Below are 72,089 nucleotides of genomic sequence, written 5' to 3'. Positions count from 1 at the left end.
TTAAAACCTGCGACATATTTTCAAACATTCAATTTGGATTTAGGGAAAATCACAGCACAACGCACTCGACACATTTTCACACACAATAGGTATCTTCTTGGACTTCTCCAAGGCCTTTGACACGATTAACCATGGAATACTTCTCACCAAATTATCCCATTATGGCATACGTGGAAAGGCCTTGGAGTGGTTCACGAGCTACCTAGCAAAAAAATCCCAATTTGTAGGCGTATATGTCAACGGCCTTGACTCTCAATATAAAAACAATTACATGTGGTGTTCCACAAGGGAGTTTACTAGGCCCATTGTTATTCATTATTTATATCAATGGTTTTTATAGATCCTCGGAGAAACTATCATTCATGTTATTCGCGGATGACTCTAACCTTTTCTTTTCCCACCCTGACCCAAATATCTTAACAAAAACAGTAAATGAAGAATTGAAAAAGGTCATACAATGGATATATGCAAATAAATTGTTACTAAATATTCAAAAAATAAAATTTATGCTTTTAGTAACTCTTTAGATAGCGTCCCAGGCAATATAACATTTGATGCCACTCCCCTAGAAGAAGTTTCTTCCTTTAAATTTCTTGGTGTTTGCGTTGATAGCAACCTTTCATGGAGGAATCATATTGATAACATTGATTATGTAAAATTATTTCACGTAACATTGGCGTAGTGAATAGATTAAGATATTATCTTCCTTCATCTGCATTATTAACTCTTTATTCTAGCTTGATACTAACTTATTTAAACTACGGGATATTTGCTTGGGGTAATACATATTATCAGATATTACTTGATAAACTTTTTTTATTGCAAAAGAAAGCGCTCAGAATTGTTTTTAATCTACATACCGAGAACATAGATGCTTTGTTTTTTGATCATGAAATACTAAAAATAAAAGATTTGTATGTGTTTCAACTTGACCAGTTCATGTTTAATTATAACAGCAACTTTTTACCTAGAATATTTCTCGACTCATTTCATCGAAACAGTCATGTACATAACTATCCCACGCGACGATCCGACGAATGCCATCTTCTATTAATGAGAACTGCACATGCCCAAAATACATTTCTTTATACCGGACCCAGACTGGAATAATCTAAATAATAGCTTAAAAGATTCCCCCAAATTCGTCACATTTAAATACAAATTCAGAAAACACCTACTCTCTACTTGTAATTCTAGATAATTTAAATTGCTTTAATTCATGCTTGAGCTTTCACCTGTCCTGATGTCGCAGCACTTGGCGTGTTCTGTACGCAGACCTCTCTTCTTTCTTCTCTCCTCTTCCTTTCCTGTCTTTTGTTCTTCGTAGACTGGTGTTGTTACCGTCTTCTCTCGGTACTGTCTCGCGTCTTATATGTGTGTGGGTAATGCAGGGGCGGATCCAGGGAGGACCGCAACCGGCGCACGCCCCCTTTATTTTTTGTTGAAACAAAAGAAATAAAAAGAAAAAAATGGGGGGAGGGGTGCGTGCGCCCCCCTTTAATTTTGTAAACACGCCCCCTCTTTACGGAATTCCTGGATCCGCCCCTGGTAATGTGTGTACGAGTGTGTTGTCCTTGCCATATTTTCCCGGTACACGTGGTTCAGTGAACGGTGTCCGGGCATTAGCATTGATATGCTATTTCTATTTTTTATTTTTTCCCGACCTGCGTATCTCAAAATAACTATACCTGTATATCTTTACAAATGACTTAAATAATTTATATCAAATACAATAGTTATACAAAAAACCCTCGAATAATATATCATTTACTCATTATTTATTTAGCGATCCACGTCCCACAAGCTTTGCTTTTTAGTGGATCACTATTTTCCATAATCGAATTTATTTTCCGCACGCCCACGAAGTATATATGCATTGTTCCTCCTAATTATTGTATATATATATATATATATATATATATATATATATACATATATGTTGTTATATAATTTATCTCGTATACTACATGAATCTTTTGCAAATGTTTGAACAATACTATTTTATGACATTTATACTTTGTACTATGTTTTGATTTTCGTTGATTTGAAATAAACTATGATTTAATTGAATTGAAGGTGATAAGCGTAACGTAGGTAGATTGAGTAGTGATGGTAAGACTTGTTTCTTATGAACATCTCTAGAAAAACATTGGGCAGATTATTTGAGGAAAATTTATGCATAAAAAATGCCTGAAGTAATAATGAAACAAGTGTTTCAGTTTTATCTTATATCTAATTAGGTATTATTTTTTAAGGCGCTTTGTGTAAGATAAATACCCGGCATGGGTAATTATTCTAATTGCACGTTTTTAATAAATAGTTTATAGGGTATACTGTAGGGGTAGGACAGATACTACTTAAATCAATATGTTGGACATGACATCACTCACAAAATAACTCATCTTTCAATTCAATTCTGGAATACGTGGTGTGTGCCCCCCCCCCCCCCTCCACCCCGTGTGAGTGTGTTTTATTCCAGTTGATACTGTTGGGCGGTACTGTAATTTTACTCCTGTGTGGTATTGCTGTGTGGTACTGTTGTGTGGTATTGTCCTTTGGTAGTCCTGTATGTAAAAAAAAAAAAAAAATGCACAGGAATATCGTGTGGTATGTTCAGGACCTGTGTTATTTTTTATGTTATTTTCTATGGTACCGCCATGTGGTATATATACCGCAGGATATTTTGGTAACGAACGGCTCTAACATCGTCCCGAAAATCAGCGAAGGTGGACACGAAATAAAGAAAATATTCAATTTCGGCTCTGATCGTACAAATATCGGGCCTTTCGTGAAGGCATTTTAAGAGTGAGCATACCATGGACTGGGAGGCTGGCATGATTCGGACATAATTTAGGGAGCTTTAGATTTGCGGCGAGGACGCTTGAGACGACGCTTGTGCTGAACGTTCTCCTCTTCCCTGCGTCGTCTGAAAAAGGAGCTTTTGATTATGCCGAGACGCAATGCAAAACTGGCGCGCCCATAATCGGTGATGAAGTACAGTTAGCTCTCTGCGGACGTGAATTGAGCGGGCGTAAAAATCGCTCAAAACGCGTAGTGAAAAACTCAGACAAGGCAAGCTATCAGTATAGATCGACTTGACGCGTGTTTTTGCGCATGCTCAGAACATGTTTCCCCCCCCCCCCCTCTGTTCGTCTCCGACGCCAAAATCTAAAGATCCCTATTATCATTTGCGAATCCTGTACAGCTTGATCACTGAATGACTGTTAACATTTCTAACGTTACACTTCGGCTTTGTTTATGAAGTAAGCGATTTGGAACGTAGGATCATGCGTTAGCCGATCATTGCCTGTACATAAAGCATCAAAGATAGCCCGGGGCACTCGACTGCTGTGAATCGCGGAAAAAGAGAAAACAAAGAAAAACGTCTTTCGATGACCATTGGAACAGTTTGGATATGTGCAAAATTGACATCAGGTACTAATTAGACAAAAACGTTTAGATCTATGCAGCGTGTGTGTGTGTGTGTGTGTGTGTGTGTGTGTGTTTTGGAACAGCGTACGCAAATAACATGTTATTCACTCAGGGCGCTCCCACAGGTTTGGTGTAATAATGTCAGAGGTAAAAATGGCAGAGGTAAAAATGTCAAAGATAAAAATGTCAGAGATAAAAATTGCAGAGGTAAAAATGGCAGAGGTAATAATGGCAGAGGTAAAATGGCAGAGGTAAAAATGGCAGAGGTAAAAATGTCACAGGTAAAAATGTCACAGGTAAAAATGGCAGAGGTAAAAATGGCAGAAGTAATAATGGCAGAGGTAAAAATGGCAGAGGTAAAAATGTCACAGGTAAAAATGTCACAGGTAAAAATGGCAGAGGTAAAAATGGCAGAAGTAAAAATGGCAAAGGTAAAATGGCAGAGGTAAATATGGCACAGGTAAAAATGGCACAGGTAAAAATGGCAGAGGAAAAATGTCAGAGGTAAATATGTCAGAGGTAAAAATGGCAGTGGTAAAAATGTCAGAGGTAAAGTTGTCAGTGGTCGAAACGTCAGTGGTCAAAATGTCATAAAAATGTCATTGATAAAAATTTAGTCGTAGAAATGCAAGAGGACGAGGTAAAAGTGACAGAGATTTTTTTCTTCATGTTTCTGACACCTTTCTTGCAATACGCGCTTTTCGTGCCTTCTCCTGAAATAAAGCACGGGGGAGACACGGGAGAAATGGGACACGGGGAGAAAATATGGGACATTCATGTAACTTGAAAAATGCTCGGCCAATCAACAATCCAATTATATCAGTAAAAAGATGAGCCTCGGTACAACTGAAAATTAACATATTAACCACATATGTTTACCTCTGACGAAATCGCACTCATTACTTCTGACATTTTATCTCTGACGCTACCTCTGACATTTTTACCTCTGCCATTTTTACCTCTGGCATTTTTACCTCTGACATTATTACCTCTGCCATTATTACCTCTGCCATTTTTACCTCTGCCATTTTTACCTCTGCCATTTTTACCTCTGCCATTTTTAACTCTGCCATTTTTACCTGGCACCGACAAGGTTGGCCTGCGATGTACAGCAGTGTGTGCATGTCAGTAGCTATGTGATGATGCAAACCTTGCATGAATGTAGATTAATTCAGCTCGATCGAGAAATAGAATTATGTTCCTTTGACAGCCAATATACAAAGCTGTTGATGACTGAAGAATTACAAAGTCATCTTTCGATTCTGTTTCCGAGATACCATGATTTTTCTTACATTTTTTTTTTTTGGCTTGAGCCTGCAGAGTGGGTGAAGAGATAGATAAGCAAAAAGAAATGAGTTATGTTCGCAGACGAAATTTATGAAAGTTACCACTTGATTTTACATTCAACTGCAGATTGAAAATAATTGTATACCAATTTGTCCAATGAAAACGACAAAATACAAGGAAAGATAAAGTGACTTGCACTAATCTATAGAGCAATGTATAGTGATGTGATTGCCCGATAACTTATCATTTTTCCATGACACCATGATACACTTTGATAGCGAGACCTTGTTTTGTTGAAAAATATGCATAGAAAATGGGTAGATGTTTTCATAATTTAGTACGCAAATGAGATAAAAGAGATGTGTTATTTAGTAGCTGCAGTTAATCTTTGTATCTCTTAATCACACCAGGAATCATGAACAGGTCTTGATGTGATCTGTTATGAAACATATTCATATATTGCGGCAGTGCGTTGTAGAATATCGAAATCTGCCTGGTCTACGGCCTCTTTAATACCAATTTGCAAATATATTTCTGTAAGTGCTATTTAGTTCTTCTTTATTGATTGATTCCAGTACTCGATTTACCTCGGGCTCTGACGACAATATAATGTGCACCTTGTTTGCCCGATAACTTAGCTGTTTTTTGGTTTTTTTTCAGTACGCCAAGGTACATTTTGATATCAGTACTTTGTTTTAGTAAAAATATTCATAGAAATGGCCAACTATTTGCTTAATTCACTATGCAAATTAGATTATTAGGGTATTTTTAATGACTGTTTTTTCTTGTGTCTCTTTATCACAAAAGATTCATCAACTTAGGTCTTGACATCCTTATGATACCTATAACGATTCAGATTCATATATTGCGGCAATGTGTTGTAGAATCTCCCAGCCTATCGTTAAGTATAGCCACTTGCATACCAATTTGCATACGTAATTGCAAATATTGTTATTCATTTTTTCCCCTCTGAATTGGTTGATTCCAGTACTTTTTTCCTCGGACTCTGATGACACCATGTGCACTTTCTTTGACCGATAGTTTATCTATTTTTTACTACGCCAAGGTACATTTTGACAGCAAAATTTTGTCTTGGGGAAACATAATATTATGTTGAGAAAATGAAAATGTTTGCATGATTTACTATGTAAATGAGATGCGTATTTTATGCAAATTCTTGAAGTTGGTTTTTGTATCTCTTTGTCACACTAGGAATCGTGAACCGGTCTCGATACAATGATAACTATCATCAGAATTATGATTCAGATTCATATGTTGCGGCAATGCGTTGTAGAATCTAGAAACCTGCCAGTTCTGTATCCTCTTGTATATACCAATTGGCATAGATATTTGAATAAGTGTTATTCAATTCTTTTGAATTGATTGATTACAGGAATTAATCTTGATTGGACTGTGATGACACAATGGACTTTTTGTTCAATCAACGACTGATTTAAGCTAAAAATACATAAACACACACAAAAAATCATGTGTATGTATGAGTTGTGCCTATAAACTTTGGACGCACATGCTAAAGGTCAAAGGTTAAAATGTCAAGGTCAAATGCTCAAAATTTCACTATTTTCCCCTATACCTATGCAATGCCTGGATGTATTTTCTTGAAACGTAGTGTATACATGAACTACCAAATAAACATTCCCCAGAGAGAGCGTTGGGTCATGGGGTCAAAGGTCAAAGGTCAAGTGAAAATGTTAAAATTTCAGCTTTTTCTCCATATCTCACAAATATTTCAATGTATCTTCATGGAACTTAGTATATATGCGTGTACTGACTGGCAGTGATCATGTAGGGAATTTAGGGGTTATGGGTCAAAGGTCAGGGGGTGAAATGTAATGCCTGCAGGATTTTTTCTTGAAACTGAAGTGTATCCATAGAAATACTCAATATCATCTTGGAAGTTTCTTGCCTAAAGGTCTAAGGTCAAAAGGTCAAAGGTCAAGTGAAAGTGCTAAATTTCACTTCTTTAAACTTATAAAAGGGTCAAAAGTTGGGTACATCCAAATAAACCTAGTTCAAGAATAGTGAACACTCAGTTATGCATTTGTGACAAACCTGTCATTTTAATATTTTGCCAGTTATGTGAAGCTGTCATCACACATTGTTAAGACATTGTGCTATAGACCTATTCGGAGAACCATGCATTATGGCGGAGGCATACCAGTCGCCATAGCGACATTTCTAGTTTTTTCTTGTCAGAAAACCGTTCGATAGAGCTGGTATGTAAAATTCGTAACACAAGTCATACCCAACTTCATCGGTTTTCACTCTGTGGAGCGCATTCAGGTTGAGACAATTGGAAATAATAGCCGAAGATACAATGTAAAATGAAAGGAATTAGGGTACACGAGGGCATGGGAAAATTGAAAAGTCACTGTACTACCGTGTTGTAGCATTACCGCTGCCATATTGGATATGAACGATCACTGGTTATCGGCAGAAGCTGGGATATAAAGTCATGTTTATGACGCCTGATAGCAGTTAGGATAGATGTCGTACGTTTAAACCTACGAAAACTTTTGGAAGGAATCATTGATTCCCCCCCTCCCCTCAAAAAAAAAAAAAAAGAGGTTTGTCATTCCGAGAATTTGATGATCCGAAACTAAAAAAAAAAAAAAATAATAATAATAATCCGAAGGTTCATTGGACTGGATAAGGTCCGTTTGACCGAAAACGAAATAATGATCGTTATGCCAAAGGTTCGTTCATTCGAATATTAAATCAGGTGTGCTTATCCGCAAATGAAATAAACTTCGCATTCGTAAGATTCATTAATCCGAAAATGTCCGGGGTATCTGCTCTTGGAGCTCAACGCCCTGTGAAAACCGAAACAAGGATTTGCCGTCAAAAGATATAGTCTATGTGTCAAATTTATTACTCGGGATCAGCACACGAAAAATGCACTATGCCGATTATGATACCACCTTGATATGATTTCTTTGTGTGATATACACTCGTTTCGACTGATATCAAAGAGTTGAGAGTATACTATTGACCAGTTTCTCTATCTAAAAAAAAATAAAATTAAAAAAACATACTAGTACGACAAGTTGTTTGTGGTTACAACTGCTGTCATGTTCAAAATATTAATGCCGTTTTTGGATAAGTGAAGCCACGGAAATTCGAATAAGATTACAATGGAAAACGTTAACAGTTCATTGAAAGTATTCATACCCCTCGCAAACAAGCGACTACGTGTTGGTTACGAATAGTAATGAGGCCCAAATGCCTTTTTTATGGTCCAGTCTATATACTGCCGCTGATCGCCTGTATGTATGGAATGTAGTCTACAAACGTTATACAGGGTCGACATACTTTTCATTATTGACAATGCATTTCCAGCAATATTTCAACGCCAATAGTCAGCAAACCTTAAATAGACAGCGTGTTTATTCTAGATCATTGTTTTGTAGAACACTGGGATTTATCTATTATTTTTTTATTATTTTATTTTATTTTATTTTATTTACTTTTTTTTTTTTTGGGTGGGGGGGGGGGGCTGTATGCATGCGTGACAGCTGAGTTTACATTGCACCAACCTGCCGGAAATGCATGGCACCAGTCGGGCCATGTCATTGCCACATTCAGCAACGAACGACATTATGTACAAACCCTGAAGACTGAAATCAGTGCAGAGTTGTGAAGAGCATGTGAACTCAAAGTACTATTAATCATGTGACAGTGCCTTACTGCTCAAACCAAGCAAAAGAAAGGCGGAAAAACTTTCCTATCTTGTCAGCGTCCTAATGGCTGCTTGTAGCGTAAAGGTTTCCTCTTCCCCTTCTGTTTTTGTTTTTACAGGTTCAAGATTTATTTTAAAGGTAACATCGCTTCCATCCACTTCTTGCTATTCCAGTCTATAAACACATCTTATTACAAAATTGTATAACTCTATTTTTCTGTGTTGGCCTAGTACAGGCAAGATTCTTTTTTTTTCTAAGCAATGTTCCCAGCCCAGCAGGAGTTTGCGCATAAATCAAGTATGCGCAGATAGGCCCTATAGATGAAACATCACTATAACCCTTTCTGTGTCAGTGAGTCAAAGAGTGCGTTTATCAACTCTTTTTCTCTGCAGAAACAGGTTTTCCAAACAGCTTTCAAGGAATTTTTACGAGTTAATAAATGCAAAGCTGTTTTGAAAGCCCTTTCGGAAAGCCTTTTCGAAAGCCGCAAATTTGTGGCTTTCCAAACAGGTTTCCTAAACAGGTTTTCAGAAACCTGTTTGTAAAAGCCTTTTGAAGTTGATAAACGCAAAGCTGTTTTGAAACGGCTTTGCAGTATTGTACTGCAGTTACGAACAATACACGCCTTATTATGACCTCTTCTCCTTGGGTCGAATTGCGCAATGCAGCTGTGCAGTGACAGGCCAGTTATAGGTGTTCGCGAAGAGTTGATAAACGCAACTATTTTGGAAGCCGTTTCTAAAGGGCTTTGGAAAGGGCTTTGGAAAGGGCTTTGGAAAGGGCTTTTGAAAGCCGTTTAAACAGGGGAAAGTTGAAAAACGCAGCCAAAATGTGCACAAATATCTCACACAAACCTATGGAGAGGCAATTTATGTGGCACGCATAGAAGGTGAATTCATTAGTGTGGACACACGTGAGGGCAAGTAATGGGTCATTATGGAAATTTGGGCTTTATCGTAGTTGTTGTTGCTTCTCTACAAGTCTTTTCGCATTTCAATAATGTTGGTTAATTCATACCGGAATTTGCATTTGAATAATGTTGGTTTAATTCACTCCGGGATTTGTATACCTGTTCATAAATGTGCAAGCTACTGTATGTATGTTCCAAGTTCACAGTTATGTAGTCCCTACACCTATCATGTACATACGTTTACCTCTCACTTTTTTGCTCTTTCCCCTCATTCTATTTGTGTATATCGAGACCAATGAACATGTCCATTTGTCAGGGTTTTTTTTTCAGCATTTTAGTTCAATGTCTGTTTCAGATGTGTAGTTCTTTTCCCCCATTAGATTAACTTTGCAATATTGTAACTGACACCATGATACACTTTGATAGCGAGACCTTGTTTTGGTGAAAAATATGCATAGAAAATGGGTAGATGTTTTCATAATTTAGTACGCAAATGAGATAAAAGAGATGTGTTATTTAGTAGCTGCAGTTAATCTTTGTATCTCTTAATCACACCAGGAATCATGAACAGGTCTTGATGTGATCTGTTATGAAACATATTCATATATTGCGGCAGTGCGTTGTAGAATATAGAAATCTGCCTGGTCTACGGCCTCTTTAATACCAATTTGCAAATATACTTCTGTAAGTGCTATTTAGTTCTTCTTTATTGATTGATTCCAGTACTCGATTTACCTCGGGCTCTGACGACAATATAATGTGTACCTTGTTTGCCCGATAACTTAGCTGTTTTTTTGGTTTTTTTTCAGTACGCCAAGGTACATTTTGATATCAGTACTTTGTTGTAGTAAAAATATTCATAGAAATGGCCAACTATTTGCTTAATTCACTATGCAAATTAGATTATTAGGGTATTTTTAATGACTGTTTTTTCTTGTGTCTCTTTATCACAAAAGATTCATCAACTTAGGTCTTGACATCCTTATGATACCTATAACGATTCAGATTCATATATTGCGGCAATGTGTTGTAGAATCTCCCAGCCTATCGTTAAGTATAGCCACTTGCATACCAATTTGCATACGTAATTGCAAATATTGTTATTCATTTTTCCCCTCTGAATTGGTTGATTCCAGTACTTTTTTCCTCGGACTCTGATGACACCATGTGCACTTTCTTTGACCGATAGTTTATCTATTTTTTACTACGCCAAGGTACATTTTGACAGCAAAATTTTGTCTTGGGGAAACATAATATTATGTTGAGAAAATGAAAATGTTTGCATGATTTACTATGTAAATGAGATGCGTATTTTATGCAAATTCTTGAAGTTGGTTTTTGTATCTCTTTGTCACACTAGGAATCGTGAACCGGTCTCGATACAATGATAACTATCATCAGAATTATGATTCAGATTCATATGTTGCGGCAATGCGTTGTAGAATCTAGAAACCTGCCAGTTCTGTATCCTCTTGTATATACCAATTGGCATAGATATTTGAATAAGTGTTATTCAATTCTTTTGAATTGATTGATTACAGGAATTAATCTTGATTGGACTGTGATGACACAATGGACTTTTTGTTCAATCAACGACTGATTTAAGCTAAAAATACATAAACACACACAAAAAATCATGTGTATGTATGAGTTGTGCCTATAAACTTTGGACGCACATGCTAAAGGTCAAAGGTTAAAATGTCAAGGTCAAATGCTCAAAATTTCACTATTTTCCCCTATACCTATGCAATGCCTGGATGTATTTTCTTGAAACGTAGTGTATACATGAACTACCAAATAAACATTCCCCAGAGAGAGCGTTGGGTCATGGGGTCAAAGGTCAAAGGTCAAGTGAAAATGTTAAAATTTCAGCTTTTTCTCCATATCTCACAAATATTTCAATGTATCTTCATGGAACTTAGTATATATGCGTGTACTGACTGGCAGTGATCATGTAGGGAATTTAGGGGTTATGGGTCAAAGGTCAGGGGGTGAAATGTAATGCCTGCAGGATTTTTTCTTGAAACTGAAGTGTATCCATAGAAATACTCAATATCATCTTGGAAGTTTCTTGCCTAAAGGTCTAAGGTCAAAAGGTCAAAGGTCAAGTGAAAGTGCTAAATTTCACTTCTTTAAACTTATAAAAGGGTCAAAAGTTGGGTACATCCAAATAAACCTAGTTCAAGAATAGTGAACACTCAGTTATGCATTTGTGACAAACCTGTCATTTTAATATTTTGCCAGTTATGTGAAGCTGTCATCACACATTGTTAAGACATTGTGCTATAGACCTATTCGGAGAACCATGCATTATGGCGGAGGCATACCAGTCGCCATAGCGACATTTCTAGTTTTTTCTTGTCAGAAAACCGTTCGATAGAGCTGGTATGTAAAATTCGTAACACAAGTCATACCCAACTTCATCGGTTTTCACTCTGTGGAGCGCATTCAGGTTGAGACAATTGGAAATAATAGCCGAAGATACAATGTAAAATGAAAGGAATTAGGGTACACGAGGGCATGGGAAAATTGAAAAGTCACTGTACTACCGTGTTGTAGCATTACCGCTGCCATATTGGATATGAACGATCACTGGTTATCGGCAGAAGCTGGGATATAAAGTCATGTTTATGACGCCTGATAGCAGTTAGGATAGATGTCGTACGTTTAAACCTACGAAAACTTTTGGAAGGAATCATTGATTCCCCCCCTCCCCTCAAAAAAAAAAAAAAAGAGGTTTGTCATTCCGAGAATTTGATGATCCGAAACTAAAAAAAAAAAAAAATAATAATAATAATCCGAAGGTTCATTGGACTGGATAAGGTCCGTTTGACCGAAAACGAAATAATGATCGTTATGCCAAAGGTTCGTTCATTCGAATATTAAATCAGGTGTGCTTATCCGCAAATGAAATAAACTTCGCATTCGTAAGATTCATTAATCCGAAAATGTCCGGGGTATCTGCTCTTGGAGCTCAACGCCCTGTGAAAACCGAAACAAGGATTTGCCGTCAAAAGATATAGTCTATGTGTCAAATTTATTACTCGGGATCAGCACACGAAAAATGCACTATGCCGATTATGATACCACCTTGATATGATTTCTTTGTGTGATATACACTCGTTTCGACTGATATCAAAGAGTTGAGAGTATACTATTGACCAGTTTCTCTATCTAAAAAAAAATAAAATTAAAAAAACATACTAGTACGACAAGTTGTTTGTGGTTACAACTGCTGTCATGTTCAAAATATTAATGCCGTTTTTGGATAAGTGAAGCCACGGAAATTCGAATAAGATTACAATGGAAAACGTTAACAGTTCATTGAAAGTATTCATACCCCTCGCAAACAAGCGACTACGTGTTGGTTACGAATAGTAATGAGGCCCAAATGCCTTTTTTATGGTCCAGTCTATATACTGCCGCTGATCGCCTGTATGTATGGAATGTAGTCTACAAACGTTATACAGGGTCGACATACTTTTCATTATTGACAATGCATTTCCAGCAATATTTCAACGCCAATAGTCAGCAAACCTTAAATAGACAGCGTGTTTATTCTAGATCATTGTTTTGTAGAACACTGGGATTTATCTATTATTTTTTTATTATTTTATTTTATTTTATTTTATTTACTTTTTTTTTTTTTGGGTGGGGGGGGGGGGGGGGCTGTATGCATGCGTGACAGCTGAGTTTACATTGCACCAACCTGCCGGAAATGCATGGCACCAGTCGGGCCATGTCATTGCCACATTCAGCAACGAACGACATTATGTACAAACCCTGAAGACTGAAATCAGTGCAGAGTTGTGAAGAGCATGTGAACTCAAAGTACTATTAATCATGTGACAGTGCCTTACTGCTCAAACCAAGCAAAAGAAAGGCGGAAAAACTTTCCTATCTTGTCAGCGTCCTAATGGCTGCTTGTAGCGTAAAGGTTTCCTCTTCCCCTTCTGTTTTTGTTTTTACAGGTTCAAGATTTATTTTAAAGGTAACATCGCTTCCATCCACTTCTTGCTATTCCAGTCTATAAACACATCTTATTACAAAATTGTATAACTCTATTTTTCTGTGTTGGCCTAGTACAGGCAAGATTCTTTTTTTTTCTAAGCAATGTTCCCAGCCCAGCAGGAGTTTGCGCATAAATCAAGTATGCGCAGATAGGCCCTATAGATGAAACATCACTATAACCCTTTCTGTGTCAGTGAGTCAAAGAGTGCGTTTATCAACTCTTTTTCTCTGCAGAAACAGGTTTTCCAAACAGCTTTCAAGGAATTTTTACGAGTTAATAAATGCAAAGCTGTTTTGAAAGCCCTTTCGGAAAGCCTTTTCGAAAGCCGCAAATTTGTGGCTTTCCAAACAGGTTTCCTAAACAGGTTTTCAGAAACCTGTTTGTAAAAGCCTTTTGAAGTTGATAAACGCAAAGCTGTTTTGAAACGGCTTTGCAGTATTGTACTGCAGTTACGAACAATACACGCCTTATTATGACCTCTTCTCCTTGGGTCGAATTGCGCAATGCAGCTGTGCAGTGACAGGCCAGTTATAGGTGTTCGCGAAGAGTTGATAAACGCAACTATTTTGGAAGCCGTTTCTAAAGGGCTTTGGAAAGGGCTTTGGAAAGGGCTTTGGAAAGGGCTTTTGAAAGCCGTTTAAACAGGGGAAAGTTGAAAAACGCAGCCAAAATGTGCACAAATATCTCACACAAACCTATGGAGAGGCAATTTATGTGGCACGCATAGAAGGTGAATTCATTAGTGTGGACACACGTGAGGGCAAGTAATGGGTCATTATGGAAATTTGGGCTTTATCGTAGTTGTTGTTGCTTCTCTACAAGTCTTTTCGCATTTCAATAATGTTGGTTAATTCATACCGGAATTTGCATTTGAATAATGTTGGTTTAATTCACTCCGGGATTTGTATACCTGTTCATAAATGTGCAAGCTACTGTATGTATGTTCCAAGTTCACAGTTATGTAGTCCCTACACCTATCATGTACATACGTTTACCTCTCACTTTTTTGCTCTTTCCCCTCATTCTATTTGTGTATATCGAGACCAATGAACATGTCCATTTGTCAGGGTTTTTTTTTCAGCATTTTAGTTCAATGTCTGTTTCAGATGTGTAGTTCTTTTCCCCCATTAGATTAACTTTGCAATATTGTAACTGACACCATGATACACTTTGATAGCGAGACCTTGTTTTGGTGAAAAATATGCATAGAAAATGGGTAGATGTTTTCATAATTTAGTACGCAAATGAGATAAAAGAGATGTGTTATTTAGTAGCTGCAGTTAATCTTTGTATCTCTTAATCACACCAGGAATCATGAACAGGTCTTGATGTGATCTGTTATGAAACATATTCATATATTGCGGCAGTGCGTTGTAGAATATAGAAATCTGCCTGGTCTACGGCCTCTTTAATACCAATTTGCAAATATACTTCTGTAAGTGCTATTTAGTTCTTCTTTATTGATTGATTCCAGTACTCGATTTACCTCGGGCTCTGACGACAATATAATGTGTACCTTGTTTGCCCGATAACTTAGCTGTTTTTTTGGTTTTTTTTCAGTACGCCAAGGTACATTTTGATATCAGTACTTTGTTGTAGTAAAAATATTCATAGAAATGGCCAACTATTTGCTTAATTCACTATGCAAATTAGATTATTAGGGTATTTTTAATGACTGTTTTTTCTTGTGTCTCTTTATCACAAAAGATTCATCAACTTAGGTCTTGACATCCTTATGATACCTATAACGATTCAGATTCATATATTGCGGCAATGTGTTGTAGAATCTCCCAGCCTATCGTTAAGTATAGCCACTTGCATACCAATTTGCATACGTAATTGCAAATATTGTTATTCATTTTTCCCCTCTGAATTGGTTGATTCCAGTACTTTTTTCCTCGGACTCTGATGACACCATGTGCACTTTCTTTGACCGATAGTTTATCTATTTTTTACTACGCCAAGGTACATTTTGACAGCAAAATTTTGTCTTGGGGAAACATAATATTATGTTGAGAAAATGAAAATGTTTGCATGATTTACTATGTAAATGAGATGCGTATTTTATGCAAATTCTTGAAGTTGGTTCTTGTATCTCTTTGTCACACTAGGAATCGTGAACCGGTCTCGATACAATGATAACTATCATCAGAATTATGATTCAGATTCATATGTTGCGGCAATGCGTTGTAGAATCTAGAAACCTGCCAGTTCTGTATCCTCTTGTATATACCAATTGGCATAGATATTTGAATAAGTGTTATTCAATTCTTTTGAATTGATTGATTACAGGAATTAATCTTGATTGGACTGTGATGACACAATGGACTTTTTGTTCAATCAACGACTGATTTAAGCTAAAAATACATAAACACACACAAAAAATCATGTGTATGTATGAGTTGTGCCTATAAACTTTGGACGCACATGCTAAAGGTCAAAGGTTAAAATGTCAAGGTCAAATGCTCAAAATTTCACTATTTTCCCCTATACCTATGCAATGCCTGGATGTATTTTCTTGAAACGTAGTGTATACATGAACTACCAAATAAACATTCCCCAGAGAGAGCGTTGGGTCATGGGGTCAAAGGTCAAAGGTCAAGTGAAAATGTTAAAATTTCAGCTTTTTCTCCATATCTCACAAATATTTCAATGTATCTTCATGGAACTTAGTATATATGCGTGTACTGACTGGCAGTGATCATGTAGGGAATTTAGGGGTTATGGGTCAAAGGTCAGGGGGTGAAATGTAATGCCTGCAGGATTTTTTCTTGAAACTGAAGTGTATCCATAGAAATACTCAATATCATCTTGGAAGTTTCTTGCCTAAAGGTCTAAGGTCAAAAGGTCAAAGGTCAAGTGAAAGTGCTAAATTTCACTTCTTTAAACTTATAAAAGGGTCAAAAGTTGGGTACATCCAAATAAACCTAGTTCAAGAATAGTGAACACTCAGTTATGCATTTGTGACAAACCTGTCATTTTAATATTTTGCCAGTTATGTGAAGCTGTCATCACACATTGTTAAGACATTGTGCTATAGACCTATTCGGAGAACCATGCATTATGGCGGAGGCATACCAGTCGCCATAGCGACATTTCTAGTTTTTTCTTGTCAGAAAACCGTTCGATAGAGCTGGTATGTAAAATTCGTAACACAAGTCATACCCAACTTCATCGGTTTTCACTCTGTGGAGCGCATTCAGGTTGAGACAATTGGAAATAATAGCCGAAGATACAATGTAAAATGAAAGGAATTAGGGTACACGAGGGCATGGGAAAATTGAAAAGTCACTGTACTACCGTGTTGTAGCATTACCGCTGCCATATTGGATATGAACGATCACTGGTTATCGGCAGAAGCTGGGATATAAAGTCATGTTTATGACGCCTGATAGCAGTTAGGATAGATGTCGTACGTTTAAACCTACGAAAACTTTTGGAAGGAATCATTGATTCCCCCCCTCCCCTCAAAAAAAAAAAAAAAAGAGGTTTGTCATTCCGAGAATTTGATGATCCGAAACTAAAAAAAAAAAAAAATAATAATAATAATCCGAAGGTTCATTGGACTGGATAAGGTCCGTTTGACCGAAAACGAAATAATGATCGTTATGCCAAAGGTTCGTTCATTCGAATATTAAATCAGGTGTGCTTATCCGCAAATGAAATAAACTTCGCATTCGTAAGATTCATTAATCCGAAAATGTCCGGGGTATCTGCTCTTGGAGCTCAACGCCCTGTGAAAACCGAAACAAGGATTTGCCGTCAAAAGATATAGTCTATGTGTCAAATTTATTACTCGGGATCAGCACACGAAAAATGCACTATGCCGATTATGATACCACCTTGATATGATTTCTTTGTGTGATATACACTCGTTTCGACTGATATCAAAGAGTTGAGAGTATACTATTGACCAGTTTCTCTATCTAAAAAAAAATAAAATTAAAAAAACATACTAGTACGACAAGTTGTTTGTGGTTACAACTGCTGTCATGTTCAAAATATTAATGCCGTTTTTGGATAAGTGAAGCCACGGAAATTCGAATAAGATTACAATGGAAAACGTTAACAGTTCATTGAAAGTATTCATACCCCTCGCAAACAAGCGACTACGTGTTGGTTACGAATAGTAATGAGGCCCAAATGCCTTTTTTATGGTCCAGTCTATATACTGCCGCTGATCGCCTGTATGTATGGAATGTAGTCTACAAACGTTATACAGGGTCGACATACTTTTCATTATTGACAATGCATTTCCAGCAATATTTCAACGCCAATAGTCAGCAAACCTTAAATAGACAGCGTGTTTATTCTAGATCATTGTTTTGTAGAACACTGGGATTTATCTATTATTTTTTTATTATTTTATTTTATTTTATTTTATTTACTTTTTTTTTTTTTGGGTGGGGGGGGGGGGCTGTATGCATGCGTGACAGCTGAGTTTACATTGCACCAACCTGCCGGAAATGCATGGCACCAGTCGGGCCATGTCATTGCCACATTCAGCAACGAACGACATTATGTACAAACCCTGAAGACTGAAATCAGTGCAGAGTTGTGAAGAGCATGTGAACTCAAAGTACTATTAATCATGTGACAGTGCCTTACTGCTCAAACCAAGCAAAAGAAAGGCGGAAAAACTTTCCTATCTTGTCAGCGTCCTAATGGCTGCTTGTAGCGTAAAGGTTTCCTCTTCCCCTTCTGTTTTTGTTTTTACAGGTTCAAGATTTATTTTAAAGGTAACATCGCTTCCATCCACTTCTTGCTATTCCAGTCTATAAACACATCTTATTACAAAATTGTATAACTCTATTTTTCTGTGTTGGCCTAGTACAGGCAAGATTCTTTTTTTTTCTAAGCAATGTTCCCAGCCCAGCAGGAGTTTGCGCATAAATCAAGTATGCGCAGATAGGCCCTATAGATGAAACATCACTATAACCCTTTCTGTGTCAGTGAGTCAAAGAGTGCGTTTATCAACTCTTTTTCTCTGCAGAAACAGGTTTTCCAAACAGCTTTCAAGGAATTTTTACGAGTTAATAAATGCAAAGCTGTTTTGAAAGCCCTTTCGGAAAGCCTTTTCGAAAGCCGCAAATTTGTGGCTTTCCAAACAGGTTTCCTAAACAGGTTTTCAGAAACCTGTTTGTAAAAGCCTTTTGAAGTTGATAAACGCAAAGCTGTTTTGAAACGGCTTTGCAGTATTGTACTGCAGTTACGAACAATACACGCCTTATTATGACCTCTTCTCCTTGGGTCGAATTGCGCAATGCAGCTGTGCAGTGACAGGCCAGTTATAGGTGTTCGCGAAGAGTTGATAAACGCAACTATTTTGGAAGCCGTTTCTAAAGGGCTTTGGAAAGGGCTTTGGAAAGGGCTTTGGAAAGGGCTTTTGAAAGCCGTTTAAACAGGGGAAAGTTGAAAAACGCAGCCAAAATGTGCACAAATATCTCACACAAACCTATGGAGAGGCAATTTATGTGGCACGCATAGAAGGTGAATTCATTAGTGTGGACACACGTGAGGGCAAGTAATGGGTCATTATGGAAATTTGGGCTTTATCGTAGTTGTTGTTGCTTCTCTACAAGTCTTTTCGCATTTCAATAATGTTGGTTAATTCATACCGGAATTTGCATTTGAATAATGTTGGTTTAATTCACTCCGGGATTTGTATACCTGTTCATAAATGTGCAAGCTACTGTATGTATGTTCCAAGTTCACAGTTATGTAGTCCCTACACCTATCATGTACATACGTTTACCTCTCACTTTTTTGCTCTTTCCCCTCATTCTATTTGTGTATATCGAGACCAATGAACATGTCCATTTGTCAGGGTTTTTTTTTTCAGCATTTTAGTTCAATGTCTGTTTCAGATGTGTAGTTCTTTTCCCCCATTAGATTAACTTTGCAATATTGTAACTGACACCATGATACACTTTGATAGCGAGACCTTGTTTTGGTGAAAAATATGCATAGAAAATGGGTAGATGTTTTCATAATTTAGTACGCAAATGAGATAAAAGAGATGTGTTATTTAGTAGCTGCAGTTAATCTTTGTATCTCTTAATCACACCAGGAATCATGAACAGGTCTTGATGTGATCTGTTATGAAACATATTCATATATTGCGGCAGTGCGTTGTAGAATATAGAAATCTGCCTGGTCTACGGCCTCTTTAATACCAATTTGCAAATATACTTCTGTAAGTGCTATTTAGTTCTTCTTTATTGATTGATTCCAGTACTCGATTTACCTCGGGCTCTGACGACAATATAATGTGTACCTTGTTTGCCCGATAACTTAGCTGTTTTTTTGGTTTTTTTTCAGTACGCCAAGGTACATTTTGATATCAGTACTTTGTTGTAGTAAAAATATTCATAGAAATGGCCAACTATTTGCTTAATTCACTATGCAAATTAGATTATTAGGGTATTTTTAATGACTGTTTTTTCTTGTGTCTCTTTATCACAAAAGATTCATCAACTTAGGTCTTGACATCCTTATGATACCTATAACGATTCAGATTCATATATTGCGGCAATGTGTTGTAGAATCTCCCAGCCTATCGTTAAGTATAGCCACTTGCATACCAATTTGCATACGTAATTGCAAATATTGTTATTCATTTTTCCCCTCTGAATTGGTTGATTCCAGTACTTTTTTCCTCGGACTCTGATGACACCATGTGCACTTTCTTTGACCGATAGTTTATCTATTTTTTACTACGCCAAGGTACATTTTGACAGCAAAATTTTGTCTTGGGGAAACATAATATTATGTTGAGAAAATGAAAATGTTTGCATGATTTACTATGTAAATGAGATGCGTATTTTATGCAAATTCTTGAAGTTGGTTCTTGTATCTCTTTGTCACACTAGGAATCGTGAACCGGTCTCGATACAATGATAACTATCATCAGAATTATGATTCAGATTCATATGTTGCGGCAATGCGTTGTAGAATCTAGAAACCTGCCAGTTCTGTATCCTCTTGTATATACCAATTGGCATAGATATTTGAATAAGTGTTATTCAATTCTTTTGAATTGATTGATTACAGGAATTAATCTTGATTGGACTGTGATGACACAATGGACTTTTTGTTCAATCAACGACTGATTTAAGCTAAAAATACATAAACACACACAAAAAATCATGTGTATGTATGAGTTGTGCCTATAAACTTTGGACGCACATGCTAAAGGTCAAAGGTTAAAATGTCAAGGTCAAATGCTCAAAATTTCACTATTTTCCCCTATACCTATGCAATGCCTGGATGTATTTTCTTGAAACGTAGTGTATACATGAACTACCAAATAAACATTCCCCAGAGAGAGCGTTGGGTCATGGGGTCAAAGGTCAAAGGTCAAGTGAAAATGTTAAAATTTCAGCTTTTTCTCCATATCTCACAAATATTTCAATGTATCTTCATGGAACTTAGTATATATGCGTGTACTGACTGGCAGTGATCATGTAGGGAATTTAGGGGTTATGGGTCAAAGGTCAGGGGGTGAAATGTAATGCCTGCAGGATTTTTTCTTGAAACTGAAGTGTATCCATAGAAATACTCAATATCATCTTGGAAGTTTCTTGCCTAAAGGTCTAAGGTCAAAAGGTCAAAGGTCAAGTGAAAGTGCTAAATTTCACTTCTTTAAACTTATAAAAGGGTCAAAAGTTGGGTACATCCAAATAAACCTAGTTCAAGAATAGTGAACACTCAGTTATGCATTTGTGACAAACCTGTCATTTTAATATTTTGCCAGTTATGTGAAGCTGTCATCACACATTGTTAAGACATTGTGCTATAGACCTATTCGGAGAACCATGCATTATGGCGGAGGCATACCAGTCGCCATAGCGACATTTCTAGTTTTTTCTTGTCAGAAAACCGTTCGATAGAGCTGGTATGTAAAATTCGTAACACAAGTCATACCCAACTTCATCGGTTTTCACTCTGTGGAGCGCATTCAGGTTGAGACAATTGGAAATAATAGCCGAAGATACAATGTAAAATGAAAGGAATTAGGGTACACGAGGGCATGGGAAAATTGAAAAGTCACTGTACTACCGTGTTGTAGCATTACCGCTGCCATATTGGATATGAACGATCACTGGTTATCGGCAGAAGCTGGGATATAAAGTCATGTTTATGACGCCTGATAGCAGTTAGGATAGATGTCGTACGTTTAAACCTACGAAAACTTTTGGAAGGAATCATTGATTCCCCCCCTCCCCTCAAAAAAAAAAAAAAAGAGGTTTGTCATTCCGAGAATTTGATGATCCGAAACTAAAAAAAAAAAAAAATAATAATAATAATTCGAAGGTTCATTGGACTGGATAAGGTCCGTTTGACCGAAAACGAAATAATGATCGTTATGCCAAAGGTTCGTTCATTCGAATATTAAATCAGGTGTGCTTATCCGCAAATGAAATAAACTTCGCATTCGTAAGATTCATTAATCCGAAAATGTCCGGGGTATCTGCTCTTGGAGCTCAACGCCCTGTGAAAACCGAAACAAGGATTTGCCGTCAAAAGATATAGTCTATGTGTCAAATTTATTACTCGGGATCAGCACACGAAAAATGCACTATGCCGATTATGATACCACCTTGATATGATTTCTTTGTGTGATATACACTCGTTTCGACTGATATCAAAGAGTTGAGAGTATACTATTGACCAGTTTCTCTATCTAAAAAAAAATAAAATTAAAAAAACATACTAGTACGACAAGTTGTTTGTGGTTACAACTGCTGTCATGTTCAAAATATTAATGCCGTTTTTGGATAAGTGAAGCCACGGAAATTCGAATAAGATTACAATGGAAAACGTTAACAGTTCATTGAAAGTATTCATACCCCTCGCAAACAAGCGACTACGTGTTGGTTACGAATAGTAATGAGGCCCAAATGCCTTTTTTATGGTCCAGTCTATATACTGCCGCTGATCGCCTGTATGTATGGAATGTAGTCTACAAACGTTATACAGGGTCGACATACTTTTCATTATTGACAATGCATTTCCAGCAATATTTCAACGCCAATAGTCAGCAAACCTTAAATAGACAGCGTGTTTATTCTAGATCATTGTTTTGTAGAACACTGGGATTTATCTATTATTTTTTTATTATTTTATTTTATTTTATTTTATTTACTTTTTTTTTTTTTTGGGTGGGGGGGGGGGGGGCTGTATGCATGCGTGACAGCTGAGTTTACATTGCACCAACCTGCCGGAAATGCATGGCACCAGTCGGGCCATGTCATTGCCACATTCAGCAACGAACGACATTATGTACAAACCCTGAAGACTGAAATCAGTGCAGAGTTGTGAAGAGCATGTGAACTCAAAGTACTATTAATCATGTGACAGTGCCTTACTGCTCAAACCAAGCAAAAGAAAGGCGGAAAAACTTTCCTATCTTGTCAGCGTCCTAATGGCTGCTTGTAGCGTAAAGGTTTCCTCTTCCCCTTCTGTTTTTGTTTTTACAGGTTCAAGATTTATTTTAAAGGTAACATCGCTTCCATCCACTTCTTGCTATTCCAGTCTATAAACACATCTTATTACAAAATTGTATAACTCTATTTTTCTGTGTTGGCCTAGTACAGGCAAGATTCTTTTTTTTTCTAAGCAATGTTCCCAGCCCAGCAGGAGTTTGCGCATAAATCAAGTATGCGCAGATAGGCCCTATAGATGAAACATCACTATAACCCTTTCTGTGTCAGTGAGTCAAAGAGTGCGTTTATCAACTCTTTTTCTCTGCAGAAACAGGTTTTCCAAACAGCTTTCAAGGAATTTTTACGAGTTAATAAATGCAAAGCTGTTTTGAAAGCCCTTTCGGAAAGCCTTTTCGAAAGCCGCAAATTTGTGGCTTTCCAAACAGGTTTCCTAAACAGGTTTTCAGAAACCTGTTTGTAAAAGCCTTTTGAAGTTGATAAACGCAAAGCTGTTTTGAAACGGCTTTGCAGTATTGTACTGCAGTTACGAACAATACACGCCTTATTATGACCTCTTCTCCTTGGGTCGAATTGCGCAATGCAGCTGTGTAGTGACAGGCCAGTTATACGTGTTCGCGAAGAGTTGATAAACGCAACTATTTTGGAAGCCGTTTCTAAAGGGCTTTGGAAAGGGCTTTGGAAAGGGCTTTTGAAAGCCGTTTAAACAGGGGAAAGTTGAAAAACGCAGCCAAAATGTGCACAAATATCTCACACAAACCTATGGAGAGGCATTATGTGGCACGCATAGAGGGTGAATTCATTAGTGTGGACACACGTGAGGGCAAGTAATGGGTCATTATGGAAATTTGGGCTTTATCGTAGTTGTTGTTGTTTCTCTACAAGTCTTTTCGCATTTCAATAATGTTGGTTAATTCATACCGGAATTTGCATTTGAATAATGTTGGTTTAATTCACTCCGGGATTTGTATACCTGTTCATAAATGTGCAAGCTACTGTATGTATGTTCCAAGTTCACAGTTATGTAGTCCCTACACCTATCATGTACATACGTTTACCTCTCACTTTTTTGCTCTTTCCCCTCATTCTATTTGTGTATATCGAGACCAATGAACATGTCCATTTGTCAGGGTTTTTTTTTCCAGCATTTTAGTTCAATGTCTGTTTCAGATGTGTAGTTCTTTTCCCCCATTAGATTAACTTTGCAATATTGTAACTGTCCGTCAATATTTAATGGTGTTTGCAATGAAAACATTGAGAAAAAGGAAAGCGGAAACACGTCAAACCACCGAAGTGGCATTTATTGTGATAAAATCGGACCAAACTCTTTCTCATTCACTCCTCATTCATCCCTTATCTCTTCCTGCCTTCCCTCGTCTTCCCCTTTTCCCTACCAACACCAATACCAACACCGACACATTGTCGCCGCCATTTTCACAAATCTTCGTATACGCTTCGCTCTAGTGGATCAGCAAAAAGGTGTTTTTCACAGAATACATCTACAATGTAGTTTGACTACGCAAATTGTTAACTCTGGTGTATAAACCAGAATAAGGAGTGTTGTATTGTATACAAGAACAGTGTCAGGACAAAGGTTTTTCAGAGGACAAAACATTGAAATTACATATCGTTAATGAACAATTTTCATGCCTGACGGAGTAACTGCAGAATACCGGTATGTTCTGTTTGCACAGAAATAGAATGCATTTTCTCTCTCCCCATTCATCTGTGTGTCTATATTCTGCATGATCTGTGCCTATACTTTTAGACATGGGCCCTACTGCGATTGCATGCAGGAGGAATTGAGCTCAGCAACCTGTGCTTTAAAATATGTCTTTAATTGAGAGATAACATTTTATTTCATATTGTATTGATGAATTGCGCTTTCAATGGCAGGAGATAACACTTGTATTGGAGATCCTTCAAATCATCTTGACGTTTTCTCATAGGTCGGTCAAGATGACAAAAAAAAAAAGGTCGTTCTGCAGCAGTGCCGCAAAGAAGCCAGGACATATACATACATCTTGTTGAACATTTTAAGCTATAAGTGCAGTCCAAGTAGGTGTTTCATAAAGCTGTTCTTAAAGTTACGAATGACTTCAGAACGACTGGTGACAAGTTCTTGCTGAATTATTGAAATTATGATACTAGTAAGTAAAGCACATCAGAACTGATCACCAGTCGTTCTCAAGCAGTTTGTAATTGAACAGCTCAATGATAAAAAAAAAAACCCTGACAGCATAAACTATTCATAAAATTAGTCAACTCTGTGCATCCCAATCAAATTAGGATTTTTTTTTTTCAAGGGAAAAAGTATTGCTGTCCCCAGATTCATCATTTGCTGCGCGGGATAACAGCCTTCAGGCAGTGATTGCGCAGAACCCAACCAGAACCTTGTACCTTCCGAGACCTGGATGCTTGTCATATTGTAGAGTTCGCACACAGCCCAACTGTCATGCGTATAATATATATCATGTAGGTTCCTATACCATCAGCACGTCAGAAGTGTTCCGTTTTCTGTACGATTTTATCTTAAAATTCCATGGCCTTGATGTGAAATTCACCCACCTATTATCCAGAAAACTTGCCGGGGAGCCTTCCACCATCATAGAACGGGTACGTTCACGTGAAACAAAGCATTCGCAATGCATGCCGTATAGTAGACTTAGATTTTGTCATCTAGGGCCTAAGTTAGTGTTATTTTACGTGTATAGGTTTCAATATATACCGTGTACGTTGATTTACTCTCACAATACTTCGCACCTTTCCCAAGAAATGAGAAGGGCCCTAGGGGTGGATGAGGTGACAATAAGTATAAATGATACACATTGTGTGTAACATAGTCTTCGTTTTGTTCTGTTTATGTTTAACTTACATATTCATTTTTTTTTTTAATTCTGCCTAGCGTTTCCAATGTGATTGATACGGAAGTCTTGTCTGTGCTGCTATCCAAAGTGTCTAGGTTGAAAATCCATGAAATCAAACTATGTGAACTGAGTCAACGCAGTCATATATAAAGCAAAAACAAGGAGGTAGCTCACACATCAGTGAGCAGTAATGAACCAACAATACTGGGTAATTTAGATGACATTTCGTGAAGTTACGGGTAGATAACTATACACAAAATACAAAGAAAAATCCACAAAATTTCATTTTCAACCACACATTCCTCCCCTTGATACTGATACATTTTGTTGAGGGTAATATAATTCTCCCTATTTTTTTTTTGTTTGTTTGCCGAAAGAGGTAAGTGGCTTTTCATTATGCTAGAAGCACGTATGGACAACGATGCATGGACGACGATACTGGAAAACATGAGGAGAAATCCACAAAAATTCACTTTCAAGTTTAAAGTCTCTTCTCTTGATACTGATATATTATGTTGAGGGTAATATAATTCTTCCTGCTTTTGAAAGAGTTAAGTTTTAGTGTTTTTCATTATGTTAGAGACACGAAAATATATTTAATTCTCTTCATATTTTCTTTATATCTCTCTCCTTTTTTTGACGTCACGAGATATTGCCTTATCAGCCAGCAATGGCTGCCATGAGACCTTAAAAACACATAAGAATTATATATCTTTGAATGGATTGTCCGTTTTTCTCAAACTTCAACGATTTGTTTTGCTAATATTGCCGCATTTCCTGAATTATAAATAAAGAAATATGCACATTATGTATATATATAATTTTATGTATATACAGAGTACAAGTGTATATGCATATAAAAATACACTCAACAAAAAAGTAAGTTCCCCCTAGCATTTTTGGATATATCTCAAAAAGTATTTAACCGATTTTCATAATTCAAACGGAAATGAATAAGGAATTTCATTACTCATAACATGAGTGGCAAATCATTGCCACCAGATATCATTATTGGTGTGAAAAAATGCATCTTAGGTCAAAATGCATGGAAACGAAAGTTGCACTTTATTGATTTAAAATGAATTTTACACAAATAATCAAACAATCACGTATGATTCTGAACATCTAGGGATGGCTTATTGCATATTTTTCTATATCTTTCTTTTCATGATCATACAGTCACGTATTTTGATAATTGATATGTCCACCATTCGCTCAATGAACAGCCGGCATCTCTTCCTCATACTGTTGACTAAAGTTTGTACTTGGCACTGCTTCAATGTTGGCCCATGCTCTCTGCAAGATGCGCTGAAATTCTTGCAGTGAAGTGTCGTCTTTCACCTTCCTACTCGCTTTCCGCTTAATGATATCTCAAAGATTCTCTACTGGATTACAGTTAGGGGATCTTGCAGGCCACTCCATACGTTCGATGCCATTTCCCTCAACAAACTGATCTACAACTTGAGCGCATGATGCAAAATGACCATAGGCACATTAATGTGATCAACCCAAATTGGAATTACAAATCACATGGCTTCTACCAACATTTTCATATTGAAAAGGCTATTGTTTACAAAAGTATGCATAACATCTGTTTAATAGGGAAGCACATTGTACCTGAAAAAATTCCTGAGAATCACACAATTTAAAAAGGTCATTTGCTACGTACATAGGAAATGTATACAATATGCTTCATATAGCCTGAGGTGCAACTTTTTTCCCAATGCATTTTGACATAAAATGCGTTTTTTTTTTTTTTTTTTACACCAATAATATCTGGTGGCAATGATATACCATTCATGTTATGAGTAATGAAATTCCCTATCCATTCCCGTTTGAATCATGAAAATCTGTAAAACACTTTTTGAGATATATCCAAAAATGTTAAGGGGGGAACTTACTTTTTTTTTTTTTTTTTTGCTGAGTGTATATTTATGTGTGTTGTTGAGGATAAAACTGCCTATTGCAACCACCAAAGGAAGACAAAAAAAAAAAAAAGTGGCCGCTATAGACACGGTCGTTTACATGACTTTTGTATTGTCGGTCACTAAGGCATGTTTCAGTGTATTTGGTTTCATTGCCCTTTAAAGGGGCATTTCAGACGATTTTCGTAATTTCACATCATGTAGTATATACATTATTTCGACAGCTCCATGTATAAATTTGTGGAATTTATTGTGGTCCTCGAGCAGAGAAACTAACACTCTAAAAATCTTAAACAAAATACACTGAACAAAGTTGATGACAAAGGAACCTCACATTAGTATTTCAGAGTATTGTAACAGTAGGCCTACAATACCGCTTGCCCGACAAGTTACCTGTGTATAATCTATGCATCATGCCTTCTTCTTTTGTTCTGCTTCCTCGGGCCTTAACATATGCATTCTTATGGTGAGGCTGCCATGTCATCGTCCTTAGTTCATTGCAATTTGCTGTAAATTTTGAAAGCATTCTTATTCCTCATCCCGATCACTATAAATTCTGAAACTATGTACTCAGTGTAAGTAATTAACAGTTGTTCAAATGTAAAAGTCTGAAAATCATGTGGAGGTCTCCTTTAATGTGATTGAATGGTCGACTAGAAACGCTGTCCTATATACAGTGGAATATGATTTGGATTCTTAACCAAAATCTCTGTGGTGTTCGGTTCGGACATTCTCGGAAAAAAGAATGTCATCTTGATTTGGGGATGTAGAATTGGAAAAAACCAATCAGGATCCCTTAAATTTAGGATTAAAACAATACATAGCCCTCCTTGAAAATAAAGGTTCCTAATTCATGTTCATGATAGGCCGCCATAGAGGTTGAATATACTGCCATAATTTCGATCATAATACCTAGTAAATAATACCAGACTGCAAATTTATCTCTAGAAGGCGAAATGTCTTGATAATCATGCCTGGTCCTCTTGTACTCATGCAAATTTAGGCGGAGTCGAAAGTCAAAGTGAATTCCTACGTAATCTGCACATAAAATGTTCTCTGTATTAACCCTCTCACCCCAATAATATTAGGAGAGAATACCACTTTATCCAACATGACACGAATTCACTGGACATGGGTGTTTTCTGCCCTGCTAGTAGCAGTCTGCCAATTCTCAGGTAAGCGCACTTTGGTCTTGTTTTATAGTTTACAAAATTCAGTTGAGAACCAGAAGGTCGTTATTACAACTTTGGGGGATATCATATCATTTGTGTTACATTGTAGTGCTTGATCTCTTCTACGCTGTCAATTTAAAATCATTTTAAATTTCTAATAAAACGTGAAAAATAAAACCAAAAGGGCATTATTTTTTCCAGATGTTTGGACAATGCTTACGAATCTGTCCACATTTGGATACATCAACCTTTTATTTCATGTGTTTCGTTTTTATTTACGCTCAAATCTTAGAAACCGAAAGCGCCCATCTGATTCTCATAATCAACATTATTTTTTTTTTTCAATATCTGCGGGCTGTTCAAAGCTGGCAGGCCACTTTTTGCATTGTTATTCAGGATATTATGTACGTTATACAGATAAATATATATTTTTAAATATGTCTCCTCATTTTTTATAACATGCACTTTCTTTTCGTCTTCGCTTATATCATCTTCTTGTCAGAGAACATGTGACTTTTCTCAACTTCCGTCACCATGTGATAATCACAGTCACCAGAAAATTGCAAGTTTTTTTTTTTTTTTCAGGAGGATGTACGACAAAACGTTTTTGATTTTGAGAACATTATCTGATTTACCCCCATAGCCTTCTTTTAAAGCAAAAATGCACACACACACACACACACACACACAAACGCACATGTACACACACCACACAAACAATCACACACAAAAGCAAACAAATCAAAACAAACAAACAAAAGCAAACAAAAGCAAACAAAGAAGCAAAGAAAATCAAAATGAAATCAAATAACCCGAAAAAAAAAACATTGATCCTCGCGATTATTGCTAATTGGAGAAGTGCAACACTGCCTTTAATGGGGAATTCCAACCTGTGAAGAAAAAGAAAAAAAAAAAACTCAACGAACAAAAAGCGGAATAGGACGTGAGCATAGTCGCACTTTGCCCCGTCTGTATACACCTTTCTGCCAAGAATTCATGAGATCATTTTCTTTTCTTTTTTCCCCTCTAGTCTCCATACAGTATACCCGTTGCACTGTCACATGACGTAGGGGAAGGGAAGGGTGGCTGCAGCTGTACCCCATATTCAGGGTTGAAGAAAAACAAAACTCCAACATCAACCAAAAGGGGGGGGGCATACGCATGAATAAAGAAAGCTGAATGACATTATGACATTATGATCAGGTTTTAAGACTATAAAGTGATTTACCATGCCTCTGGTATAAAAACATATCATGTATAATTATTACTTGATTTGAAACAACAAGAAACTACCCTTCATGTATGAACCCTTCAATGTATATGCAAGTAAAATATAAGGATTAACATTTTTTTTAGCACAATGCATAACGTCATACAAATAATTTGGAAATCAATATGAAACTGGGCACTTCCGTCCTACAAATCCCAAATTATTTGATTTGATAAGATTTGATTTATTTCTGCATTTTTCACAAAGTTATACAACATAACAAAAAAATTTCCAGTACTATAACGTATTATATCTTACACGGTCATAATGTATCAATAATGAAATATTGTATATAGGTGAATCATAATCATACATAAACAATTGGAAAGTCATTGATTTTCAATCAAACTAAAGGAGACCGTCATCTTAAGCAAGTAAGCTGAAGTTTGAGTTTGGTGGCTATGGCTTAGATTTCTTTACAAATCATTTATTACATATTGTCAAATTGTGTAACCGAATAGGGCAGCTACAAAATGTATCAGTGCAATGGTGAGTTAGGATGGAAGTTCATACTATGTGCAGATTTGTTATTTTATCATTGTTAATGCTATTTGAAAGAGATAAAAATCTGTGTAGATAAATTTTCATATGAAAAAGAAAAATGATACACTGTACTTAATCTTCATGGGTGCGTTTTTATGTATGAACACGAATCATGTAATATAATATTGTTGTGGAACGAATAAAGAATATCGTAGCAACTATAATTATGTCCGCACACTGTGTTTTATCTAACACAAGTAATAGTAATATAAATGATTTCAGCAGGATTCGTAGGAGTTAAAAAAAGAGACCGTTCTGGGGGTTCTGAGAAAAAAAAATCTGGGAAACGAACATAATCAGTGCTTGGGATTTTACTTGCTAATTTTGGACCAATATTACTGAAGAATGAGTTATCAATAACAAAAAACACACAGACATTTTGGTCCACACATTTGGAATAATTTTCATTACAGCATAGAATCTTTATACTTTAAGCTTCCTATAAAAAACTACACTTAAGTAACAATGATTAATACCCCCCCCCTCTTTTCATCAGGGTAACCCCCCCCCAAAAAAAAAAGAAAAAAAAAAGAAGGATGCTTTTACATTGCGAAAATGTACGGTCTGAAAATAAGTCCAAAATTATGTGATCTTTATGATTTGGAAAGGGCAAATATGATACGAATATTTGATAAGCATAATATGCAGCTAGCAAGTCACAATTTAGAATGCGAACAGAATTAAATCATGAATGCCATATACTGGGGCACATTATTCCAGAATGGGTATTACGAATACCTGTATCGATCACCAAAAGATCATTTCATTGCAATCCAAAATCTGTCAGTATGCACAGTATGTATGACTTCATTGTTGGCCTTTGACCCATGACCTCATTTACATGGTAATTAAATTTAGGATCGCTTTGAACTTAAACCTCTTACAGTTTTAAGATTTTGTCTGGGTTTGATAGATGTTTATCATCTCTGAGAAAAGATAAAGAACACCGGAGAGAAGAAAAAATGATCTTCACTGTCTAAAGGTTCACTTAGATCTATGCTTCTAAACTTTAAATCAAGATATAAAGGTTATTCCTTAGGAACCAACAGATGAAAATACTTTTGCTGCTCTGGTTGAATTGTGCTTTCTCCCAATAAAATGATTCACAGCTCATCAGATTCTTGTTCGAAATCGTTCTTCCCCGATTCCATACGACTGTGGAACTCGCTGCCAAGTTCAACCATTTGCACCTCCACAAACGAATTTAAAGAGGAGGTGCAAAAGATCCATCTCCGTTAGAAGGATGCATGGTTTTTTTACTCCCACGTAGTTAGTTTTTATGAAGTAATTGCACAGCACACTGCACATCACTCTAAAGTACAACGATACACCTTATTGGTAGACTGTACTGGAAAGGAAGAAGAAGAAGAAGAAGAAGAAGAAGTAGTCAACAATGGAAGGATAAATAATCATGCCACTTCTTAAAGATAACATCGTGTTTCATGTAAAAATGTGTGTTACGCGGTTTCTTTGCTTGACATGCAAAAACAACATATAAAATGTTATCTTATCATCGTAAATTATACCTTGATATTTTGCTTAATTTCAAGCTTTGTTCTTTTTAATATTGTTTTGCAATGTTTTATGTCATTCGAATTACCAAATACATCTCCTTCCTTATGGAAGTGAAATATCCTAGTGACATTGAATTGATAGAGTATAATATCCATGAAACGCTGATATCAGCTTCTATAGAATCAATACAGCTCTGACACATAGGTTTTTTTTTTTAAATCATGAATATGTGTTTTTGTAAATAATATCTATGTTTATAATTCATCTACAGATACGAAGTATATATCCATATACATACATAAACATTTACATATACACGTACATATGTTGCATGCATACAAATTAAACTTGTTTAGGCTTCTTTGGGGAAATGCAATGACAAAATATCGTATGATTTATTGGGAGAGGAGTTGCTTACAATTCACAATCGTCTCAGTTGATCTTAGCATGAAAACACACACACTAATAGCAATCATGCGTAAATCGGTAACCCTGCCTAGGTCTACACATATGCAGGATAGGAAAACTAAAAGAAAAAAAAAAAGACCGAACAGCCACTGAGAAACTACATTGTGCATGAGTTTATTTTTAGTCACAGAGTAAAAGACAATGTTTTGCTCACTGGAGTTTTGAATTTCAGATTTGCTAAAGAAAAGACTCAGAGTTCAAGGGGTGTAACACGGAAAAGGAAATCTGAACAATACTTCTATCATTGGTAGTCTTCATATTGTTTGCCCATAAGGCTTCTTCTCAAGTTTAAGGTTCTGACACTTGTAGTCAAATACCTTAAAGGAAATGCCCTTACCTATCTCAATGAACTCATCAAGCACATTTGCACGGGCGTAGATTATACTGTCAAAGTCAAAGAATTCCTTCTGTGAAATTAGTGTGAAATCCAAGGTGTTACGTGATAGGGTTTGTGGACAAAAGACAGTACCATGATAGAACAGCTTCGCCCTAACCATTAAATGATGTTCAGATTTTGACAAGTTAAAATATGTGTTCAAACCTTATCTTTTTGGTGATTGTTGCTTTTGTGTGATAGTAAATGATGAATAGTGAAAATTTTGTAGGATTTCTGTTATTATGAATGCGCATATCGCATAGAATATATTCATGGTATTATGCGTTTCAAGTGAATTTTATTTTGTCATTACTAATTGAGTGTTTGTCTGATAATTTTTTCTCGCTTGCTAAAAAGTTAAATGCAGCGTTTATTAAGTGCTACCTTGTGTTTTGTGTATATCCTGTGTGCTTGATTTCATCTACTTTATACATTACGGGACAATTCCAAAATTTTCTAGTGTCATTTCAGCTGGTGAACGGAGCTGTGGTTTCCACTGAGCCAGAGGTAAGACTACGACAAGGCTTTCGCGGATTGATGCCATGTACGGTGATCCGGAAGATATCCACAGTCAACTGGAAGAAGGGAGACGCTATCGAAAACGCCGTCGATGTTGTGACACTGGATATCTCCAACGGACACGTTAGCGGTCCAGGGTTTGAAGATGGGGAGTTCACAGTTTCCTCAAATTATTCCCTCATCTTTAAGAACGCCCGGTCTACGGACTCTGGGAGATACTTCTGTGAGGTGACTGATTACGGAACAGGCTCCAACTATTGGAATCAGTCAGATGTGACGGTATTCGGTAATTTCTCATCAGAACCAATGACTTGTGATTACGTGTGTGTGTGTGTGTGTGTGTGTGTGGTTCAAATGGAACTCTATTTTTTCAGCTACCCAACACATCATCATGATCATGCAATATGGAGTGTTAATGATAATTAACAACGGTAACACGGCTCATAACACAGGCATAGTGTGTTCCTATATGATGTGGTCAAGAAAAGGAAAGACTACGATAACTATAACAGTTAGAAATGTTATGATAACGTTACAATAATAGTGTTATTACAAGCAAATGCACTTACAATAAAGAGATTTTAACCCTAGAAAATCTCGTTGACATACACCAAGAATTCTGAGGCGTCATTTCGTTGATGTAATGGAAATTGAATTAGTACATTGTATTGAATGAATGTACATGTCTCATTATGTCAACAGTAAACTCGTAGAGCCAATTTTAGGATTTGCCTGATGTTACCAATACTACAAACCACTGATGTCAGAGGCTTTAATAGTGTGTTGATCAAACATGTATCCAGCACCTGGCAAACTGTTTTAAACATCATAGTGTTTGTGCATTGAAACATCTTTAGGGGTTATGTTCGTTATTCCAAAGGTTCTCTATTCCAAAAATGAAGTTTCGTTTATCAGAAAAATTCAGATTTCGATGAAAATAAGATATTATTGGGGGGGGGGGGAGGGGAGCTTCAGGTGTGAGCTTCTTCAATTTGTCTCCCTCTGCAAATACAATTTGTTAAGATCGCAACTGCTTGTCTGTAAATTAATAAACATGTCGTAAAAAAGGAACCAGAGGGACTCGAACCTTTCATCTACTGCTTTCGAGGCGGCTGGTGCATGGTAGTGCCGCTGCCCGGAAAACAGTAGATGACAGGTTCCAGTCCTGCTGCCTTTTCGAGACGTGTTTGTTAATTTCAGATCAGCATTCGCGATCTTAACAAATTTTATTTGTAGAAGGAGGCAAATTGAATAAACTCTTACCTGAAAACAGATTTTCTTTATACCTAGACGGTCGTTTGAATGGGGTTCGTTAGTTTGTGGCGTCAGTAACAAAGGTTCATTAATACCAATATGAATTAACGTCTCTTAGGTTCACTATTGAATTAAAAAATGTAGGAATAGGGTTCGTTATTCTGGAGATTCTTTGATTTTGAAGTGAAAAGACGGTGCGAACTTACGAACTTTCGGAATTACCAAGCCGTGCGTATTTTCACTGTCTGACTGGAAAACTTTGGAATAAAGAACATTACTTAATTTTGAGATTGACAAAGCTTCATAATGAAGAAGATCAACCATCTTGAGAAGGTAACTCACGTAGACAAAATGTGGCTAAATCTGTTGGTTTGCATGATTTATAAACACATTTACTTCTATGCGTCATTATGACGATGATATATGTACATATATACCATATTTGTGTAGACGTATATAAAGCATATGAAGAGTTTGTTCGCAAAAACCAATAAGTCCACATTTTGCAAATGGAGATATTTGCGACTAAAGGTCAAAAAAAAGAGAAAAATAAGCACATTTTTGCTTCTTTTGACCATAACTTCAAAAATGTATCTTTTTATGTAGTGACCAATATATCATTTAAAAATTATTATTTTGTACTTTATGACAGAGACCGTACTTCAAAATCTTAAGAAATGGACTTATCGGTTTATGCGAACAAACTCTATTATATTATAACACATTTTGATTTTCGTGGAGAAAAAATCAAAGGTATGTATAGATCTATATATAGTACATGTATAAATGTTTGTATATATATATATATATATATATGTGTGTGTGTGTGTGTTTATAATAATTATGATAATGATGATAATAACAGTAATAATTATATATATATATATATATATATATATATATATATATATATATATATAGATATATATAGTCGAGACAATGAAATGATGACAAAAGACGTCGCAAGAAGCCGGCTGGTGGGAAGCTTTCGACCATGTCGACCTTGGTCTTCTTCAGCTTTATCATCTGCTATTCAAGCAGAGTAACTTGGGTGTCTTGTCGCTGTCATCATTACATCGTCTCGACTATAATTCTTCCTAAGATGACAGAGGCGTACGGTATGAGTATCAGCATCATCGTACAGTATATAATATATATATATATATATATATATATATATATATATATAATATTCATATTTGTTCTTGTTTTTATCAGAAGTATTTATTTTCTTTAAAATCAAGACGTGTTGAGCTATAGGGATATACAAATCTATAGGTGTCGCGAATAAATAAAAGCGCACAGCAAACAGTAACTTACGTCTTACCGGCACACATTAATATTTTACGTGCTCAGATCTCCCTGTCATCACCGATGCAAGACGTGTTCTTCAGTATGGTGACCAGGCGATCCTGAGGTGTCAATATGAAGAGGCGATTTATATAGTTCAGTGGAAGAAGGGGAGGACCAAAGACGATTCAGAGGTGCTGGTTCAAATTGTATTGGACCGGGACAGTAACCGGACTCAGCGAGAGTTTCCTCCGGGCTACCAGGGTTGGTACAACATGACCGATAACTTCTCTCTTGTCATCAACTCAACAAGGATACAGGATGGAGGAAGGTACTTTTGTCTTGTGTCAGATCTGGCAACCTCTATAATTCTCTCAAACTCGACGTATGTTGACGTTGTTGGTAAGTACATTCTTGCATTTTGTGATGACGATTGAGAATAATTAATATGATAATAATACATTTATAAAGATGACACAATCAATGTCCCAGAATGTATTTGTTCTACACTTTGGCTAAAGGCGATATTATAGTGAACCAACAGAATTAAACGATGGGCGTAATTTGGACCCGACGTTTCCTCTCAAGGTAACTTATCCAGATGAGTATACATTCGTCAATGATTTAAAATGTCTCATGTTAGGATCGTTTTGGGTGTTAAGTGTGAGAATTAGGCATGGATAAACCAGGAAAAGCCGTCCTAAGACTAATTTTACAAATATTTGACTACTAGGACTCTCTCACAACGCTTTGATCCTACAACAAGACTTTAGCACATCATGTCAGATCTCTACCTCCATATGTGTTTTCATATAGATTCCTACCTCTACATGCTTTAGGCTGAATCAGTGCCAGGGGAAAAATTTAACAAAAACAAGCGCAGCAAAATTGTCACTATATTCAGCCTCTAAGTAAGTAGAGAATACAGTAAATTGCACTTCCTAACCCCTGGATAATAATTTGTCAATACAAGTTTAGCTTAATGTGATAATTTCGTGTAGCTTTAAATCTTTCCCGTGATAAAAACATTAGAAAATCGAATAGTCATATCGCTCCCGTTCTGAATTCTGCAATTTTCAATCGACGACTTTTGGTATAGGCCCTACGTAATCATTCCTACACATATCTTTTCTTTTAATTAATCAAAAACTTGGCAAAATATTCACTTACAATGCAACATTGTTTTTGCTTAATTTGGACCTGAGCTTTAGTGAAAGAATGCGGATAAATAAAACTGGAAAATGGAAAACCCTGACTGAACGTTTCAAGGAAAGTGACGTGACCTGTATTTATTAACTATAGGTGTGCCTATATATCTCTATGTTATTGTGTGTTTGAGTGCGATGACCTCACGAGAAAAAAAAAAAAAACCCAAGACATAACTTTCTTTTTCTTACCTTTCTTATCACATCGTTTGATTACCCTTACCTTAGCTCGCGTGTAGTGAACGAAACCGCGACACCATGTATATGATGCATTTCTATTTATTTGAATTATGTATATATTCACGGTATATGGCTCTGAAGTGATATCATTTCTTTTCGTGGAGACGAGATGTTTACATGGTATTACTACCATTACTACCATTGTTATTTGAAATGTTATAACCGCAACATTGACGGAGGTGTTAACTTTTGTGTCCTACGTGCAGCCACACCCAAAGAAGCATTTCCGGAAATCAATACCTGCATGCCGATCAGTACAAATGGATCAGTGCAAACTTGCGAAATCTGTGAGGACAGAAACACGACAATAACTCTCACATGCACTGTGAGAGGGTACTATCCCAACATCAGCTTGTCATTCAGCGATGCCTCAAACATGACAAGCATGACTAAAAGAAATATCTCTAACGATTCGGAAGGACTACTCACCCAGGTTGTTACAATAGAACTGTTTGTAGGAACCGAGGAGATGTGTGGTACCTCGTTGGTGAGAGCCAACCCGGTTACATGCACAGCTAGCGGGCTACCTTTCGGAACCACGAGAACAACGCAGGGTGTGTTTACACCTACAGAGACTAAAGGAAACCAGACGGATAGAAATGACACTGTAGCCATATGTGTTCAAGACAGCAGCATATGTAGACGTGAGTACAGAATTACATGTTTTGGGGTGTTGTTCATATGGGTTTGAAGCATTTGTGCCATTACTTTGGCTGAGAGAATCACGTCCAGCTATATCTCTTATCTTTGACCAAAGAAGAACGACCTACGACATTGCGTTCCGTTATTTTAGTAAACGTCAAAATTTAATAATAACAACTAATAGGGTCCTACGTTTGTAGAACATCAAACGTGTCAAAAGCATAGACTATAACCCTGTCTTAGGGTGCGTTTATCAACTCACTTCCGGCGCAGAATATAGGTGAAGAAACAACTTTCAGGGAGGTTGGCAATTAGGCGCCGTCAAACATATCAAAAAGGTGAATGACGTAAGCACGCATAGTTTGATACTCATAATCTCGCTCCGCCTTAATTATACAATACCTTAATCACGACCAAGTAGCCTATAAAATGATTTACTCTTAAATTTAGTTTTGTTGTTGTTGTTGTGTTTTCCATGAAAATCAAGATGTGATAAGATATAGGGATAGATTTACGTAAAGAAGAAGTCAGGAATGATCAAAGAGCAAAGGGACCGCACCTTCCATATTATGTCTTTAAAGACACACGGGAATATTTTACGTATTCAGATCCACCTGTCATCACCGATGCTAGACGTGTTCTTCAGTATGGTGAAAGAGCAATCCTGAGGTGTCAGTATGAGGAAGCGACTTGTGCAATCTACTGGATGAAAGGAGATACCTGTGCAGATGCAGAACCGCTGGTTGAACTTAACCTTCACCATGAGACAAGGCAGAGGAAAGGTCCTGGGTACGACCAGGGTTGGTACAACATTAACGATGACTTCTCTCTTGTCATCAAATCAACAAGGATGCAGGATAGAGGGAGATATTTTTGTGTTGTTTCAGATCGAGCAACCGGGGGACGTCTCGTCAACTCGACGTATGTTGACGTTGTAGGTAAGTCCGTTCTTTTGTGTTTATCATTATGATGACCTCTGGAAACGATCAATATGAAAACGATGTATTAACAACGAGAATACAGTCATCCCGGACGGTACCTCTTCCATGCACGCAATGACGAATGAGACATGGCGGGTCAACGGATTAGCTAGTCGCCATTTTTGACCCGATTTTCCTTTTAAGGAAACTTATCTACATTATAATGTCCGTCCATGATTTTAAATTTGTTTTGTTAGGATTGTTTTGGGTGTCAAGTGCCGGATTTAGACATGAAGTTGATGAACCAGAATGAGCCGTCTTCAGGTTAATTTTGCATAGCTTTTGATTTACTAAAACCTATCAACAACATCGCGCTTAGCTCACACAATGAGACCTTGGCACATCGTTCTCTCATGTGCAGTGAACTGAACCGTGATGTCATGTATTTGGTTTCTTTGCATTTTGGGCTGTATTTATTTATTATTTATTTATCTATTTACTTATTTATATCTTCATTTATGTATCTATTTATTCATTTCCTATCTGTTTAGCAGTGCATTTTGAAGACCAGTGTCTTTTCTTTTGAAGACAGACTTTCATGTCTTTTTTTTTCTGCTTCTTCATCTTCTTCTATTACTGTGATGTACTTGTATTTTCAATCTGTTTGCTTTGATGTACAATTGTAAAGCGCCTTGAGCATTTAATCAAAGTGGAGAACGGCGCTATAGAAATTGTATGTATGTATTATTATTATTATTTCAATATTCTTTTAACAGGGTAGTCCTTTCAGTTGGTTAACTGTTCTACCAAGGGGCCCTGCCCACATTGTGTACAGATAAAAATGTCATGAACACCAAAACAAAGCACAAGCAATAAGATAGCCTTTATACACTTCAAATTAACCACTAATACTCCAAAACAAAAATACAAATAACCACAAATATTGTTACTATTACAGCTTGATAGGGCAATCAGAAAGGTATTGCCACTCCACCTATCCACCTCCTCTTACAATAATTATTATTCAATGCCTTCAAATTTCAGACTTCACTGTCAGTCCATCATACAAAAAGAAAAAACTGTTGGTCTTAATGATATATAACACAAAATAACATTAGCACACAAATCTCAGTGGATTTTCATTCATTTTCCATGTATACCTCTATGCATTCTTTCATAACCTATCAATCCTGCTGAGTACCCTGCATGATTTTTATTTTGAAAAAAAAAAATGGACAGGCTTTCGACACCGAGTTGTGTTTGAGAGTTTTCCGCATGAGCTCTTCTCGTCGGGGTGTGAGGTCTCGTGTATGTAGAAATTCGTTCTTTTCAGCTTTGATCGCGCTGCATACACTTTCTGCTTCATGTTGTGTCTTGCAAATTTCACGATGATGGGTCGTGGATGCTCAGATGGTTTCCTTGGAGTGACACGATTACTTCTGTCGAGATCGCCTTCAGTGACTGTTACGTCGAGCTGTAATTTCGTGGTGATGAAGTCTACGACGACCTTATCGGTTATCTCACCAGTCTCCTCCTTGATTCCATGCAGTCGCAAGGAGTTGCGTCTCGAGTATTGCTCGTGTTCCTCTTGAACGTCTCTGCTTTTTTGCAGCTCTTCTTCAAGACGCTTGATCTTGGATTGCAGAGCAGCCATTTCCTCTCCTTTTGATTCAAGGTCGTGGTTTATGGCTTCGTAGACGTTCTGTGATACCCGTTCCATGATGGCGTCCATGATCAGCTCCATCAGCTTGTTAATGAATGACTCTGCAGAGATTATCTCTTTTATTTGTCCCTGTAGTTGAATGGAGTTGGACGGGTCAAGGTGAATGGCGGGTCTCCGATGAGCATTGTCCTTGCTTTCGGTTGGGTGAGCAGCTGGAGTGTGTTACCCGGCTCTGACTCTGTTGTCTGTACAAGGTATCTCTCCACCGGCCTCTTCCCCGTAGCTAGCCATCGGGGAATCGTCTTCAGCTACATCGATAGTTGACAGCTTTTCGTTACCTTTTTTGTCACCAGTAGTTTCGACTTAGAACTCTTCATCACTTCCAAGGTTTCAAACGTTGTCGTTGAGGTGTTATGCTATAAATTTATACTAGTGATATTTCTAAAAGATAACAAAAACGATCTAGGTGCAAATTCTGTCGCTGAGAATGTCCGTCAAGGTCGAAGGCCGCCCTCATTATATAAAGTATTGTTCTGAAGGATGTATATTTAGGTACTATGTTATAACCGTACCACTGTTTGAGTTGTTCATGTCTGTGTTCTATTTACAGCCACACCCCAAGAGCCCTTTCCTGAAATTGAAACCTGCCTGCTGATCAGCTCAAATGTATCGATGCGTACTTGCAACATTAGCGCGGACAGCAATACAACAATATCTCTCACATGCACTGTGAGAGGGTACTATCCCGACATCAGCTTATCATTCGGAGATACCTCAAACCTGCCAAGCATGATTGAAAGAAGAATCTCTAACGATTCGGAAGGACTACTCACCCAGATGGTTACGATAGAGATGTTGGTAGGATCCGATCCAGTCACATGCACAGTGAGCGGACCACCATTTGGCACAACGAGAACAACACAGGGTGTGTTCACTCAAGCAACAGGGAACCAGATGGATAGAAGCGACATTGATACAAAACCTACATGGAGCAACTACACCGGTAAGTACATACAAGGAGGTCGTATCTCCTTATTACAACGTTCCTATGGGCATGGGAAGGTCTAACAAGCGATCAAGAGAAAAACGGCGCGCCCATAGAGGCTACGTATAATAGAAAAGTGACTTCTGTGTTAATTGTACAACGATAAACAAAAATGAGAATAACAGTAAGGATGTCACATTTGTAAATAAATCATTGAAAATGCTCACTGTTCTGCGTCTCCATCGATTTACTTACAGCAGAATTGTATACGTACGAGCATGTACACTCGTCTATTACGGTTCGTCACTGTTCACGTGATGTGCACTTTATAGTCGAATGCTTTGAATTTAATGTATAATTACTATAATCATTATATTGCTCCTAATCGATTCAAAGTCAAGAGGTTGATAGGTCTATTATATCTGGTACGTCTAATATCATATTGTATGTTTCACCAAATTTCAAATGATATTCAAAGTAAACATGTTTGATTTCTTTATAGTTTTACGTATGACGTGACGGTGTACACTTCCATAATTTCTGGGCAATATTATGTCCATGGTATTCTACGTTTCAATAGCATTTCTCACAGGTGTTTAATCCATTGATGCTGACTTTGCGACGGAAAATGTGGGAGAGCCTTAAGTTCACAATAACACTAATTGGAAAATTATGTTGCGTGTATGTTTGTACCTCTATATGCATGAGTATAGCTGTTTGTGTGATCGTAAGAATCAACATTTTTATACCTTAAAACTGTCAAGTGAGTGGTGATGAAAATAAACTTATTTCATTGACACTTTGAGTCAATAAGGCAAAACAATTTGTTGTGAATTTTCTTTTCCTTAAATGTAGCTTTGATATCATGTTCCATTTTTCACAGCCGTTGCAGTTTCTGTGACTCTGTCAGTCATTTTAGTGGTCGCGATAATTGGTGCATGTTGGTTTCATCGCTGGAAAATTCGAAGGCGAAAAGGTATGTCTACAAAAAATAACCATTTTTTCTCTTCATCTCTCTTTCTCGTTCTCGTATGTGTGTATCTTCTTCTTCTATAATCCTCAAAGGGCTATAAAATGCAGCCTATCACGAAGATGAATACAACTTGTGTGCACGATGAGAGGAAGGGTGTGAGCTTAATCACAAGGTGTGATTTTAATTTGGGTCATTAAAAGCTCCTTGAACTGTTCAGGTGAGACTGCACAAATTACAGAGCTTGGAAGTTTGTTCCACTCAGGTATGGATCTCTGGGCAAATGCAAATTTGTCGATGTTGCCCCTGGGGCGGTATGTTTGGAAGCACATGTCGGGCATGTGCATGGGTCTGCGTGTTTATGTCGTGTATAGGTGCTTCAGCATATTCACTAATGTTAAAAGGATTGAATCCTGACTGGATTCATTGAATAACCCCATGAAAGAAAATACAATAACTCTCAAAGGATTAATAATACACTTTACTCGCCATTAATCCGTCGATATAGAAAGGTTCCAATATAGCCTGAAGAAACTGATATTTATCAGCAGTAGCTGGTTAAACGTAGCTGGTGACTAAGCTTTATCTTGCACGACGTAACAATTTAGAGACTTCAGGTTCAGAAAAAAAAAAAAAAGAATAGGGCCTACGTATTCATGTAATCCTTATACATGCTGCTTACTAGCATATCCACCTGATATCAAGCCTTGTATTTGGCAAAATCAATAGAAAAAAAGGTTGTTAATGAATTCAATACAAAACAATGACAAGGATGCCTGCTGAAGTGTCTGCTATAATGACAGTCCTGGTCACCTGGTTTATACGCAAGTTTATTTTTTGTTTCAATGTTAATTTCATGAATTGTTACTTCGGCCAAGCTTATGAATAATGCTTTAACTCTCTGCATGCCACTTTAATTTTTTGTCCACATGGGCAGATATGTAGAATTTGTGTACATTTGACTCATTGGTACAAAAAGGCTTAAAAACGAGTAAAGTACCTAACAAGCTGAAAATAGGTCATGTTTTGTACCAATGCGCACATGAGGTGTAGTTGTGAGGTAGCTTACATGCTGTAATGTTTGTTTTGGTGGTATTTGCATATTAGTCTAGTGGGATTTTGGGAAAATATGACTGTCAGAGGCATTTTTTTAGTAAAAGTTGGGAACCGGTCTATTTTGTATAATTCAAGTACGCTGAATCCAAAAATTCCGGTTCCCAAGCGGAATTTTGAGTCTAAGAGCATCTAATTTGCATAAACAAAATGGCCGCCAATTCATTCCTTTTTAAGGTGTCTCGATGATCTAATTTTCATAACATCTCCCTAGACATGCAGAAATAGTAGTAATTTCAGAAATTAAGGTGCAAAGACAATATCTAGGTCATCATTTGTTCATAACTTTCACTTATATATGCAAATTAAGAAGTGAAATATGCAAATTAGGCGTTGCCGCTGATACAGTAATGCATTACCGCATGATATATGCACATGTATAGTACCTACGTGTTCACTTCTGTTTTTAATCATTTTAACAAGTTACCAGGCAAACAAAAATGCACTTTGTGTCGCCGGAGTCGAATCAAAATAAATCAATTCAAAAGAATTCAATCAATTCAAGAATTGAATTACACTTATGCAAATATCTATTCAAATTGATACACTAGAGGATACATAACTAGCAGGATTCTAGATTCTACAACGCATTGCTGCAATATATGGATCTGAATCATAATTCTGAAGATAGTTGTCATTGTATCAAGACCGGTTCACGATTCCTAGTGCGCTAAAGAGATACAAGAACCAACCTTATGTATTAAAACAAAACATGCCTCTCATTTACATAATAAATTATGCAAATATTTTTCCATTTTCTCAACATATTTTCCCCTAAAACAAAGTTTTGCTATTAAAATGTACCTTGGCGTAGTGAAAAATATATAGATATGCTATCGGTCAAACAAAGTGTTCATGGTGTCATCTGAGTCCGAGGAAAATCGAGTGTTGGAATCAACCAATTCAGAATAAAAAAATGAATAACAATGTTTGTAATAACGTATGCAAATTGGTACGCAAGAGGCTTTACTACGACAGGCTTCGAGATTCTACAACACATTGCCGCGATATATGAATCTGAATCATTATAGTTATAATATCAAAAAGACGTAAGTTGATGATTCTTTTGTGTTAAAGGAGATACAAGAAAAAAAAAACACAGTTATTAGAAATACCCCAATAATCTAATTTGCATATAGATTATACAAATTTTCTATGGATGTATTCCCTAAAACAAAGTCTTGCTATCAAAATGTACCTTGGCGTACTAAAATACAGCTAAGATATCGGGCAAACACGTTGCACATAATGATGTCGTCCGAAGTAAATCAAGTACTGGAATCAATCAATAACATAAAGGAGAACTGAATGATACTAAAATGAAATATGTTTGCAAATTGATATTCAAGAGGCCGTAGACCAGGCAGGTTTCGAGATTCTACAACGCACTGCCGCAATATATGAATATGTTTCATAACAGTTATAACAATATCAAGACCTGTTAATGATTCCTGGTGTGATTAAGAGATGCAAAAATTAACTTCAACTAGTAAACAACACACATCTATTATCTCATTTGCATAATAAATTATGCAAATATTCACCCATTTTCTATATGCATATTCACCACTAAAACAAGGTCTTGCCATCAAAGCTATAGAACAATCACATCACTATACATTACTCTATGGATTAGTGCAAGGTCGCTTTTTCCACCCTGTACTTTGTCGTTTTCATTGGATAGATTGGTTTATAATTATTTTCGATCTGTTGAATTTAAAATCAAGTGGCAACTTTCATAAATCTCGTCATAATTTATGGGTTCCCAGAGATAGATTAAAAAAAACCTATCTCTTCACCCACTCTGCAGGCTCAAGCAAAAAAAAAAAAAATTGTAAGAAAAATCCTGGTATCTCGGACAGTGTCGGAAACAGAAACGTAGGATGAACTTTGTAATTCTAGTCATCAACACCTTTATATTTTGGCTGAAAAGAAACATAATCTGAGTCAAAAAGTCTATTTCTCAATCGAGCTAAATTGATCTGCATTCATGCAAGGTTTGCATCATCACATTGTTGCTAACATGCACACACTGCTGTACATCGTAGGCCTAATTTGTGACATTTGCATCGAAATGTTCTGCAATGCTTTCGCATGCACATGAAATCACCTCAAGGCAAATTTGCAGGATTGGAGCTAGATATATCAGTTGTACAGGCTGTAGATCAGATCAAAACGTTCCCATCCAATGTCTACTGGTGAAGAAAGATCAGGTCTGGCACAGTGAGCAGGATTTTCTTCTTTTTTTATTTTTTTTTTAAGATACTGGAGTATTGTCGTTGGACTGCTTTTCGAGCGTCCAGTATACTTTTGTCGGTAAAATGGCGGAACATATTTTGTGCCAAACGAGCTTGTGTGATGCATCTTTTGAATCGAAAATAAGTTTATTCTTATAAAGACGACTGATAACAACCATGTTCTTGGAACCCTTTAGTTTTTTTTTTCTCGTACAAGCAGCATCCTTGATGATTGTGAGTCATTGTGAGTGCTACTGTCAGTATCAGTCTGGCAGAAAAAGCACAACTCCAGTATCTATACGGAAGAAGGCCTCTTTAAGGTAGCTATATCGGATAGATGTTATCTCTCAAGGGAACAAAAGTAACTTCATGTTCGCAAGGTAATGGAAAACCCAGGTCCTCCATGAAAAGGTCCATATCCTAATTCTTGGGCAGAAATTCAAGTGACATTGTGGATATTCAAAAACTGTACTTGATAAACCATAATGAGAGGCAAAATGGCGTCCATTTACGTCTGATATGAAGTGGAATCATCTGTATGTAACATGGTTTCTAATGAGTATTCATTATTCCTTATTTCTTACAATCTACTGGCCCTTAAAGCTATAGAGGCCTGTTTGCTAAGAATGTCATTTCTATGATCTGATATCAGAAGTCAGACTGACAAGGGAGCGTGGCGTCGTCCAGTTAAGAATAAATTGAAATGCATCATACTTGGTGGTTATCACTGGCGGCATGTTATCCAAGTATACTGAAAACAAAAACAAAAAGGAACAGGAAGGTGTAAACCCCTTATTTCGCAGATTGCACTGGCCGATGCAATTTCAGAGTTCGAACTGTCTTGCAAATTGACTAAGTTACATTCCTATAACAGATGTAGAAGGATATAATATAGGTGGATGTGTGCCACATATCTTTTTTTCCATTTCTTCTCCCTCACTGCTATTCTAACATTGTTATTAAAGTTTATCATGATAAGGCGCGGTCAGAGTGGTAAAAGATCGCAAAAACTTGAAGATCTTAAAGACTGCGATCTGAAACTTTTCGATATTTTGCCAATTTGGCCGCGCCTTTTGAGATCTTGGAGATCGCGATCTTAAACTTCTTGATCTTTTGCCAGTGTGTGATCGCGGCTATTCTACAAACTTAACTTTCCAATGGATCCTTCTCCAATCTTATATATGTAACGGACTTGCAACATAATTTTGTTTATTCATTGGGACATCAGTAATGTTTGTTGTGTACATTAAAGATATTTTTCGTCGACTTGAACCCCCCCCCCAAAAAAAAAAACCACTTCATAAGACAAAATAGAATAAAACCACCTATCCAATTCAACCTATAGACGAATGTTTGCTATATAATCATATGTAATCTTTATTATGTATATATATGATTACCATGCTCTGGTTAACTGGGAAATAGAATTTCCGTGCCAATGCTATAGATTTGCATATTGGAACAATACAATAATGGATGTTGCATATGAATAAAATGGCATTGTTCGATGACATTCCCCCCCCCCCCCCCATAAAAAGTTGAGTCATGATCCGTGTAGAGAGAGTTTTCATCAACTCGTTTTGCGATTATCGATGTAATAAAAATATTTTGCATGATATTAACAATTTTATGGCAATATTGCAGCTATTTTGTATGTATTATGCAAATTAGATTTTAAAGTTCATTCGCTTGAAAAAGACCCGTTTTTGTTTTGTTTTGTTTTGTTTTTGTTTTGTTTTTTAGCCCTAGCGCAATCATTTTTGGTTAAGAATCGGGTTCCTAACTTGAATTCTTTAAAAAAATCCAAAAGGACCATTTTAAAGGATTTGAAAAATAAAATTTTACCAGGGTATATAGACTATTGAATGAACTGCATGCGCATAAAACTCATGAAGCCTGCATAAAATTTGCATACCGATACAATACATGTATTTGCATTTATTTTGATACCACTGAGAAGGGATTCAGATTTCACCTAACCCTCCAAACCTACAAGTGTATATATCTAATATTCTTAACTTCCCTCTCAAGAGAAAAAAAAAAATCTTCCAGTGTTAATATATATTTATCTGCATATTTCAGTACTAATTTGCATAATTATGAAAGAAATATATCATTTAACACCTGAGGAACGTTTATTTCTCAAGTTGCTAATTCCATTCTATGTACATAGATTTCAAATCACTTTTTTCCAGCTCGTTTGCAAAGAATTTCTAGAAAATCCGTGTCCGAAACTGAATAACTGACAATTTCTGTGGCTGGGCAGCCATTTTGTTTATGCAAATTAGATGGTCAAGATCGGTGAATTTCGCTTGGAAACCGGAGTTTTCCTGACCCTCAAAACCTTTAAGTCTACATATTTAGTATTAAATTTGCCTCTCAAGAAATAAAAAATGTCAAAATTACTCTTCCAGTGTTAATATATATATGTATATATATATACATATTTATCTGCATATTTCAGTCCTAATTTGCATAATTATGAATAAAATATACTCTTTGCCACCTGAGAAACGTTTATCCCTTATAAATTGGTAATTCTATTTTCTGTACAAACATTTCAAATCACTTTTTCCAGCTTGTTTGCAAAGAATTGCTAGAAAATGCGTATCTGAAACTGATAATTTCTGTAGCTTGGCAGCCATTTTGTTTATGCAAATTAGATGGTCAAGATCGGTGAATTTCGCTTGGGAACCGGATGTTTCGGATTCAGCATACTCAAATTAGGTAAAAGAGACCGGTTCCCAACTTTTACTCCAAAATGCCTCTAACACCATTTTAGAGAGCCCTTTTTCAGAAATCCCACTAGACTATATGGATCGTCGTTTATATCATTTTCTCGATTTGAATACAATAGTCATGTACTGTTAAAATGTAGCGATTAAATTTTCTTTCAAATTCTGTAAAAAAAATCCGATAGAACACACCATTTTTTAGCTATGATCCAAAGATTTATTCATTGGTTGATTTTATTTCTGCATTTATTTTTCCTATACGTAATGTAATACAATGTCACTTCAACAAATTGATTGAATACAATTTGTTTTGAATCTAACAGTTGGAACGGGTATATTAATTCAAGTATACGACATTATTCGTGTTTGGCTACTTTTTGTGTACTTGCTTAAATCTATCATTTTTCAAAATCATCTGTAATTTGGAGAACGAAACGTCTCGTTGTTTCAACATACTTTTAACATATTACAATACATACAGTACATGTATTACATTTTTGCACACATATTTCGTGAAGGACACTTTTAGAGGGGAAAGGTAAACGAGCAATTTCCTCAGCGTATTGTATTGGTAATGCAGTACATTCCACGTCGCCTCTCTTTTCCTCTCCGTCTCTCTCGCCTTCTCTTCTTTGATGCTAAGTTCATTTTTTATTGTCATGTTTGCCATCATATGAATATTGCATAGAATTCGAGGCACCAAAACCAATAAAGACTATATTTGCATCTTTGTTTTCAGACAATAACTTAATTTGTCGTGGAAAACAGATTTACCTTGACACATGCTAAGCATGAGGATTAAAGTAAACCGATCTTATGGATATTGTATCTCTATTGTTATCTTTTAAAGTTATTGTATGAATAACCATGTATGCTTCAGACTGTGAAGAACTGCCCAAAATAAAACAATGTGCGTGTTGCTGTTTCTCTTGGTTTGCAGGTAACCTGGTTTCCTTTCTTGAACTTTGGTTCATGATTTCGCAAAGAAAAGATCAAAGAGAACAACAGGCCCTTGCCAGAGCAATTCGACTGCTTAAAGGAGAGAGAGTTCCCGACGAATCTGAAACATTGGTCGGATTTAATAAGACACCTGAAGAAATGTTCGACGAGTTGTGTAACGACGATCAGAAAGGACCCATTCAATTGGATTACCTCTTCCAGTGTCTTAGGGCATGCAACCTGGAGGATGAAGTGAAAAGGTTGGAAGGTAAATAACGAAAAGAATGGAATTACAAGACTGTTGTATTTGTATCATCTGAACAGGCTCATATGCTATTTTCCTTTCATAAGGAACGAAACTTCACATTCAAATTGCTATTAATTTAAGTTCAAACTTTACATTATAATGCGACCGGCCCCTGGTAAGCGTCACCGCTAAGCTATAATAGTGGTTACGAGTGTCTCATAGTTCCTGTGGGTCTCTAAAAAAAAAATTAAAAAAAGCCAATTGCAAATAGATTTTTTAACACGATACATAAATCCTAAAAGTTGCGAATTTTAACAGTTGTGGGTGTACATAGTGTAAGCCAACGCCCACAGAATTCTCCTTTTTTTTTTTTGCAATTAATATTGAGAAATTCATCTTTTACCTAAGTTGTGAACAAAGATATTCGATCAAAATAATAATGATTACTTTCGTTTTGATATATATATAGCATATAACTTACTTCAAAACAGAAATTATTTAACATTAAATGTTGCATGTCTATTTCTGCCTATTTTGGTCTATTCACGCATCGTGGTACATTATTCAAGAGTTCCGGAAAGATGCTAGCCAGAGGATTCCGAAGAATGCGATCCAGCGACTGATATGGGAGATTAACGACAAACGGAAAATAACAAAGATTCTAAAGAGCCTCAAGATAAAACGACCTCTTAACAATCAGCCTGGTAGCTACGAAATGAAAAGTACAAACTTCTACGTTGATGCAATTGAGTCCCTGGACAAGTGGCATGAAGAATATACCCTGGCGAATCCTTCGGTCTTATTGAATTTCGCCGTGGAAGAGGCCAAGTTTAGGCCCATTGACCGGACCTTCTTCAGAGGTAATCTTCAAAACATGAAAACCTGCTTGCTGGTATATAAGTCAAGTCACTAATTATATTGGTATCTAATGGTAACGCTGCGCTGTTGAAGGATAGATGTAGAGATTTGGGAATGCAAACAAACTATTTAGTAGCCAGGAGAACTTGGGAAATTAGGCCTACAGCTCTTCATCCTACCTGACCGCACCATTTTGTCGATAAAACTCATGTAAATGACAATATTTTAAAAAAAAGAATAACAAAGTATTGAAATATCGATTCCAAATGAATTGTACCGAACAATATATGTATACATATGTGTGTATTATATACATATCATGAATTAATGAAATAAACGACCACATCTCTTACCAGAAGAATAATAAGTAGGTCGTATTGTATGTATGTATATATAATGTAACAAAATAAGTCAAACCAGTTATTAATCCTTTCCTAATTTTTAGACGAAGGCTCCGTATCTTACGTAGAGTTATGGAAGCTGGCACACTACAAATCTACAGAGGATTACGTGTCGAAAATACATGAAGTGTGCAGCATACTGCAGAACGGTCATGTAGGACACGAAAACAAAGGCGAAACTATTTCAGGGAACGACCTGTACAGCGAGCTTTGTACGTGGAAAGAGAGTGACAGCTCATCAGAATATCAGAAGGATCTACTTTTGGCAGTGTTGAAGGCAAATGGGCTAGAGGACGCTGTTCATCATATCAGACGTCAGTATACTTATACAATGTACTTCATATTTCCCGTTTGTTTCTTCTTTTGACATTATCGTTGACAAATTACAATTTCTATTTTCGTATCGGAACTGACCCGGAAAGGGTCCGTTGGGGTCACACCCCGATCCGGGTCGCAATATTTTTTCCCCAGTATGGGAAAGTCACTAGTGACAAGGAATGGGGTCACATAACCGATATGACCCCATTCAGAGTCATGAATTGAGTCAGGGTGACCCCATTCCGGGTCCTCATGACCAAATTCCAAGTCATTTTGACCCGGAACAGGCGACCCTAACGGACCCGGTTCCGGGTCGGTTCTGACCCGGATTTTTTTAGTGTAAGATTCACAGTACTATATCAAAATATGATGATATCGAGGAGCGCAGTCCTTTGGGACATGCGCTTATTATTAGCTTCATAGCAGACACTTAAAGGGACTGGGGAGGAGTGTTCGGTTGTGCAAAGCATGCAAAAGAGAAGGTGTTTTGGGTATAAAATGACAGGTAGATATGTAACGTAACATGTGTCAAAATATCTTGGAAATCGGAATCTTCTCCAATGTTTTAAAAAGCGAAAAACAAAACATACTTTTCTGGAAAAAGATTCTTCGATACGATGGCGATACGTACTAGTATTTGAATTGCGGAATGGCTGCTTGTTGACTGCGAACATCAAGCCAACTTACAGCGAAATCAAGCCAACATGCCGATCGAGTGCAGTGAGCTGCGGAACTACTAGTATTATAAAATGGGTTAAAGAATGTAGCCAATAGGAAGCGCTGAAATGAGTCACATGTGCTTTGGCTACTCAGTCCCATTGCACTGCGTGTAAAGCCCGCCGCACACTACACGATTTTGCCCCGATTCACCGGTCTTAAGACCTTAAGACTGGAAGTGTGACGTCACAGTCTTGCCATTTTCTAGTCGTACGACTGGGTCTTAGCGCCAGTCGTAGAGATTTGACATGTTGAATCTCTACGACCAGTCGTGAGCTTTCAGCCATTCACAAAGCAGCAAAATGCAAGCGCACGCAGTGCGCACTGCGCGCGCTTTACAGTCGGGTCGTATAGTGTGCGGTGTCCGGTCGTACGACTGGTCTTAAGACCCAGCTTGGCTTAAGACTTTAAGACCAGTCGGATCGTGTAGTGTGCGGTGGCCTTTAAATCCTATTGCCGATCGTCTGTGCGCGCGGCGGCTCCTTTGAATTGCATGCATACGCGCTGTCAATCCTGTAAACAACTTCTAGTTCGGACTACCGGCCGGCCGGCCTTTCTTCCCTTTTGCATAACATGTGTGGCGTACGTATCATAGGTACAGTGTACAGTAGACCAAGCGCTGTGGGACCGGACGCGTACATGGAGTCACTTTGAAGGGCAAATCCAACGATTTAGCAGGTTAATTCTCACGCCGTTTTCAGAGTATGTTGTCTAGTAGGCCTATATGAGGAGTCTATATCAAGTCTTTAAGGTAAAGGGTGCATATTCTATGTAAAATGAGTAAGTTTTCATGCGGGAACTTAAGTGTCCGGAAACCCAACCCCCCATCATAATTTAACTGTATGTGCGGGATTTCCGAGTGCGACGTGCGTAAATGTTTGGGACGAACATCTTCGGACGTCTTGACCCACAAGGGTACGTGAAAAACGCTGAAAAATGCTGTTAGTTTTCGAATTTTCGACCCATTTTATAAAACAAATGATGCACAGGATTATTTCGTGGCGTTAGTGGAGGCGTAGCTCACTCTCGGGTATTAGTCCGGGAGCCAGCGGGGGTCAGCCTAGCTGAAAAGGTTACCAATTTTTATGTGTATAGCAATTTAGTACATATGCCCCTGAGTATGGAAATGCACGTCTGGCTGGTCATCGGTGGTGGGTGTGGCCAGGAGGACCACAAAAAGGACCCCCCAAAATTAGCCTAGCCTAGCTAGCCTAGCCTAGCTGGAAAAGTAACCCCTTGAAAACCACTGGAACTTGTTCGTTACACTTACAGGATAAATGAATGACCATTGCCAGACGTTTTAAGTGGTGGGGGTAGCCGCCAGACGCCCTCAAAGACCCAACTTTTTCCAGCTAGGCTAGCCTAGCTGAAAAAGTAACCTAATGAAACCCACTGGAACTTGTTCGTTACACTTACAGGATAAATGAATGACCATTGCCAGACATTTTAAGTGGTGGGGGTAGCCGCCAGACGCCCTCAAAGACCCAATTTTACCAGCTAGACTAGCCTACACGGGAAAAACTACCTCCTGAAACCCACTGGAACTTGTTCTTGTGATACACTCAAAGGATAATTGAATGATTGTGGCCAGACAATAGCCGCCAGACGCCCCAAAGACCAAACTCTTACCAGCTAGGCTAGCCTAGCTGAAAATTAGGAAAGTAACCCCATGAAACCCACTGGAACTTGTTCTTACACTTACAGAATAAATGCATGACCGTTGCCAGACGCTTAAAGTGGTGGGGCGACCCAATTTTACCAGCTGTAAGGTTCACATATTTCAGAAATGATAGCAGTGTAATTCCATAACAATACCGCTTGCTTGCGAGGTCACCTGACTATAATCTATGCATGCCTTATTCTTTTGTTCTGCTTCCTTGAGCCCCAACTCATGCATTCTTATGGTGACTCTCCCATGTCATCATCCTTGTTCATTGCAATTTGTTCTATTTTTTGAAAATATTCTTATTCTTCATCCCAGTTATCACAAATTCTGAAACTCTGTCCTCAGTATAACTAATACATAGTTGTACAAATGTAAAAATCTGAGAATCACCCGGCGGTTTCCTTTAATGGGGGAGTTTCTTGAGCGCAAAGGGAAACATGCTTTGAAATATCAATAGGGCAAGTGTTGAGACGAAATACTGTAGAAATATGAGAATATACAGTGCTGTGGTGTTGGTAGAAGAAATAGGGTATGTGTATTTGTCCTCAGTGATAACCAAAAAACTTATTTTGAAAGAATAGTAGACATCAAAAAAGAATTGCCCAATCAAACATGTCGGGATTTTTCTTAAACATCAGTGTTCTCATTTTCTTTGCAGTGTAAAACAAAACCAAAAAAAAAAAAAAACCAGGCCCGGGTACAGTATCCGGATGGAAATTGGTGGGATGGCCGTAAACCCGCGGGTATTATAACATACTGACGTGAAAAAAAGAAAAAAAAAAAAACAAGACTAAAAACTACTTTCTTTCTGTGCCCTGCGGAGAAATATTCATCAATTGCATCTTGGAAATGATGAAAATTACAACTTTTGATGAAATTGTGTCCTACAGTATCTCTTCCTATATGAAGGTTTTTTTTTTTTTATAATTAAGTTTCTTTCCTCCATGACCATGATAAAACAAACCCCTGATGATTAAAACAAAAGACAATCAAAACTTGGCAAATGAACTCTTTGGACATTAGCAAAAGGGAATATATTAACAATTTGTGAAAACACTTTATACAATTTATTGTCTAATACTCCATCAAGCTCATAAAAAATACAATTCTACTGCAACAAGAAATCCATTCAGTAAGACTCGTCCTCGGTGTACATAGCTTAAAATGCCAACTTTTTAAAGATAATGCCCCAGCTCTTAAATTTACTTTAAAAAGGGGAAGTAAAGCTCAACACCTTTGGCCTATGACTTTTTAGGTATACCGTATCACCTTACGGTTGAGGAGATGGGTAAAGAAAAATTGTTAACGAAATAAAAACTTATAGGAACATGCTTCACATGACCTCACCGTTTTCTTCTCTTAAGAAAGAAACAAAATCTGAAAATTGTTCAAGAGTGTTTTTGAACATAGTACATTGCAAAAGCAGAAAAATTCAGTGTTTTTAAGAAACATAACTCACAACAACAAGGAATTCCTGTCGTGTCTAGTATTGCACGTTTTTGGTTTGGAGGGTTTTGGATGCTAATATTTCAAGACAAGTTTATGCTCCGGCACTTCAATGAACTTAAATGTAAAGTAATGATCAACCTCTCTTGCCAAAAAACTCAACATTTGCTGTTCTGCAGTAAAGCATATGACAGAAACATATGAGAAACATGTCTAAAATTCATATGAATAAGCTCACAGCAACAACAAAAATATTATGTTATCTATCAACTAATACTGCATGTACATAGTTTCGAGGGATTAAGATGCAAAATGTTATGACAAAAGCCCCTACCTGGCTACCAGCAATTAAACATCCTTCAACTTCTTTAGCAAATGAGCTTATGTGTATCATCTTCTTGTTGAGAAGACGAAGATGAGTAATGATAAAATAACCAAACTATCAACTTTCCTTATAAACATGTTTTACATGAAATCATTATTGCCTTCTCGTAACGAAATTGAAAAAAAACAGAACATCTGAAATTGTTCAAAATCGCTTCTTGATAACGATGAAAGCAAAGGAAACTTAGTGTTTGTAGCCACTATGACACGTGTCTACAGATTTGTCATGCTCATAAGAAACGTAACTCACAGGAATATAATTTCATACAGTAAGTACTTGGTTTGGAGGATATTTAGATGCCAACTTTTCAAGAATAATACTCCAGCACTGACATTAACTGATGAAAAAAAAAAAAGGAATGTTCAGCTTCTTTATCCAATTAGCTCATAGGTAATTCCTTGTAGTTGAAAATGCATTGGGGTAAGTTGTTACACCACTCAATTCTCCAGACCCAGTGCGTTTTCAAAAACTTTTCACAGGTGTGGCCAATAAACAATCAAACATCACGTGTTGCTGCTTTCACCAAAAGACAGCCAAAACACGCTTCTTTCAACCACATACTCATCACTTACTGGAGAAGAATGGATTTGGTGTAATAAAGAAAAATCGAATTTTTCAAAATTTTACTCGGAGAGGTAAAAAAGTGTTTTTTGGACCTACCTTCTACATGTGATGTCCAGGCAACGCCAGATTTCGCATGCAGAGATCGTTGGCTATACGTTTGATTTGATATTACTTGTATAACGCCATCTTTTGATCATAATAGAGAAAATGACAGTGTAACAACTTGCCCGTGTAACAACTAGACCCGGTCTCCCCTACATTGTTTTGAGGGTGCAATCTTGGAACTTTGGGTGCTGCTTTGTACCCGCAAGAAAGGGTGAAAGTTACAACCTCGGGAGCAACTTTGCCCCCTTGAAAAAGGGGCAACCTCGTACCTTTAGGTGCAACTTTATGCCCGAAGGATGCAAGAATGTACCCTCTCTTGAGGGTGCAATCTTGTGCCTTATTGGTATGATGTTGCACCTATGTGGTGCTTATTTGCTCCATGATTGCTGCAAAATTGCTCCTTTAAAGGAGCAAGTCAGTGTCACTGCCTGCTCCTTTATAGGGGCAATATTGCCCATCATCTCAAGGTGCAACTTAGCATCACATAATCGGGTACGATTTAGTTCCTTAACTACTCTAAACCTTGAATAGTGCGAACTGGTGTCAGCCTATTTGCTCAGTACCGGTATATAACTTATGTTGTTGTTGCACTCTGCAAAGTAAATAGGATTAGTGTAACTTGGATCTTGTGAATCATGAAATGTGTGTGCGTGTGGAATTTGTGAGTTGTGAAAATGTTAATGTAAAAGTTAACTTAGTTGTGTTTGAATAATATACTGAAACCAAAAGTTTACCCAATTGCCTTTTCAATAAGGTGAGCACTACTATCGAACAGTTAACCTTCTCGGCAAGAGTATCCACCTGCATGAAGGAAGAAGTGAAAATACGATATGCAGTTGTCTGGATACGTTTTATTCAAAACGTTCTTGAATGCGTACTTATTCACATAATCTATAAGAATAACATATGCTTCTTACCAGTACTCAAAGCCTCTAAAACGAGAGCATGCTTCTTACACTTCTAAAGTATACACCATATCTTAAAAACAAAATGTAAGAGGATTTAAGAAGCTGTTTGTATGCATTCAAACGAATCCATATTTCTATCTAAAATCTAAAACGTGTCTTGTAAAAGGGGAATTCGTTTTATAATGACGATGCCAATTGTCTTAAAGTCCTTATCACGACATGTCTTGGAGTTCACGCTTATTGAAAACATGAGATTCTTGGCACGTATAGATTACAACTATGGTTTAAAGAGTTAACTGAGATACGCATACCGTATACAGCCGGTATACGGGCATTTCGATGAAAACATTTAAATACACGGTACTGTAAATAATATGAAAATCAAACTTGATACCAGCCCTTATCGGCAACCAATAGAGACTATGGAGGACTGCAGTTATAATTGTGTTAAGATATTGTTTTGGGTAATACACGCATGCCGACTGATTTGGGATCAATTCGAGTCCCTCGAGCTGAGATTCCGGAACTGCAATGAGCAAACCATCATTATGCATAACAAAGTGACTGAGAATAATGCATGCACCAGTTTCTGTTTCGTTGTTCTATACACAGAAAGTTGTTTCGTTTTCCAATCCTGTGCAGGCACACAGAGATTTACACAATTCAATCATCTTTGGCTATAACGCTATGGTCGCGTGCAAAATGAATGCAGCTTATCTAACTTAACCTGTAGTTACTGAATAGGGGACTACTGTATATTCAATTTATACATTATTAATCGGATGATAGAACCTGTCAAAGAGTAAATTGCGGATATCATATACCATTGTCAAATTCACTTTCTGTTCTATACATAGTATCAATGTAATGTTATGAACCACTTCAGCATTACCATCGTTATTTCCCTGAAACGGCTGCATTTGTATGAGCGGGAAGAGTTTGGCATCATACATAGCAAGAGTCGTGACTACAAAACTAAATACATGTATTATACAAGGTTTTAGGACAATTTGAATCATGCCCCCCCCCCCCCAAAAAAAAAAAAACAACAACAACAACAACAAACAAACAAACAAACAAACAAACACAAAAAAAAACAACAACTTAGTGAAATGTTGTACAATGTATGCCCTACTTCCATTAACCTATATGATCTTTGACCTTTGAATACATGGCCCGCAATTTTTCACCGAATAGGCATTTGGATGCATAGGTATTATAATAAAAGAAAAAATGCTTTAGGAAAAAAAATACATTTAACCACTTCAGAAATGATTATGGAACAAATAGCAAAATATTGACACGTTCACTTCCGTAATGACATGACAGAAAACTTTCCTCACCGAATCGTTCTGCCGTAATTCATGAGCAAGTCATGGATATAATACTTAGTTCGATTAAAAGTATACATTGAGTTATTGCAAAAGTATCTAATGAAAAGTATGCTTCAGAACTAGTATCATTGTCATTAAAATTTTATTCTGTAACACTATAATATAGAGCTATTGGTCCGCCATATTGCCTAACAAGTCGTTGTCCTCCTACCACGTTTGTTTAGCAAATAAGGCACAGAATTTAATTTTGCACTTGTTGCCAAAGACTCTAATCTTCTTTACCGCTATTCTCAGACATGTATGCTGGTGCTGTATGAATTAGAAACGGAAGCTTACAAATATTCACCATCTAACAAGGCAAAAGCGAAGTGATGTCTCGTCCACGTATCGACTTTGTGATTACAGATATTTTCAAATGGTATAGTTCATTGACTTTTTGACTGTTGACGTAGTCGGACTTCACCAATATTAACACTTGACAGCAATCATTAGATGATCTGTGGAGTGAATTTGGTGGTCATATAGCTCAAAAGTGTTGAAAGTTATTGAAAGAACACCAGAATACTATGTCGACAGTGTTTATCAGGTGAGATACAAACATAGAACAATTTCCAGTGGGTTTCAGGAGGTTACTTTTTCCAGCCTGGGCTATAGTCTAGCTGGTAAAATTGGGTCTTTGAGGGCATCCGGCGGCTACCCCCCACCCCCACTTCTTAAAACGTCTGGCAACGGCCATGCATATATCCTGTAAGTGTAAATAACAAGTTCCAGTGGGTTTCATTAGGTTATATTTTCAGCTAGGCTAGCCTAGCTGGAATAATTTGGGTCTTTAAGGGCGTCTGGCGGCTACCCCCCACCACTTAAAACGTCTGGCAATGGTCATGCATTTATCCTGTAAGTGTAACGAACAAGTTCCAGTGGGTTTCATTAGGTTACTTTTTCAGCTAGGCTAGCCTAGCTGGAAAAAGTTGGGTCTTTGAGGGCGTCTGGCGGCTACCCCCCACCACTTAAAACGTCTGGCAATGGTCATTCATTTATCCTGTAAGTGTAACGAACAAGTTCCAGTGGGTTTCATGAGGTTACTTTTTCAGCTAGGCTAGCCTAGCTGGAAAAAGTTGGGTCTTTGAGGGCGTCTGGCGGCTACCCCCCACCACTTAAAACGTCTGGCAATGGTCATTCATTTATCCTGTAGGCCCTAAGTCTAACGAACAAGTTCCAGTGGTTTTCATGAGGTTACTTTTTCAGCTAGGCTAGCCTAGCTGGAGTTGGGCCTTTAAGAGCGCAGCTAGGCTAGCCTAGCTGGAGTTGGGCCTTTAAGAGCGTCTGGCGGCTACCCCCCACCACTTAAAACGTCTGGCAATGGTCATTAATTTATCCTGTAAGTGTAATGAACAAGTTCCAGTTGTTTTCAAGGGGTTACTTTTCCAGCTGGGCTAGCCTAATTTTGAGGGGTCCTTTTTTTTGGCCCTCCTGGCCACACCCACCACCGATGACCAGCCAGACGTGCATTTCCATATTTAGGGGCATATGTACTAAATTGCTATATACATAAAAATTGGTAACCTTTTCAGCTAGGCTGACCCCCGTTGGCTCCCGGACTATATTTACAATGTAGTGCAACATGCACTCGGCTTCGCCTCGTGCATGTTTCACAATAATATTGTAAATACATGTACCCTCGAGTGCACTATACGCCTACACTAACGCATTCTATCCTGTGCATCATTTGTATACTAACATACACGTTACGTTAGTTAGAGCAAGCTAGCTCTGCTGACGGCTGGCTGTGCCTATGGGCGCGGCGGCGAGCGCTGGCCGCACTTCACTTGCCATAACTCGCATCATACACAGTGTGCAGTGCTTCTAAGCTCGAGCTGTACGATCTTTGCATGCATGCTGTGTATTTACGAGTGTATGAGTTCGCGTTGTGTTTTCATTTGATGAGAGCGCTATATAACCTAAAATCAAATGACTCCTAGATCCTCCGATTCTGATTCACATGTCCTTCTTCCAAGGTACTATGAGAGATAGTTCTATCGTCGGAAGACTCGGTAGGCTACGTATCCTAAAAGCCATCAAACTCCATTACAAGATTCTTCACTGAGAAGTACCGAAAGCGGGATAGGTGAACGCGGTACAGTACTACGTAGCCCGACCAGACGCGACGCCGGGCTATAATGCCCCAGTCACACAGTGCTTTACGATGGATTACGTCCGCCGCGGATAGATACGAATGAGTAGACGCAGGGGGACGCAGCGTGGACGCAGGCATCCGCAGGGACGTATGTAGACGTAACTGTCCGTAACTCATCCGTAAAGAAACGCAAAATGACGTCGCCGAACCTGCGAAATTTTGAAATGTTCAAAATTTCGCAGAGGGACGCCACGGACGCAAACTTACGCAAGTAACCGTAACCAAACGTAACTATCCGTAACTGAACGTAACTACCCGTGGCTTGGACGCAGACCATCCGCAAAAAAATTTACCCTCCGTCCGTTTGCGTTCGCTTACGTCCACCGTAAGTATCCGAAATTAACCGCAAGTTAACGTATCACAACAGTTTCGTCCGCTTACGGATATTTACGGACAGCTACGGATGTTGCGGACAATTACGTCCTTCGACTTTTTCCGTTTTCCACTCGCATGGGAACACACAGACTCGTGGGAAGGCACACTACTCCTGTTGCCAAGCTGCAGCGCCTTTACCTGAAGGAATGCTACAACACAGTCGGAGTGGTGGAGAGGCAGAACTGCATGGTCAAATTATGAAATTTCTCCCACAATTAATGGTCATTTTAAGTGGCACCCGTACCATATACTCATGACATTGGTTGACTCTTGGTGCTGAACTTTTTTTACTTGTACTCTTCGAATGTGTATTTTTCGGAAAAAAAAAGCAATATTTTGGGTAGGGGATGGGGTGATAGCATTTTATTCACTTTTCTGGCCGGGGAAGGTGTGGGACACGGGCAACTATTTAAAATGAGAACGAATTTATTTCTCTATAGTCTTACCCATGCACTTTACGCTCCATCGAATGTGTATTACATTTTTTTTATAATAATAATAATGATAATAATAATAATAATAATAATGATAATAATAATAATAATAATAATAATAATAATAACAATAATACACTGTAAAAAAAATAATAATAATGATAATAATAACAATAATAATAAAGGACGTTTATATTGCGCAGCTACTATGATAATATACTCTACTGTGCATTACAAAATGACATGCATACAAGAAATTCAAACAGAAAATACATTACTTCAAGGGATGACTTGATATTGTACTTGGGTGCGGGAGGGGTGTTTGAAAGTTCTGATGTCTTTTTTTTTCTTTAAATTTAATAAGCATTGCTTTATCATGAATATCTTCTTAACATAACCCAGTAAGTCATGAATATCGCTGAGCAACGACAGCGTAACCACAGTTTGTCTATTCCATGACTTCAAGTAATATTTTCTTACTCTAATGTTTAAAGGGAAGGTAAACCCAAAGAACAATGTGGATTGAGTGAAAGCAGCAACATTAGTAGAACACATCAGTGAAAGTTTGAGGAAAATCGGACAAGCGAGGCAAAAGTTATGAATTTTTATAGTTTTGGTGTTGGAACCGCTGGATGAGAAGACTACTAGAGGATATGACGTATGAGTGGACAACAATACAAAGAAAATATAAAGGAAATTCAACAAAAATTCACTTTTCTAGAATTATGAAAGAGCAACGGGCCAACCGCTTTCAGAAAGCGGGGGGAATAATTGCTACCCTTAACATATGTCAATATCAAGTTGATGGAATTTGTAATTTTCATGAAAAATGGATTTTTGCAGAATTTTCTTTATATTTTCTTGGTATTGTTGTCCACTCATACGTCGTAACCTCTAGTAGTCTCCTCATCCAGCGGTTCCAACATCAAAACTTTAAAAATTCATAACTTTTGCATCGATTGTCCGATTTTCTTCAAACTTTCACTAATGTGTTCTACTAATGTTGCTGCTTTCACTCAACTCACATTGCTCTTGGGGTTTATCTTCCCTTTAACTTTGTATTCTATTTGTGGTAAAGTGGTGTTATATGTGACCCTGCACCACAAAACACACAAAAAGTCGCCACACATGAAATTTTATTTAAGAACATGTTCTGAAAAAGCAGACTTTAAGCTTTAAAATGATGTATTACTCAAATCAAATGGACTCTCCTAACCTATCTAAATAGTGGAAAGAATGCACACACTTAGAAAAAGTGTAAACTGACAAAAGAGGCTCTGAAGTACAGTGTCTATTCAAGCGCTTAATTTTTATCAAGCCGTGCTGGTTGTGCGATGAATGGGACAAAAAACAGGATGGAAACCACCGGAGTAACAACAATGAGGGGATTATCAGATTAAACTGAAATTATTATTAATAATAATAATAATAATAATAATAATAATAATAACAATAACAACAATAATAATAATGATAATGATAATAATAATAGTAATGATAATGATAAGGCCTTATTTACCCAGGGTAGGCAAGTCAAGATCGGCTCGGTTGACCCATTTCACCTATTTTTAGTCCTCACACAAAATCAGTGTGTGCGACTTTTTGTTCGTTTTGTGATGCACGGTCACATAATTATATTCTTTACATTTATGACGTTTATTCATATTTGAGTTGCACAAACAAAATTCAAACCTCAAGTTCAAAATTTCATATATCTTTTACTATTGTGAAGCAAATTTTAAAGGATTACGATTTTTTCACAACTTGTACGTAATTCAATTTCAATTTTCCCCTGTGTACAATGTAAGACAGTCCAAAATGTGATAACCTTGCTGTCATAATAGACTGACTTAGCAGGAATCGTAAGAGAAAACCAAATTGTCCATAATTATTAATAACAATCTGTAACTATCCGTAACTATCCCAAAATATCCGCAACTCTCCGAAAGTGTTCAGAACTATTATGTTCCAATTCGTAAGAATATCTGCAAAGGGACGCAAGTATTCGCATCTGGTCGTATCTGTCCGTATCGCCCGCATTTTTTTGCCCGCATGTTTTGTACAAATTTCTGGTGACGGCAAAGGATCCGCTGGGGTCCGCGGAAAAAAAATGACTTTTTTGGACGTAACGCCGGACGCAGAGCATTATGTGACTGGGGCTTACAGCGACTGGGCTGTGCCTGTAGCTGTACGTAGAAACTTTTCCGGGTAAGGACACAGCCCAGTACGCAGTGTAGTAGCTGCCGTGCTTCGCACGGCGTCTGGTCGGGCTACGTAGAAAAAAAAAATCAACGAAATCTCAATTATTGATTACAATTACATGAAACACAAACGGGTTGTGTTATTACAACATGTACATGTAATTCAATACATATCTTAAACTTTTCATGCACATTGTCAGGAAATGCAATCTTCATGGCAACCCCCCCCCCTTTTTTAAGTTCTTCAAAGATTTGAAACACAAGTAGGCTAGAGAAGTACCAGGTACCAATAGCTACCATGTTATATCTAAACTTGCATTGGATGTAACCAATAGTTCATTTTTATTACCGGTACAACTTGTCATGTATTCGTAATTTCAAATGTGACTTAGTTGTAACATTTATTGTGGTTAGATATAATAGGTTAGAAAATTGGTCATTGGTATGGCTTAGGCCTACCTTTTTTCTGTATGAATAGGGTTAATTGGAATTATTTCACAGATGCACACAAAAATGTTGGGAATCAGATCATTTTCAGTCTTCTAGACTGAATAATGTGACACCTGTAATAGTCTAATAACTAATCCAACAATTTCTGAGGCTACCTTACACATTTTCTTATTCATCATGCAATGCAACCATGATACAATATGTCTTGTTCACCTACAAGGAGAAAAGACACAAGAAATAATCTGTTCAAGTCAATTATTTCCACATAGGCCAACAACATTCACTCAGTTTTATCTAGAACCCTGATTAGGTTTTTATCATCAGAACACATTTTTGTCTCAGGGGTAAATTGATGCTTAACAATTAGGCCTACACAGGTATAAATATCTTGTTCTGATATTTCAGTGAATAAAAATCTAACACATTTCTTATGTAGGGCTCGGGTTCGCTTAGCTCTCTAGCACTCATCACACTTAAAGCAAACTAGGGCAGCACACATGTGTTACTTGGAAGGAGTCCCCTGGCTAACTAACTTGTAGCCAGTTTATTCTACACATAGTTTGGCATGGGTTTACATGTAAATGTGGGTTGTAACAAATATTCATACACAAAATCAACATAACAAAACATGCAAATAAGGAAACAAAGGTTAAAACTAAATATTCATAATATGTAAATGTTGTGTAGGCGTGGGTGATTTAGGCATGATTTCAGTATTACAGGGAACAATGGGTGAGAAGTGAAAGAGTGGAAAATGTCATGTGATATGTGGTGTGTCTGTGATAGGTGGGATGCGTGGATGAATGTGGATGTGAATACTACTGTATGTGTGGGTTGACGTATTTATGTGTAGAGGGGTGGTACCTGTTATAACAGAAGGGGGGATACACTTATAATAAATGGTTCAAAGTAAATTCCTACACTTAAGTTATACTACCATGCATACATATACAAATTTCATGTGTACATATAAATTGCATGTGTACATGGGACCTACATTAGAAGTTGTGTGTACCAGGGTACACTGACCTTACATTTTCTTTTACTTTTGCATGTACCTTATATTTGCATTTGGTGTTGCATCATGAGCACAGGTTCTAATTGCAAATGTGCTACATGTATTTAGAAACTGCTCTCACAGTAATGTGATGTGATATACAATGTAGAGATAACAAATCTGTGCTGACGACTTGCATGTAGGCCTATATCTTTTAAATATGAAATGTCATAATAGAAATAGTTTTGTGGCAAAGATTGCCAATTTACACAGGTAAGGTAGTCATTTGCAAAAAAAAAAAAAAAAAAAAAAAAACACTGCTAAGCGTTCTGTCATTAGTCAATTTTGGCATCTACACATTATACTCCTATCATATTGAACAATTATGATAACAATAATATAACATGTAAATTAAAAAAACCTAACAAATGCAACCACTTTCAAATAACTTGCACATTTGCAGGGGAAAAAATTAAGTGAAAGTCCAAGAATCAATGTCACATGGTTCAATGACTTCAAGTATAAAGAACACTACTATTTCAGTGTGAAGACCTTCTACATATTGCATTGTCAAAACACATTCAGTTTAGGGTTTTAGCGTATACAATTATATCAGTAGAACATCATGTAAAGACCTACCAAAATGTATATTACAATGTATTTTTATATCTATGTGAATGAAAACTGAACATCTCATTTGAAGTACTTCCAACACATTTGTTTATCAAAATTCATACCTTTTTTTTGGCTATGAAATATAGATGCAATGAATATTACAAGGGCACAAACTCCATTTACCACAAAAATATTGTCCTCATAATAATGTGATTTGATAGAGTTATCACAAAATTATGTGCTGAAAAAGTGTCTTCCAAAATGCTGATGGACAATGCTACTGTGTAGGACCTGCTGTGCCACTTGAATGTAACACATGGCATGATATCAGTGATCACATAAATGATAATGAGGATAATAATCATTATGAAGATGATGATAGTAATAAAAACATTAGCAACAACAACAATAGTAATAATAGTAATAGTAATAATGATAATAACAACAATTAGAGCAATAATGAAATGTGTGAAAGGCCCTTTCAGTGATGTACACTGCTGTGCAAGACAGCCCTGCTTAAGTTCACTTTATAACACTGATGCAATATTTCATTGTAACGGAGTAATTGTAGCTTTTTACCACTGAAACACCTGGGAAACAAAGGGGGGGGGGGGAGACCAAATGAAAAAAAAAACACTATGTGCCTGGATATTGCAGCCCTTTCAGTTTCCAGTAACAGTTTAAGCACATGCAGTTTAGGAGTTTACAGGATTTATATTCCCTACAAGCCACATGGGGCAAGAACAAATTTTCTAGGCAATCAATTCACTGTTTCATTCTGATTCACACATTTGAGTACTAACATGTTGTTACCTCACAGAAAAGACAGAAATAGAGAGTTCAGAGATATAAATGTAGTGTCATATCAGTTATCATTGCCATCACATGAATGTAGTCTATGATTGGAATTGACGTTATTCATGTTCAATGTGAATTTATCAGAATCCCCAACAATCCTGGTACAAAGGTGCAGCTTTTTCATTACTAACATGTCTTTTGCTATTATACACAATGAAGGCATAAATTGACAGTAGGCCTACAGGAAGAGCTGGTGTCAGAGCTTTAATCATTGCCATCACTTGGATGCACTCAACATAATTATGATATCGAAGTCATCCAAGTTCAGTTTTCAAACATTTGCCAGCCACAAAGAAGAACATGAGAGGGATGTCACTGGCTTCATGGAGCCAAGTACTAGGAGCTGGGAGGGCTGGTTCTGATTGATGAGAGGGGATGTCACTGGATTCACTGGGCTTGGTGGCAGGGAGGGCTGGTCTCCACTGGCGAGATGGATGTCACAGGTCTCACCGAGGTGCGTAGCCTAGAAGAGGCAGTCTTATTTGGCGAGAGGGGGTGTCACTGGCTTCAACAACCTGGATATCTGGGATGGCACTTGGATGTGATGCTAGCTGTTCCACTGCAATAGAGGCCAACAAGCACATTCTATTGCTCTCTCATCTAATGACTGAATGTTGGTAGTAACTACTACACATTTGCAATGAAAAATTATTTTACTACACCTTGAAATTTGTACTCATATAGACTCAATTAACTATTCAGTATTAAACATAGTAAATATTCTCTTTAAAGACTATCATTCAAGCAATGACAAGTTTAGTACTGATGAAAGTAATTATGTTAGATGCTGAAAGTCTAATGAAAATAGCCCACTTTATTTATGATATTTACATAAAAATTCCCAAATATGCATGCCAAAAGGACATCTTCATCATCTAACATGTTGTCTTCTAACATCTGCCCAGGCTCTGATAAAATCAATATCTATCAGCACTCTCACCAGGTTTTGATCCACTTCAACTTGACCCAAGTCCTTTCCTCGGAGTAGCATTTTCCTCCACAACTAATTGGAGAAGGCAACAGCATTCACGAACATGTCCTTTTTCCATTTCACAGGGGCATCTGGACTGGAGTTCATCTGTATATCAGACACAACGAAAGGCATTAACACTGACTTACAATTAGGATAGTCCCATTAGTTCTTCACCAATCTGTAAATTTAGTCTCAGAACTTGCTATCCCATTTATATCAGTGTAGAGTCTACCAGGTAGCTATATCTTGTAGTGCTCACATATATGTAACAGAGAAAACTCCATGAAATATGTTAGAAATAGACTGTCTACTGTAGAAGTTAAATAGCAAAAAGGAAAATAAACCTACAGACCCTAGCCAAATTTTTGATGAGTTGACACTGCACATGACGTCGGGATGACCTCAACCTCTCATTGTGCATCTACAAAGTAGGCCCTATTTATTTAGTGTTACAACCTCACATAGGGCCTATGTCTTTAAATCCAGCCACACGCATCGGATTTGGAGGTCTGTAATTGCATATACATGTACAATCATATAGTAGGCCTACATGTGGCTGCAATGTACAAACTATGTAACTTGTAACCCTAAAAGTAATGATCAAGACAACCATAATCTTATTAACCACTACCACAGCAATGGGTTCCAAAACAAAAAATTGTTACCAGTTATTACAGCAAGAATAATAACAGCATCGTTTGAGAACACAGAGTTAAATCGAACAATTTATTGATGTTTTGTTTACTAAATATCAACATTAATTTTCATTTGCAGGTTCAAAACAGTTGTTGGATCTAGGTGTATTAAAACAAATATAGTACGAGGTAATAAAAGTTAGTTTGTACAAACCTTTTGTACCAGTGCAAGGACTGGTCTCAATGGGCAAGAGGGGATGTCACTGGCTTCACCAAGCTGGGTAGCTGGGAGGGCTGGTCTTGACTGATGAGAGGGGAAGTTATCACTGGCTTCACCAAGCTGGGTATAGCTGGTCGAAACTGACGAGAGGGAATGTCACTGGCTTCATCAAGCTGGTTAGCTAGGAGGGCTGGTCTCAATTGATGAGAGGGGATGTCACTGGCTTCACCGAGCTGGGTAGCTGGTCGAAACTGATGAGAGGGAATTTCACTGGCTTCATCAAGCTGGGTGGCTGGGAGGGCTGGTCTCAACTGACGAGAGGGGATGTCACTGGCTTCACTGAGCTGCCTACTCAGGATGGTCCTTGAACGCGATGCTGGCTGTTGCCCTATAAAAGATACCCACAATAATATCTACAATGCATAATACGCCATTAGCCACTTATAAATGTATAAGCACAACTGCCACAACAGATACATTTCAATCAACATTTTTGCAATGCCATGTGTACCAGAGACAATTAGGTACCTGAATTACCAAACATGTGAATTCACACGTTTTTGGTTCGATCATAGCTGCGGTGACAACATATACACGGTTGACTCTCCACAAACTATTAGTAAAAACCGAGAGTGACCAGATGATCACTCTTCGCTGACACTTTCACTCATTCAGTGTCGTTTCGTAAAATTGGATTTCTCGCCTATCGCCGATTTGTAACAAACGTCAGTTCTGATGAGTGTCGTAACTTTCTCATTTTGACATTTTGAGACCCATAATTTGACATTAAGGTAGAATAGGGCAACATAATCCCGAATAATGGTAAAATAGGAATTCGCGTATTTACATGCAAAACACTTTAGCATGCCATTTCTTAATGTGAACAGCGATTTATGTGCAATTGCCAGAAGCACATTTCAAAACGGAGAAATGTTGAGCCAAATTTTGGACCATGGATGTCATTAGGCAAAAAAAAAAAAAAAAAAATCCAGTTGTAAATCTGAGTATTGGCAGAGGAAAAGGGCCTCAGACTAGGAGTGGTAGAACATAGGTCTAGGATACCTACCATTTACCATATATACCTCAACAATCGCATTCTGAATACACCTTTGTGAATCTGCATGTAGCCTTAATTTCTTCATGTAAGTAAAATCTCAGCAAATTGTGATATATCTTTTAGTTTAATAAAAAATGTTAGGGTGTGGCATAGGACACCTAACAAAACTACAAATCTAGGCCTACTGTACTAATAACTCGTTCTATAGTGTGTGTAACTAGGTTAGATCCTGTACTAAGTGACATCTCTATCAGCAATGTTACACTAAACAGTAGGGCTAGGTCCTACTCACACTAAACTGAATGAAGTCTTCCGAGTTTACCGATCCAGCAGAAGTGAAATGACATCTCTGTTGTTCAGCTCCTTATCTTCTAGTGTCTTGACTTGAGGGGAACTGGGACTGACTTCATTTTATTTTTATGTCGCCATCTCCATACTCTGTCACTGGTTTTCATGGTCTTCCTCTTCTTGGAGACAGATCTCTCGCTCTCCTCCTGTGGCTCCATTGTTGTCTGGATGGAGTGGCACGGTAAGTAGGCCTATACGCAGCGCAGCCAGCATAAGAGTTCGAGCGGACCCGTGCTAGCTAGCTGCCGGGCGGATCCCGGGAAATGCACCGATAACGCTCGCTAGCCAGTGAACAGGCACACGCGTTTCGCCTCGCGATCGCGGCGATGTATCTTGGGCTTGCTTTTCGCCGAGGAGAAGGCAATACATCAACGCTGTGCCAAAATCGGACAAAAGAGGGAGGCAAAAACAACACTTGAACGGAGAGCCTCTAAGCCGACCCCCTGTGATTTTGACAAGCGTTACATGTACGGTAACGCTCTTCACAAAATCATAGATATCTTCATAATGCCGTATTTTTCATCGATTCTTTTTCATTGCTTAGTCCTTTCATAGGCATTGGCCCTTGTTTTTGCCTGTTTCACTTCATGAAGTAGTACTTTTGCATTTTGGGTTCCAACACTCCTCACCAGTCCCTTTAACGGCACGCCTCTCCTAATCATTCACTCTGCTAGCTATAGATTAACTTTGGTGCCATTTGAATTAAAATATATAATTCTATTATACAGAATCGTTTAATGATCAACAGGACAGGACGATAATCAGGACGTGCATGATGCAATTGTGAAGCCTCCTTTTCAACTATGAAGCTGGTCTGGCATGATACGTATTTTTAACCAAAAAAACAACAAAACAAAAAAAAAACACTCTGTTGTGGCCCGTCGATAGATGTGGCGCAATTCAAGGATCTGACGGCCATATAGCAGATCTATAGGGCTCACACCCGTAAATACATTGGAATGTCCGAAACCCCTTCACAAATTCGTACCAAAGATACCAAAATAAATGAAGAAAAAAATAATTAAAAATCAATGATGTAGATTGGCAAAAAACTGAATAGCTGTTGATATTGAGTATGAATTCCTCTACAAATTGCATTTTGGTTAGAAGATGAAAGCTTTTCTGGTGGAATTTGAGGGGACTATATATATTTCATTGGGTACGTGCACGGAAAATGGGTGACTTTTTGAGTGACAAGAACTCGTAGTCTGGCTTTTCGGACCCCTGAACAGAATTTGAACTGAATTATCCACCCTGAGAATTTGATGGATGAAAGGGTACATCTAACTTATCCAGGTTAGTGAAGCTGAAACACCTCATTTCTCCCAGCTATTTTACAGAATTTTTTGAAATTTGATTTTTAACACACGTCCCTATGGGGAAATATTTATGGGTGTGAGCCCTATAGAGGATGCATGCAACAATGCACACAAGTCTATGGGAAGTATTCATCCCATACAAGCTCTGCTGATTTATGTTGATCTATTGTGTCAGATCTCTTCCTCCCTCCCCCTTCCCTTTCCTACCCCCCCCCCTCCTCTACCCCCCCCCCCCCAACTCTGTCTGGCTATAATTTGTTTTCTTATTATGTTGTTGTGTTGTTGTGGTATAGATAGATCTTTGTACATAGCAGTCATCAGTATCACAAAACTTTGAATGAATGTGTTATTTTAATGTATTTCTTTGTTTGGCTACCACTGGAACAGGTCAAAATTCATAAAGTTAGTCTGTTTGACAAAACAAAGTCTTTTCAAGTATTTTGTAGGCAATAATGTGATGATGACACCCCCAAAATCAAAGATTACTGCCTGCATCTAGGTATTCATCTTATGAAGAACAGATCAACACTACATTTTTATTTTTTTAAAAAACCTCAAAGGGTGTGAGTTTCAAAAGTGTCCCTTTGAGAAGCTTTATAACCCTAGAATGTGTAATTTCCCATATGATGTAGGTGCAAATATCATCAAAAACACATTTATGATGTTTAAAAGTCAAATGAGAAATATGACCTTCACTATAGAGGATGCATGCAATGCACACAAGTCTATGGGAACCCTTATGGAAAGAACACAGTTTTACCACACTATGTAACACAGTGTGCAACACAGTGTGGCACACAGTGTCGAACACAGTGTGGAACACAATGT

General features: G+C 37.4%; 1 protein-coding gene across 1 annotated transcript; it reads left to right on the top strand.

Moving 5' to 3' along the window:
- Window positions 1–28,691: 28,691 nt before the first annotated feature.
- On the top strand, window positions 28,692–67,697 carry LOC140229805 (uncharacterized). Its single transcript, XM_072310038.1, has 9 exons — window positions 28,692–28,755; window positions 33,385–33,729; window positions 36,054–36,389; window positions 37,639–38,076; window positions 38,683–39,012; window positions 41,268–41,660; window positions 49,638–49,904; window positions 50,453–50,743; window positions 67,615–67,697. Exons 1-9 carry the CDS (start codon window positions 28,692–28,694, stop codon window positions 67,695–67,697), a joined length of 2,547 nt encoding a protein of 848 aa, XP_072166139.1.
- The last annotated feature ends 4,392 nt before the right edge of the window (window positions 67,698–72,089 follow it).

The sequence above is a fragment of the Diadema setosum genome, chromosome 6 (assembly GCF_964275005.1).
Source record: "Diadema setosum chromosome 6, eeDiaSeto1, whole genome shotgun sequence".
Lineage (NCBI taxonomy): Eukaryota > Metazoa > Echinodermata > Echinoidea > Diadematoida > Diadematidae > Diadema > Diadema setosum.
Note: the sequence above shows the minus strand (reverse complement) of the source record. Positions and strands in the feature narration are given on the sequence as shown.

Excerpts from the sequence above, each read along its gene's own strand:
- LOC140229805 (XM_072310038.1), top strand. The coding sequence starts at position 28,692 with ATGACACGAATTCACTGGACATGGGTGTTTTCTGCCCTGCTAGTAGCA. Across the intron at positions 28,756-33,384 it reads AGCAGTCTGCCAATTCTCAG|TGTCATTTCAGCTGGTGAAC; the intron begins GTAAGCGCACTT and ends AAAATTTTCTAG. Across the intron at positions 50,744-67,614 it reads TGACCGGACCTTCTTCAGAG|GCTCTGATAAAATCAATATC; the intron begins GTAATCTTCAAA and ends ACATCTGCCCAG.